The 72,089-nt window shown below is 43.7% G+C and overlaps 1 protein-coding gene across 2 annotated transcripts; it reads left to right on the top strand.

Annotated features, from left to right (window-relative positions):
• Positions 1-13,858: 13,858 nt before the first annotated feature.
• Positions 13,859-58,695, top strand: LOC147890581 (histone-binding protein MSI1-like). Of its 2 annotated transcripts, none has more exons than XM_087390440.1 (6): positions 13,859-14,468; positions 15,767-16,096; positions 32,945-33,097; positions 33,205-33,329; positions 57,628-57,723; positions 57,855-58,153. In XM_087390440.1, the coding sequence occupies exons 1-6, from the start codon at positions 14,124-14,126 to the stop codon at positions 57,883-57,885; spliced, it is 1,080 nt and encodes a 359-aa protein (XP_087246566.1). In that variant the 5' UTR covers positions 13,859-14,123; the 3' UTR covers positions 57,886-58,153. The 2 variants fall into 2 exon arrangements, with proteins under 2 accessions (XP_087246566.1, XP_087246565.1); XM_087390439.1 differs by lacking the exon at positions 57,855-58,153 and adding an exon at positions 58,220-58,695 and having other exon boundaries at positions 13,861-14,468.
• The last annotated feature ends 13,394 nt before the right edge of the window (positions 58,696-72,089 follow it).

Raw genomic sequence — 72,089 nt, 5'->3', positions numbered from 1 at the left:
AATAGGGTTCATCGGATGCAATTGAGGGAGTGTTACCCATTTCTTTTGATACTAGAGCTAATATGACTATTGAAAATTAGAACTTGCAGTGGAATTCACAAGTTATTGTGAAAATATTGTGGCACAAAGAAGTTTAGCAATGCAAGAAGCTAGGATAGCCCCTCAATTGATGATCTATACTCTCTAGGAGAGCAAGCTCTTACACTTCCTAGCCACACACTTCATGACACTATCTAGACATTGAGAATACCAACTATCTCAATTTAGGCTACTAATTTGTTGGAAGTGGAACAACCTGTGGTGGATGAACTTGATTATTTTTCTGATGCACGTGATAATGTGCAGTGGATTTAGGTGATGCAAGAAGAGATCGACTCCATTTAGAAACAATACTTGGGACTTGGTGGACTTGCCTATGGGAAAGAAACATAGATCATATGGATCTATTGATAGGTATAAAGCTTGTCTTGTTGCAAAGGGTTATGCTCAAAAAATGGGTATAGACTATTATGGGACCTTTTCTCCCACTTCTTGTATGACTACCATTAGGTGTGTAGTTGCCACGGGTACATTCTGTGGGTGGCATATCCATCAATTGGATATCAAAACTTCACTTTTGAATGGAGACCTTTTAGAATAGGTTTATGTGTCTCAACCCATTGGTTTTGTTGCACTTGGCAAGGAAGACAAAGTTTGCATGTTAAATAAAGCCTTATATGGCTTCAAGTCAGTTCCCAGTCCTTGATATGCAAAGATTCATGCCTATTTGACTAGCCAAGTTATGTGAGGTAGTACGGATGAAAGCAACCTCCATGTTAAGAAAGGAGGGGTTGAATTTTCTCATCATCATCTTATATGTTAATGATATGCTACTCATGGGTACTAATGCAACAAATTACAAAGTTTAAGGCAAAATTATAGAAGAAATTTGAATTGAATATTTAGGTTGCAGTGCAGCACACATTCGAGATATCTGATTTGGGCCTGCTACATTATTACTTGGAAATTCTTTGTAAACAACCCAAAAAATAGGCTGAAGGATGAGGGAAAAATGCCAAAGAGAATATAGTCTTCCTGGGTCAAATATTGGTTGATCAAAAGATGACTACATGCATGACCATGTATGAGTCAAAGCGAGTCACTATGGACTGTGAGGCTACTCTCTCAAAGATGAATTTGGATGTCAATCTTGTCAGTTTAGCTACAAAGAAGTAATCCAAAAGGTTGTGACATACAAGAGCATGCCCAATCTAGAAGAACTGATGGCAATATATGAGGCATGCTACATTAGAGTAATCTCTCTCATAGGATGCAACATCATGCATGTATGGTGTATTCATTAGGAAGGAGGAGGAAATATCAGGTGATAAAGGTATAAGTCAAAAAATCTATTGTTACACCATCGAAAAAGCCATTGCCGTGATGGGTAAGGTAGCTCTACGACCATGATAACTAGATGCCTATGTCTGTTGAGTAGCATGCAGTTGGACCAAGGCGGTCTCAAAGAATCGAGGAGCAAAGGAGGGTTTCTACTCACATAGTCAATATGGCCTTGATGGCTGAGATTATTGCAGAAGTAAAGGAGCCTGTGAGTTTGGAGGAAGCACTTGTAGACCAAGATTGGAAAAATGCTATGTAAGTAGAATATGACAGCATCATGAAGAATGAAACTTGGGAGCTGGTAGATCGATCACCTAACAGAAAGGTTATTGGCACCAAGTGGGTTTGGAAGGTAAAGTACAAGGCCGATGGGACTTTGGAAAAGTACAAAGCCAAATTGGTTGCACAAGGATTTTCGTAGGTTGAAGGGTTTGATTTTCATGAATCTTTCACTCAGACTGCCAGAATGACCACTATTCGCATAGTACTATCAGTGGCTGCTCATAAAAAGTGGCCAGTTTATCAAATGGATGTTAAATCAATATTCTTGAATGGTGACCTCAAGGAGGAGGTGTACGTGGCTCACAGCCACCTAGGTTTGAGGCCCCCCATTTTGAGAACAAGGTATGTAAGCTAAACAAGGCTCTATATGGGTTGAAACAGGCCCCAAGAGCATGGTACCAATGGATAGAAAAATTCTTTTATAAATTAAACTTCAAAAGATGTGCCTCAGATGCTAACTTGTATGTGTACAGGAAAGGTGGAAAAACTGCTATTATTGTTCTATATGTGGATGATCTCCTTATTACAGGTGACTATGAAGACATGATCTAGCAAACTAGAAAGGCGTTGAGCTCAGAGTTTGAGATGACAGACTTAGGCTTGATGCACTACTGTTTGGGGATTGAAGTCTGACAAGAGCCAGGCAAGATCTTCATCTCTCAGCAAAAATATGCACGGGAGTGGTTGGTCTCCTTGTGGGGCAGTCTTGGAATAGATGCTATGTGCCACATCCTACACGCAAAGGGATGGGGTTGGTTGTGGTTGGGGCAATGGGTGTACGATCCCTGTATGGACAGTCCTTCAAGAAGTGTGGGCCCTAGCATTTCAAACAGGACACGGGTGGGTTTTGTTAGATATCTCAAGGTCACCTGGTGCACCAAAGGCTTCACAAATTTGCTCGAATCGTTCCATGTGGGAGACCGGGTCTCCTTCTCTAAGGAACTTGGTCATTAGCTTGGAAATGGCTATGGGATGGCTTCTTGAGGGATTTGCCATCCCTGCAAGGAACATTGGGGTGGGTGGAGGTGGTGGTACCCCCCTTCCTAGGGCGTTCACCAAATTACGCATTGCCTTGTTAGCCAACACCATTTGAGCAGCTAGGAGAGGTGGTGTTGCTGTGGGCCTGACGAGTCGTAGGGTTGGCCTTAGGCCTAGCCTAGGTGGTGGTGTCCATGTAGTTTCTGGTGTCAGCATTGGGATGTAAGTACCCATGCCTGCATTCATTGGTGCAACTAGAATAGACGAGAAGGGACGGACTCTCGGAGGTAGTGGGTCCTGGGGCATGGTAACACTGGTTCCATGTAGCAGGTGATAGGGTGGAAACTGCAGTGCCCCATAGTTGACGAAGGCTAGTGGGGCCGAGGCTGTTGCCATAAGGCATTCCACCTTAGAAGTTCCTAGTATCCCCTCGACTGGGGTCTTGTCTATGGAGTTTCCTCATCCATGGATTTTCATCATCCATGTTCTCCCATTGGCGGGGTCTGGCATAGGCAGAAGGACCTGGATCAATCAAGGTAGTTTCTGTCCCAGTCTGGGACTCGAGAACTATCTATTGCTGGCCTTCCCTTCCTGCGGACATGCCGACGAAGGGGTTCTCCATGTCTGCCGACTCTGTTCGTCTTAAGTGATGAACATGTTAGAGAACGTATCTCTGAGTCTAGATACAACCGAAGGTGCAGGTGAGTTGGGAGAGGCTACGCTTGTGAAGGGGGCTTCTTGGACCTGAGGGGTTCTTGCATCACTCCTTCAAGGCTCTCTGTTTCGTCTGAACTAGATGGAGTTTTTTAATGGGGACTTACAAACGAGTGGAGGCTTAGAATCGAGCTTTCAGACTCCCAACTAGGACAGAGGGTGGGCTGCTGAGCATAGCTCGAAGCGCATTCTTCTAGCGCGTGACCCTTTGGCAAAATTGTTCTGAACCTCAAGTGCATGTGGCCTCTGACAAGGGACACCCAAGCTAAACTGAGGTTCTAGAATTTTCTTTTAATTCCTTGGCTACCCCAAAGGTATCGCACCAGTCGGCAAGATAACTCTATAGCACCGGTCGGTGGGCTATGAGTATAGCAACGGGCGGTGTAATATGGTTTTGGCGGTAGGCAGTGGCGTAACCTTTCAGCAACGATCGGCAGAATAAGGAATTAGCATCGATCAGTGTGATGAATGTATTGCGACAATTGGTGGGATAATGATTGCCACGTGGTCGATGTGATTGGTCGGAAGGGATATCCCCACAGGTGTAGGGATACTAGAGATAATAGCAGGATAGGGAATCGGTGGGATCTTACTAACGTGCTAGTTGGCAAGATAATATAGTGACGGGCTTTGGGATTGAGATGGCGACGGGGTGGTGTGATGGAAGCAACGCGATGGCAGAGGGGAACGATTATGACCACAGACGGGGGGGTGGGTTCATCGTGCCAACGATAGGGTAGTAAGATAGCAACACTCAGCGGGGAACCACTACAGCACCGGTCAACAACTTGTCAAATCAGTGCAGAAGTAACTCTGACATGGACGAAGGAAAGATGAAGAAAACTGGGAGTAAGAAAGGTTTGATTTGTGAATATTGTGGATGAGAGGATACATTGACAAGTTCTATTATAAAAAGGCTTTTGACATGATGAGGAAAGGTCCAAATGCTAACTCGTGTGTTGTGGAAGAAGGGTAGGAAGAGAGTTTTGTAGGTCTAGTAAAATCAAATGCACTATTGAGATAAATCTAGAAGAAGATTATGCCTTTTGAATTTTGGGCTCATGATAGTTTCTTATTCCTATGTGGAGCTTTATCTGTCTTGCTAGCATCTTGGAGCCAACATCTGATGGTATACTAGAGTCACCACTTGGGCTAGCTAGTCAATGACTTAGAGCTGGTGTTCAACTTCTATAAGAGCAACTACAGATTATGGTTTCTCTTTATAGAGGCTTTGTGTTGAGTCTTTGAGTATTACAAGATATTTCTTTCAGCCTATGTTGTGGAGTATTAGTGTCTTGATAAGAGGCTTTGTGTCTTGTTCATCTATCATTTACAAAGGTCTTGTAATGCTACAAAAAGCATACTCATGATGAGCAACTATCCTTTTTACTATTGAGTCTTTTAAAGTCTTCTCTTATGTCTATCTATTTGTTGGAAATTCTATATAATACATGCACTATTTTATGTGATCTATTTTAGAAGGTCTGAATTCATCAAGGTAAACCTATAGATTTTTATAAAAGTTGTCACATTGGGATCTAATCAAGTTCAAATTGTCTTAATAGCATGCTACATGCAATTAACCAATCACAATAAGAACATAGTGGAGAGCTGCCATTAAGGATAAACAGAATGGACCTTATCTAATAGCTTGCCTATTACTATCTCATAAGGTGTTTTCTTGTCCAATTTTTTGTTACTCATCATGTCAAGGTTTGGGGGGGTTCTTCTTTAGCCACATGTCCACTAAGACCTTACCTCCCATGTCCAAGCCCCTACTTACACTTTCCTTTCCAATTATTCTCCCTTGCATCTATCTTGCCTTTTTTTTGTTGATGATCCCTTGTATGTTGTCTACTTCAACCATTTTGTCTACTCTATTCATATAAAATAAGGAATAATTCCATGATAGATTATGAAACTTCTAGGGGGAAGCAATATGTAGTGGATACATCTTCAAACACACCTTTACACGTCCTCTCTTCTAATGAATGCACTTCAATAGAAGGGTACTCAAGCTACCATGGTGCACAGACTCCTCCCATTCTCTAATATCTTTGTTGCAATAGGTATCATGATACATATAAGGTTGCCGTCCTACTAACTAACTCTACCATTTCACTCTATAGGGATCCTGTGAGCTTGGTTTACTTTGTTAGCTTCATTATAACACTTGCCAATGTGTGATCCTAGAATGCATTAGATACATCACCTATATCATGGATCTTACTAATCCATTGACACAAAAAACATAAGGACTCCACATATAAATAAGGTGGCACTTAGACAAGATCAGCTCTGCTATGGTATGCTTACTAGAAGGTTGGAGATTTTCATGTCTTTCCCTATCTCAAAAAGGACCTGAAAAATGCAATTCTTGGAAATTTTTGGCATAGATAATGTCGTCTTATGGGACCCAAGCTGCTAACTAACTCAGCCATTTCACTCTATAGGGCTCCTAAGAGCTTGGTTTACTTGTTAGCTTCATTAGCACTTGCCAATGTGTGATCCTAGAATGAATTAGATACATCACCTATATCATGGATATTACTAATCCATTGACACAAAAAACATAAGGATTCCACCTATAAACAAGGTGGCACTTAGACAAGGTCAATTGCTATGGTATGCTTTTACTAGAAGGTTGGAGATCTTCACGTCTTTCCCTATCTCAAAAATGACCTTGCAAAATGCAATGCTTGGAATTTTTTGGCATAGATAATGTCATCTTATGGGACTCAAGCTTCCATTTCCACTACGAACCAAGTCCATACTCTTCTTTTCTATCCATGAATTATGGCTTCTACCTCTCCTTAGAGATGTATCTCCTCTACTCTTTGTTGTCATATTGACTCTCTTAAGTCTTCTCATTACTTGATACCATTTCCAAATCTCCTTCTTCCTACAAGTGGGTACGTTGGATAGTTTAACAATCTTCATATTCAAATTCACAGGCTGCTACCTTTAGAGATGCGTCAATTTTACGGGCAAAAACCTATGAGCAGGTTTATACGAGCGTGTTTTTCAAGAGATTTAAAAAATAGTATTTCTTTAGGAAACATGGTTTTCACACTTTTATTTTCATTCGAACTAGATCCCTTTATCATAAAAATATACAGACTAGTCACTCATTCATTTCCAAATCTCCTTCTTCCTACAAGTGGGTACGTTGGATAGTTTAACAATCTTAATATCCAAATTCATAGGCTACTACCTTTAGGGATGCGTCAATTTTACGAGCAAAAACCTATGAGCAGGTTTATACAGGCATGTTTTTCAAGAGATTTTAAAAATAGTATTTCTTTAGGAAACATGGTTTTTACACTTTTATTTTCATTAGAACTAGATCCCTTTATCATAAAAATATACAGACTAGTCACTCATTCATTTTTACATAACATAAATCTTCTTATTCATAGACATCCCTTTGTACCCTTCTTATTACCTTAAAAAAGTATTGAAAAATAATTCATTTAAGAAACGTCCCTCATAATCACTCTCAATATAATAATATTATACATAAATAATTACTTATTAAACACATTTATATCATATGGCAATATCTTTCAAGTGTTTTTATAGTATTAATAACAAGATATTTATGGACATGTTTCTACAGAAGTTTAAATTACTATAAATAAGTATTAACTTGGGCTTATATATCACTCTCATAAAATGCATGTAATATTTAATACTATATATGCAAGGTTTTCCAAAATATAACCCCATAGATGTGCTCAAATGGGGTTTCCGATCAATTTGAGTGGCTGAATGACTATATTTGGACATTGGATGTGAAAGTTATGTCACTTTTAAAAGTGTTGTCTAAGGTAGTTTCGCCAGCAAAACTACCTTGAAAGACCTTGTTTAAAGGGGTTTCGCTAGCAAAACCACCTTGATGGCTTGCTTCAATGAGTTTTCTTTGGAGAAACCCTTTCATGAAGATAGCTTGAGAGAGGTTTTTCAATGTCACCCCCTATTAAGTAAAAAGTTATAAGAAGGATCATAAGGGAATTTTCATAGAGAAGTCTACTCTACATGTGGGTTTCTTCAAAAGCCATCCCATTATGTTCTTACCATTCCCAAAGATTCACATAAATATTCGTGTATAAAATAGGCATTCCTATAATACTTTTCATATTTCTAAGTGAAACTATGTTTTCTTCTGATCCATTTTTGTCATATTTTTGCATAGTTGGAAGCTTTTTTTTTCCTTCGCTTGGACGCTCGGAAGATTTCGCTCGAAAAATGCTCGTCCCCCCTTTAGAAAGGGGGGCTTGCACATACCTCGATGAGGAGTGACTTCGGTTGCATAAAGGGCATCAAGTTTTTCCTCTATCAATATCTTTGCCTTCGCTTTCCAATTCATTGAAAATAGAATTGAGAAGAATCTGTTTTCATTTGCAAGGCTTGCTATGGAATCCAGTTTGTAATCTCTTCTCTTCACCTTTTTAGAGCTTTCTCTATTGCCTTTGTCATGTTCCTTGTGGAACTCCTCCAAGCTTGGTTTATTTTAGTTTATTCCTCATATAGATTGTGCCTTAAATTGAACCCAGAGCCCCAATTTGACACTTATTGCATCTCTTGGCACTAGGACATGCAAAAGACAAATGAAATATGTCCTTCTTATGCTCTGGGCATTCCTTGTACCTACCAGCTCCCTTGCCTATAAACACAACTCTACAATTTGTCCACAGAGCTTTATGTAGGATGAGCCAAAGATGGATTGACATTTTCTCAGGTATGGTTTTGACCCATGTCTTTGTAAATCTCCTCTTCCTATAGTATTTATTATCTATTGTTCTATTTTTTCTCATCTATTATTTAGTACTACGTAGAACTCGATGACGTAAGTTGTGGGGGTGGGAATGGGAAAACCAGTGTATCCCCCCATGCAATTGAACTTTTTTTTGTAAACCAAGGAACCCCCTTTTCCATTACATGTTGCATTCATGTTTTCCCATGAGCAGACCTTGAACTTGGTTGGAGAGTCAAACTGTTCTCTTGAGCCAAAGCTTTCCATCTAAACTCTTCCTTTTTCCACAGTTGACCCAAGATTGAAATCCCTACTTAAAAAGCAAGCTAGACTTAGCAATATCCCTTTCACTAAGAGGCATCCTCTTTAAATATACAAGAGAACCAAATAGAGTCTAAGCACATGAAAGCACCTTTTCCAATAAAAGTAACCTAACTTTTCATAGCTTCATATGCATTAAAAAATGATTTCCAACCTTCCTTGAGAAAAATTTCTAAGTAGAAGCTCGACACAATCCAACTCAAGGATGAGGCATTAGGGGAAATTTGGAGTGAAAAAGGGCCTCATAGGGTTTTGATTAAGAAAACAGTGAACCTCCTAATCTTCAAGTTAAAAGGCCATGGTAAGCTACAATTAATGTGGAAATTTTACGATTATTAAAGAGAGGGAAACGTTCGATGATGGTTTGTCTTTGATCTAATGGTGCATAGTCATCCATGAGATAAGCCAATCTTCTAATCTAACACCTTGTGTGACACTCCTATTGTATACCCTATGATCCACTTCCCACCACCTTGATCCAAGGGTTTGCATGGAGTGCCGACTTCCCACTACAATGTAAAGATCTACTCGTGACCCACCACCTTTACCCACTCGTTGGATCCTCAAAGGACCTAACGGATCACGATCAATGCCTTAGCTCACCCATTTAATCCTCAAGGATCTAAAGGCATGCAAGTGGACTGCATGTGCCTGTTCTATACCCTACGATCTATGTTGCATCACCTTGATCCAAGGGCCTACATGGAGTGCCAACTGCCCACTCATTGGATCCTTGAAGTATCTAATGGCTCACGCTCGAATAAATGCTTTCCTTCTAGCTAGAAAACTTAAGATTTCGATATGGCCACACGATGACTTAAATTCTTTAATTTCATTTGATCGGTTGTGAGACCTACGGGTCTCATAAACCCTCTCGGGACAATTCATTCAAGTCAAAGACAACTTTTTTGTAGAGGCAACCCAGCAAACCTGTTGAAAGTGATATCCTCCTTGGGATTCCTCAATCGAGCAACGATTTCAATGGCTCCAATGTCGTGAAGTCTCCTCTGAATGTCCTGATATTGATTTTGCTCAATCAAGCAGCCGGCCATTTAGAACGATACTTCAACCTTATAGACATGCTCACCTTTCCAAGGAGTAAAATCTCCCTTAGATTTCTTGTGTCTAGTAGCAGTGATGGACACGAAGAATGAGAGACCTTCCGCTATGAGCTACCAAGAGGATATTATGGAAAAATCAAGGAGCACAAGATCGCCCGTGAGCTGCATCATTGCTAACACATTCTCGTCTGGAGTGCAAATGTAGGCCACAGGCTACTAGTTTCTCCTAGATGGCCATGGGTGTCATGTGAGTGCAAGGGCTTGCCTCTTCCTTGCCAACATTTTAAAGGATACTTGGCAAGCTTTTGTTGCCAAGTTTTGCCTCTTCCTTGCCAACCTTCATTCTTCTCCGACGGCGTCCAATGACCCTTTTTCTTTTATGTCTCTCCTCTGTCCAAGGGGGATAAAGAAAATGGCTAGCTAGATTTCCCCGGTTAGTCATTACCATATAAATGGAGGAAATTCCCTCATTGTGAGTGCTTTGCATGATCTAAATACAGTGGACTCGAGAAACGAAGATATTGAGAGAATTGTAGATTGGCAGATCCATATCTACCACAATTGCACATATTAAAGACATGAATGGAGAAGCAAAACTTTTAGTTCTCTCCTTGTACTCAAAAGCACCAGCAAAGCCACGGTAAGATTGACAAAACAAAAAAATGAAACCTAGAAGAGTTATCAAAAGAATACCCCTGTTGAGCCACTCGAGGGAACGACAAAGAAACAAAATGCTCTAGCACGAAAAGGAAATCCTCTTGCTCTTGATCTCAAGTCTCAACCTCTCCCATGATGTCTCGCAAAACAAATGATCAAGTGGGCATCTAACTGCTTTGAATCTAAGGGTCACGATTAATCCATGTAAATCTAATGGTCGAGATCCTTTCAATGGTCCTAACTGATTAGTGTCGTTAATATATTATAGATTGTGAGCGCTTGGAAGATCTAAGGTTGATTCTCCACTGTGATAGACCATCCCCATCATTTATTCTCAAATAGAAAAGCATCCTCCCAAAGTCCCAATATCCTTTTCTAGGTCACCAAAGAGCCACAACATTTCCAAGCTTCAACAAGGGCAACAATTAAGTCAAAGCTTGAGATCTTTACTAGAAACTAGGAGCAAAATTTCTCATAGCAAGAGGGACCCTGCTAGGATCCTACAACCCTACCCTTTCCTTTGTCAACAAACCTCTTCACAATTTTGGCCCAAGGGCCTTGGCAATCAAAGATTTTAGGTAGCCTTTTACACAATAGAGCAACATTCCTTCGGCCAACATTTGGAATTCCAAGCCCCCCATTCATTATTGACACACTAACTGCATCCTAAGGAACATAATGGAGATTGCGTCTAGCCCCCTCCTCTATGCACAAAAAGTCTTACAACAAGAATCTTTCTATCTCCATCCATTGACAAGCCCTAAAGTTCCTTAGAGAAGCCACACACATAGTAGCAACCAGGAGAATGTGTTGAGTCTTTAGAATCCTAGCATTCCACCCAAGACTCAAACTATGCCAAAGCTAAGCTTTTGCTTAAATTATCCTTCAACCACTCAAAATCTTTATGTGAGTGCCACACATGGACCTAGAGGAGACCTTGAATATCTAACAATTTCACCCTCCCTACACACTGAATTGGAAGCCTTCCTTCCAAATCTAGCATAATGTCCACATTAGTTCTAATAGCAAAAGTCTTTTGACAGATGTGCTCCCAACCCGAGGCCCTACAAAATCTTTTTAGCACTTCACATAGATTCTCAACACTAACTCAAGACTCCACAAAGAAGTCAACTGTATCATCTGAAAAGAGTGAAGATAAAACTAGTACCAAAAGGTGATTAAACTCCTTCAAATAATACCACTTGGAACCCAAGAATTAACCATGTTGAAGAATGGCACCATGCATAGGGCAAAGAGAAGTGGAGCCAAGGGGCATCCGTGCCTTGCAGATCTTCTAAGATTTAATCTCCCGACCACTACCCCTCCATTTATACGTAGGATAGTTGAAGCATTTTGGAATAGGGAGGCCACCATTTCTCGTAATATAGGTCCAAACATCAAGTGCTCATGAATTGCTAAAATATAATCCAACATATCCTATCATAGGCTTTGTCCAAGTCAAAGCCAAAAAGTAAGCAACTCATTGATGATGTAGGAGCAAACTCCAGGGCCAAAGTCACATTCGAATTATCCTAAAAAATATGCCTTGCCCTAACAGAGCCATTTTGCTCCCGATCTACCACTTTCATGAAGATTATCATGATCTCAAAGCTAGTGCTTTAGCAATAACTTTATATGAGGTATTTAGCATCAAAATCGGCTCCAATCCCCCACTTTCAATTTATTTTGTCTCTAGGAAAAAGTTTAAGTAAACTTAACTCCTCTTTGCAGTGAGAAATTTGCCATGTCCACCAATCATTTTTAATTAAATGCCAGAAAACCACATAAAATTCTATAGTTAGCCCGTTGGGTTGCTAAGCAAGTGATATCTAAAATTCTGGTCACTATATACCATGCATGCCCATAGCTACATATGGAACCATTGGCCACTCTAGAAGCTTTCTTTAAATTAATGTATAAGGATATTGTCACCCATATACATGTCCCATCAAACATCAATGATCATGATGATGTAATCTACTAACTCTACTACTCATCCCCAAGTAAGTTTTATTTGTATTATATGTGTGCATGTCTCACTCACACACACACACACACACACACGCATGCACGCATGCACGCACTGAGGTGATGTGATCCTATGAATTGCTCCACTAATATAATTTCCATTTAAATTGAAAATTATGTAGGAAAAACATGGAGGAAAGTATGCACCAATAAAAAGAATCCACATAATGTTGTTCATGCGATGTGAAGAATCAGACTTTACCCTATGAAGCTTTTTGCTTACCTATTTTATGAAGAAATTTTTTTAGTTGAATCCTCCTTCGATGAGGAAAATTTGTATGAGAACCATCATAGATTTTCTCAAAACAATCATGATTATGGATCTTGGTCAAAAATGTTAATGCTACTTTAATTTTAAACAATCATAGATTTTCTCAAAACAATCATGATTATGGATCTTGGTCAAAAATGTTAATGCTACTTTAATGTCAGGAATTTTCAAAAATGAAAAAGATGCAAAGGGCTTAAAGTTTGAAACTTATTATACTCTTTGCGCTATGTGGTGGCAAAATTTGGATTGAGTAAGATCAATTGTATGAATACCACCATTATTTTTAAACTATCAATGCTAGACTTTTTTTATAATTGTTTTTCACTTTTTAAATTTTTATAGATTGCCCAAGTTTGGGTAAGTGTCTTCTTATTTGAAGCTTAATTAGATATATATTGTGTTTTTTAATGAGATTTAAAGGGTCTTCATGTTTAATCGATCAAAATAAAAGGGATTGTTGGAATTTTCATTGGGATTTAAAGGTTCTTCATTTTTTATTGGCTATAGTAAAAGGTATCATTGCATTTACACCATGGTACTTAACTTTGCTCACACCCACCTTACTCAAGGGTTACCTAGAGGGCCATGTAGAATTTTATATACCGACTTAATGCTTCTCATTGTACTTCGGTAAGCATCGCCTCATTAAAGAAGTGCTCTAGTGAGATTTTCCATGCATTATTAAAAAACATGTTCCTTAGCCTATTGCTTATTGCTTATTTCCCTTAAAGCTCCTCTCTCTCTCTCTCTCTCTCTCTCTCTCTCTCTCTCTCTCTCCCCTATTGCATTATTAAACTAGGTTGCGGTACGCAGCCTTTTCATCATGGCTCTAACTCCAAATTGGACCTAAATCCTCACTATTATCCAATTGGAGTTTCAGTAGCAAGATCGTGAGCTTTGTCTAGCAATTATGCAATCAAGTGATGGTAAGAAAAAAAACATGTAATTATCTCCCTCCTTATATAATAGATTTGCGGGAAATATGAATAAAAAAGTATGCTTTTGGGTCAAATTTGGAAGGAGTGTTTTAGTCCTTTAGATCAATCTAAAATCAAGGGCCTAAAGTTATACACGTGGCTTAAGGAGAGCTCACAAAAGTTTTTCTTTTCTAGAAAGCACGTTTCAAACCCTTGGATCTTCATAAAAATCAACGCTTATGATCACGACACATGGCTTAACGAGGGCTTAGAAAAGGAAAACTTCCTTCTAGGCTGCCTACCGTAAAAAACATGTATTGCTTATTTTCCTTAAAAGCTACTCTCTCTCTCTCTCCCTCTCTCTCTCTCTCTCTCTCTTTCTCACGCTATGCCACCCCATTCCCCCCTTCCTACCCCGGCCCCCTCCCTCTCTTTCCTCTCTCCGCCCCCCCCCCATTTAGCCTCACACCTCCTCTCCCAAGAGACATGATGCCTTCTTGAAAATCACAACCATGTGCACACACGTGTTAAGATTGAGTTGTCGTAGGTTTTGTTGATTGGAATTTGGGACTCGGGAGTCTCAAACCAAAAGATTCAAACCAAAGGTGAACTTGTAAGCGTTGGGTGACGTGTTAGAAGACAAGCCAAAACTGCATTCACGATTCTAGCTGGCTCCAAAATGTAAACTGAAGGCTTAGGTAGATGCAACATCCCAAAGGAGAGAGAACAGTTTTGGGCAACTCGAGTTGTCAATTGAAATGGCCAGAGAAGAAGAAGACTTCCGAGATGAGATGGAAGAGAGATTGGTGAATGAGGAATACAAGATATGGAAGAAGAACACTCCTTTCCTCTACGACCTCGTTATCACCCACGCCCTCGAATGGCCTTCCCTCTCCGTCCAGTGGTTGCCTGATAGAGTCGAGTCTCCTGGCAAGGATTATGCTCGTCAAAAACTTATCCTTGGAACCCACACATCCGACAATGAGCCTAATTATTTGATGATAACCGAGGTGCAGCTTCCACTTGAAGACGTGGAGACTGATGCTCGTCAGTACGAGGAGGAGAGAGGCGAGACTGGTGGGTTTGATGCTGGGTTTGGAAAGGTTAGCCTTTTGTTCTTCCCTATACAATATTCTCAGAACGAAGCATGTTCCTTTTTCTTGTCGAAAGAGTTTTGGATTTAATCCAATGAGATAGAAGTATTAAAAAAGCATTCGATGCAGTTGACGGCTACGTTGCATGTCTTCGATTTTGGGTAGGCGAGACTGCAAAGAATCGTGGAAGCTTGAATTCCTTTCCATACCAACTGCTTCAATGCCATTGTTTGAAATGGAGACCGGCTTTTCCGCCTGTCTTTTTGGGTTGATGCAATTGCTTGTGCAGCTCTGATAATCTGACCCATTCTCGGCATGGGCGGAGAAATAGTTCAAGTTTATGTTAATGGTTTTGTCACCAAAGCGTGGCCAGATGGTCAATGTTAGTGAAATCCCACTGCAACTGAACATGCCTATGGACGCAAAACAAACGCATGAATTTTCTAGGCACTTCAATGTGAGGCGAGGCCTCATACGACGAGTGCAAAAATGTGAACTCAAAATCGAGAAATCCGACCCTACAAAGATCACATCCTTTTAGGCTTGGTATGATAGGAAACCCAACGTAGATTAACTAAGAGTGTTCAACCGCATAGTATAAGCAACTGTGCCTCAACAAATGAGAGATTAGCTAGATGATGCAACCATGTAATGCTTATTGTTGGCTATAGCAATGAAAGCAAGGGTTACCGTCTCTATGATCCCCATGTGCAAAGGAAAAATCCTCTGATAGAGTTAGAAAAATAGCTTTCGACATGTTCACAAAAATCCATCATGTGCAGAGGAAGTGGTTAGTGGAGACATGATTTTCTTGAAAAATCCATGATAATGTTGCATTGGGAAACTGCGGCTTTTTGTAAGCTGGATTGAGCTATAAATGGACTCAAAATTTACTGCCCGTCAAAATCAAACCTATATAAGGATTCTACTCTTAAGGCCTTTGAAAAAACCTGGTGTGGTCCCTTTCCTCGCCAATTTCTTATCTTGGTCCCAATACGATTTGCAATCTTGTTCCAGATAGTCCTAACAAGCTCAAATGAGTACCTTTTTTCTTTGCGCTATCGGAATGAATTTGATCCAACAAATGATGCCTTGGATTCAAAAGCTTTCAAGAGTAAATGACAACCCTTCAAGTTGAAAGCAGCGTTTATAATGTGCACTTTCCAAGTAATGTGACCAAATAGTTCTCTAATAGCATTGAATTTGTGTTCATGATATTATTATTAGAGCCTCTAATTGAAGTATGATGATTCGGTGGTTCTGTGGCTGTTTATCCATCTCAATGCTGATGTTCTTTTAAATACCAGGTCCAAATTATCCAGCAAATTAATCATGAGGGAGAAGTTAATCGTGCTCGCTACATGCCACAGAACCCAGTTATCATTGCAACCAAAACAATCAGTGCAGAGGTCTATGTTTTCGACTCCACCAAACATCCATCCAAACCATCCCAAGAAGGTCATTGCCTACCGGATCTGAGGTTGCGAGGACATAAAACAGAAGGTTATGGACTATCATGGAGTACTTTTAAGGAGGGATACTTGTTAAGCGGTTCGGATGATGCACAAATATGTTTATGGGATATAGGTGGCTCTTCGAAAAGCAATGGAGTCATCGAAGCAAAACAGATTTTCCAGGTTTGAGCCTGTGCTTTGACGTAGTTTAAGTCTTGTGTGAATCCTCTCTCAGGTTTCTGGCCTTCATCTCCAGCACTATACGAGTTTTTGTTGATCTGTTCTCTATCTTTTTGGTGTTATGCCATTGTTGTGCTGGAAGTCAAACTATATGAGGCAAGCTCCTCGAGTGCAAGACTAGGCTGTTGTGCCCTCTGGCAAGGCCTGGTCAAGCTCATATTTCTCACATTCTTAGGAACTTGTATTACTAAGAATAACTGGCTAGATTGGTTGACACCCTAACTCACAAAACATTGGAGGCAGGCTAGGATATGGAGAGAGTAGAGGGCTGATAGGTCCGTTTTAGTCACTGTTACGCTGAAATGCGTTTCAGAGCCCAGCCAGGCCTGAAACGTCGTTTCAGAGAAGCCCTGTTTGCTGAAACGCATTTCAGGGTCTGAAACGTTTCAGGACCCTGAAATGGCTGGCTGAAACGTTTCAGCCAGTCTGAAACGTTTCAGCCAGTCTGAAACGCGTTTCAGAGCCTTGAAACGTGCTATTTCAGACAATAGAGGCTGCTAGGTCTCCAAAATCACGCGAAATTCGCCACCAGCCCCGTTTTTTGTCTTTTTGCTTTCGATTTTGGCCTCCTTCCACTCCTTCAGCCTCATACTCTCTCCATCCTCAAGGTTTTCCAGCCCTCCTTCAGCCCCATTCACTCCTTTCCTCTCCTTTCTCTCCTGCAGCCTGCTTCAGCCCTCCATCATCATCTACTCCCCTCCCTTGCTGACGTGGCGTTTCCCCGTTTCAGCCCTCCCAGAAACCCCGAAACGTTTCCGTTTCCGTTTCCGTTCCCCGTTTTCCCGTTTCCGTTTCCCCTAACTATGATTTCAGTGGGCTGCTAGGGGCAGCCTTGGGGCAGACCCTAGGCGCCCTGGCAGGCCCTTTATAGAGGGCTGGTCCTGGCCTGGGACAGCCGATCAAGCTGGTCGGCCCTAGGTTGGCCAGACCTACCACTTGGGTCGGCCATATCAGGCCCCCAAGTTGGCCTACAGGCTGCCCTATTTATAGGGCCAGCCTCCCCCTTTTCTGGCATCACTTGGGAGCTGTACTTCTTCCCTCTTTTGGGTGTTTTCCCTTGCTATATACCCAGCGCCCCCAACAACAATCCAACCAACTCATTAAATGTGCATGGAGATTACAAAAATGTGCAGACGTGCAGCCTCCTTATGGGCATTATCAATGCCAATGCCACCATATGGAGTGAGCCACTCATCTCAAGATCCATGACTTGTTTGTTATCTTTTAGATCTTTTCTTTGAATTGCCACCTATGGATAAGGTGGGGCACATCTTTTCTATGTATGAATGGATTATGAGTGTAGTAAACACAGCCTTTAAAACACGGCACATTTTGAGTAAATGGATGGGCTGAAGAGGTGAACGAGGAGAGCATCACACAAGATACCCCCTATTTTATATAAGGTTAATATTCAGCTCACCTTCCGCGTGGTGGAGTACAGTTCCATTCTATACATGAGCTTTTTGTGGACATTTTTCACCTTTAATTTGTGGACAAACTTTATCGACGTAGTGATGGTTGTAATATGGAAGACCTTAGATTACCACTAGTTTTGGTTTGTAAGATATTTCTGGCATTGTATAGTGTTTTTGAAATATTTTAATGCTTTGCATCTCATGTAATTTGGGATATTTACAATAGACAGCTACATATAGTCACCCTTTGACAAAGATTCCAATGCACTTCTTGTTCCTTATCTTGTACTCTCATGCTTGCTCCTTTTCACTCTGTGCCTCTCTCCCACTAGTGCAATCACGTCTTTTCACATGGATCCGTCCTATGCAATTCGTAGTAATCCTCCATGGGGAGTCGTTGCCCTTGCCCAGATTTCATCGTCTCTTTGATCTATAAATATTTTTGGATTTCGCATCAGTCATGCCTATCCCCATCCCTCTCTTCTCAGATCTGCCTTGTCTAGGTCTTTTGCTTGTAACTTTTTGTTAGGGAAAGGTAATTACCTTTACAAACAGTTTTTAGTTGGATAAAGGGAATGCAGGCTAGTTTAGTTCTAAACATACCAGTGTGTTTGATAGGGCAAATGTTTGCATTTGTTGGAAATATGGACTTTTGATATGCTGGGGTTATGATGCAAACACACATTGCGGACTAGTTTAGGACTGTAGAATTAGGGGACTGTATGGACAGCAACCCTAGCAGTGTGGAATAAACTCAGACCTCTAAGAATCTCCCTCAGATGCAACAGCAAAGAATCACTGATATCACTCAGAGAATACAACTAGAAAAGGAATAGAACTCAGTTTATTCATCCACCTAGGGTGGAATTTTTTTTGCTTGGGAAGAGCAGGAACAACCAGCCAAGATGCTGGATACAAATTTTTATACTAAGGTCTACCCCCACTGTTGGGCGCTGATGACGTCATTGGGGATGTCAAGTAGCTAGTCCCTGCTATGCATGATGGAGTTTATGGTTTTCAATCTTATGAGTGACTATCGTGAGATTGAAACTGCACTATGTTGTGTTTTTAGAGGATGAGTATGCTCCTTGATTCATCTAGGTATATATAGTTGCTCAGTCTGAGAACTACGGAAGGAAAATATCTGCCACACTACCCTGTTCATGGGGCCTTCAAAGGCTGTAGTTTGCAGAGTGAAGTAGCCAAAATGCCAGCCCCTTTTACAGGCTGAGAACAGATCCCAGTCAGCTGACTGGGTCTATAAAATAACTGACCAGATCCTGCAGATCTGGCCTGACCAAACCTGCTATGTTTTCCAACTGGGTCTTCCCTAGTCTGTTGCAGATGTTGGCACCTGTTCCCCAGGCTATTTGTGCGCTCCCCGCACTATCTTTTCCTGCTCCATCTGCTGATCCTTGGCACTTGGCACACAAATTGCCACGCAGACAGCGAGGCTGTTACAGACCCCGTATCCTGCTGTATGGATGCCCTGCTCCATCCAAAATCTGCCATGTTACATAGCGGCTGTGCCAGGAGCTGTTCAAGGTGTTGCCAGTTCTCGGAATCTGCTCTATACCATGGCAACTTGTTGTCCTAACCAGGTACTCCTACCTTCTATGGTGCCTTGACCCCTTGTCCTCCTCATTTGTTGGCTCACAGATGTGTTAATGACACTCTGACACTCCCTCTCAATGAGACAACTGTGCGCCAATACCCATTCGTTTGTTAAGATGTTCCAACTTATCTCTGGGAAGAGCCTTGGTGAAATTATCAGAGATGTCCTCCTCCATTTGGGCTGTGTAGCAGCTCCATGATCTTGTTCTGGATCAACTCCCGAATGAATTGGATATTGGACCTCGATGTGCTTCATATGAGCATGGAAAACGGGATTCTTTGCAATTTCGATGCAACTCATGTTGTCGCACATAATTACAGCCTCCTCCTGAAAACTCCCATGTCCTCCAGTATACATCTGAGCCAAAGAGACTCGCATGCTGCTTGACAAGCTGCCTGTATTCTGCCTCTGTAGAAGACAATGCATTGCGCCTTACTTAGCATGATATGGCCCCACCTGCTAACACGAGCACTGTGTGTCCCAATCTCCAGCCCAATCCGAATCACAAAATCCTCCGAGCTCAATATTTGAGTGATAATTAATCCCGTAGCTCAGTGTTCCCTTCACGTACCTTACAACCCTGAAACCTGCTTTCATATGATCCTCCCTCGGTTTGGGTGAGAACTGACAAAGAACACCAACTGCAAAAGCTATGTCAGGTCTGGTGTTAGTTAAGTACAAGAAACTACTGACCATTCTCCGGTAGATGGCTGCATCAACAAGCTGAGACGTGCTCTCATTGCTCAGCTTCAGTCACCTCCATTGGGGTTGGTGTTGCCTTGCTATCCTGCATGTGAAACCTTTTCAACACCTCACGTGCAGGACTTTTCTTGACAAATAAATATGCTGTCATCTTTTTGCCATATTTCAATCCCAAGGAAATAATGGAGCAATCCCAAATCTGTCATTTGAAAACTCTTTCATGAAGACTCCCTTGACCTCCTAGTTCTTGCTCCCAATGATCACTTGTGATAATCAAATCATCTACCTACAAGATTATCATGGTTTTACCTCCTTTGCTGAAAAGATAGAGGTTAGGGTCTGATGGATTATCATCAAAACTCTGGTACCATGCCCTTGGGGCCTGTTTCAGCCGGTAGAAAGCCATGCGAAGTTTGCACACCTTATTGCCTTCTCTTGGATGTCGAAACCCTTCTGGTTGCTCAACATATACTTCTTCTTGAAGCTCTCCATTTAAGAAGGCTGACTTCACATTCTTTTGAAATATGGGCCCCTGATGGTGGGCTGCCAAGCTTATCACGATGCGAATAGAAGTCATACTGCCCGTATGAACAAATGCCTCTCCATAGTCCAATCCTTCGCCTGTGCATAGCCTTTTACCACTAATCTCGCCTTGTCTTTGTCCAAATATCATTGGACTTTTACTTGGCATGGTACACCCACTTGGTTCCGATGATCGTCCTCTTCCGAGGTCTCTCAACTAGGTCCCTAGTGTAATTCTTCAAAATGGTGTCCATCTTTGCTTTCATAGCAGCCTACCACTCTGATACTCCCTTTGCTTCTTTAAAGGCTGTTGGCTCCACAGCCTTCTGAATCTGAATCGTAAGTGCGTAGTTCATGGTAGGAGCCTTTCTTTGAGATCTCTTCACCCTCGAACTGCTCTCTGTTATATTTGTCACTCGTGGATCTTCTAGTGTCTTCAAGTACCACTTCGATAAGTTCTTTTCTTTATGGGGTACTGCTTGTTGGCGGAGCCGCCTCGGTCTCTGACTCTGAGTCTTTAGTGTTTAGATCCGTGGTCTCTTTCTCTTGCGTGATTGGACGCTCGATCTCTTAGGAACCATTGGAGCTCTTGATGCTGCTGCTTGTGGCTGACTCCATCTCCTTTTCTTTGTATCTGGGTCATAAAGTCTGACTTTTTACTGTATCCTATGAAGATGCATTTCTTGCTCCTAGGATCTAACTTTGTCCTCTTTTCTTTGTTTACATGCACATATGCATCAGAACAAAAAGTCCTTAGATGTGAAATTACAGGCTTCTTACCGAAATACGCCTCGTAAGGAATGTCGCCTTCCATGCTTTGGTCTTCGTGCTGTTTAGAATGTGGACAGCCGTTTTGATTGCTTTGGTCTTCGTGCTGTTTACAATGTGGACAGCAGTGTTGATTGCCTCACCCCAAAAGGATCTAGGAAGCTTCCTCCCCCTCAGCATACATAAACCCATTTCTGTGATTGTTCTGTTCTTTCTTTTAGCCACCTTGTTCCGTTGGGATATGTGTGCTGTTGTCAGTTATAACTCTCCCCTTGGTCGATTTTGAAAGTCTGCCACTTCTTGTTGGAAAGGTCACCTCCCCATCTGTAAGCCCCCATATGAGGAGAGCATGGGGGAGGGAGACCTAGAGAAGATGCCCAGAGAAGAAAGAGAGAGGGGGCTGCCACATGGGCAGCACCTCACAAGAGAAGAAGGCTGCAAAGGAAGGAACATGTGGAAGGAGCAGAAGGCGGGGACAGCAAGCCCTAGATCTGACCTAGTAGGGCGCGATGACATCAGCAGTGTACGGGGCAGAACACGTGGCTGGGAAGAGGGCCTGGCAGAGGCGCAGATATGGCAGGGTGTGCAGGCCCAGATCTGCAGCAGGAAATGTGGCTGTAAGTGGGCAGGAGGCAGGCCTTTTATAGGCTGGATACTTGCCTTGAAAGGAGGGCCAAAGCCCTAGTGTTGTGGGCCAAGAGCCCTTGTAATGAGAGCCCCAAAAGGGCAGCCCACAGTCCCATAAATGGGGAGCTGTGGGGTCGGTTTTCAGACAGACTGAGTCGGCCAGATTAGGGCTGACCAGTCAGTTTTTTGGTGCAGGCCTTGGGGCCTATATAAAGAGGCCATTTAGCCTCATTTCAGTATCACTTGGTGCAGCAGTTCAGGGAGCAGAAGGAGCAGCAGATCAGCCACTTGTGGGTCTCTATCCAGAGGGTGACAAGGGAGCTGCAGACCTAGCTCAGAGTGCTGTCCACCTAGGCTGGTGCAAAGACAGCAAGGTGTTGTGATCTGGACGGAAAGTCTACAGAAGCTCGAGGTGGAGCACGCGGACTCGAGTCTAGAGATAGCCAGCAGATAGGAGAAGGACCTTGTGGTAAGATCAGAGGACCACATCATTGGTGGAACTCTGGATCTGTCTCTTTTGTATTGTGTCCATAGTTGTGGACGGAAATATATATTTTGGTGGTTTCTCTATCTGGTTGGTTCATTGTCTATTGATGAGTCTGCACACCTATTGTATGCACATAAGTAAAGAAGTTTGTGATTCCACACCCACACCGCACACTGTGTGAGCTCCTGGGCATTACTATAAGTCTTCCGCTGCATGTACCCTCTGTTGGGTCTTTTCTAACATGGTATCAGAGCCCAAGTAGGAGGCTCACAGGTGTGGGAGCCTGAAGGCAGGGACCTTGCTGAAGGACGACCCTGATTCAGAAGCTCTAGGGAATCGACTTCCACGACTGGAGGATTGTGCCCTTGCGAGAAGGAGGGTGACTCAGGTTCAGTCAGGTGCGTTCAGAGTTTTGGTTTACTGAAATTGAGTTTGGTTGACTTTGCTGTGTGGTATAAACAGCAGAGATGTCGACCTCTACAGCCTCTTCAGCCCCTGCTTTCCCTTCCTCCTCCTCCAGTTTTCTCTCTTTCACTATCCCTAACTTTGGAGAGTCTGGGAACCTGGACGGGACTAATTACCCGATCTGGAAAGTGAAGATCCGGAGTCATTTAGTGGCTCGGAAGTTGTGGAAGCTGACCACGGGAGAGGAGTCGAAGCCGGAGGACATGGTGGACAGTAAAGGGGAGGTACTCATGGCAGTAGACAGAGAGGAGCTTGAAGCTTGGGAAGAAAGAGATGCCCATGCCCTGGCAATAATCATAGGGACTACGGTGGACTCCGTTCTTCCGCATATCCAGCTGGCCGAGACGTCAGTAGAGGCGTGGGCCACCCTGAAGGATCTGTACGAGACAGACAATACCTCCCGGATTGTGCTTCTTCAGCATCAACTCTACAATCTTGATATGGAAGAAGGCGATACGATACATAGCCATTTGACGAAGGTCAAGGTGGTGCGGGATCAGCTGGCAGCAATTGGTTAGAAGACAGACTCATGCCATCTGGCCTTGATGGTACTGAGAAGACTGCCTCGGAGTTTCAAGAGCTTTGTTACGGCTGTGACAGCAGGACAGAGGACCAAACCTCTGACGTTTGAGGAGTTGTGTCCAGTACTTCTACAGGAGGAAGCTCGGGAGAAGCTCTACAACGAGGACAAAGACGACAAGGCGATGCTGGCAAAGGATTTTGCTGGCAAAGGAAAGGGCAAGCCTAACGGTGGCAAGTCCAATAAAGACGACTCTGACGACGAGGGGACTTCGAAGAGGAAGCATAAGAAGAAGTGTTTCTATTGTGATACGCCCGGACATTTTGCAAAGGACTGCAGAAAGAAAAAGGCGGATCTGAAATACAAACAGGAGTCTGACTCAGATTCAGAGGGAAAGGCCAAAGCAAATGTGGTAATCGAAGAGTTGTTCGTGGTGACATCACCGAGTGTTACCGAGGTCAGATATGTTGATCCAGAAATCACAGTGAGGATGTCTGATATAGAGATGTGGGCCGACGAGGAGTTAGATACCTTTGTGAAGGTGAAGGACAGTATGGAGCGCTTGGTACCTTCCAGGTGTGTGGCTGTTGACACTGACACGAGGGTGGATTCCATGGAAGGCCCTGGGGTCTCATGGTCAGATGGATGCTAGATTTCAAAAGGGGACAGTACAGGATTACACAGGATCTTGGCGGGTGCCTCATTGAGGTACAGGGTTTGCTTTCAAAGCGAACATTCAGGCAGTACAACAGTCTGGTATGTATTTGATATTCTGCATTGCCTTTATAGCATGCTGTGGAGAGATTCTGCTCTTCATTTGTCTCAGGTGATAAGAGATTGGAAGGAATTGGCCTTCTTCGAAGGCAGAAGGGGAAGTATTGGTGCTTCTTCAAATCTTGGACGCAGATTGCTAGAAGGTGTTGGACAAAGAGTACTGAAGCCAGAAGAGTTTTTGCTTGAGAACTCAGCGAGAGTTCATGGTCCAGGTTATTTGGAAATATTCATTGGTTGCAGACCTTGCCAAAGGAAGGACGGGTTGAAACAGACCCTCAGAGCATGGTGCCTGGAAGACTCCAGGTTGTTCACTCATTATGAGGGGGACGACTGGAAGATCGTGACGGCTGGGTTGCTCGAGTTCAGAGGCGGGAACGCGACTGAAGGAGGTGGTACCAGGAGGTGCTACCAGAGATGGACCTGTGTACCAGGATGGTGTGCGGAAGCGGAACCAAACCTGGTGGAGCAGGAGCCACTGGATGCAAAGCCAGGAAAAGATTTTGACACTGAAAGGTTCCAGAGGACTACGACCAGGGAGTTACTGGAGCATCTTCATCGACGTGTTGGCATTGGGCTGAGATGTGTCGGTGAGAGGGGGTGTTGGAAAGGTCACCTCCCCATCTGTAAGCCCCCATATGAGGAGAGCATGGGGGAGGGAGACCTAGAGAAGATGCCCAGAGAAGAAAGAGAGAGGGGGCTGCCACATGGGCAGCACCTCACAAGAGAAGAAGGTTGCAAAGGAAGGAACCTGTGGAAGGAGCAGAAGGCGGGGACAGAAAACCCTAGATCTGACCTGGCAGGGCGCGATGACATCAGCAGTGTATGGGGCAGAACACGTGGCTGGGAAGAGGGCCTGGCAGAGGCGCAGATATGGCAGGGTGTGCAGGCCCAGATCTGCAGCAGGAAATGTGGCTGTCAGTGGGCAGGAGGCAGGCCTTTTATAGGCTGCATACTTGCCTTGAAAGGAGGACCAAAGCCCTAGTGTTGTGGGCCAAGGGCCCTTGTAATGAGAGCCCCAAAAGGGCAGCCCACAGTCCCATAAATGGGGAGCTGTGGGGTCGGTTTTCAGACAGACTGAGTCGGCCAGATTAGGGCTGACCAGTCGGTTTTTTGGTGCAGGCCCTGGGGCCTATATAAAGAGGCCATTTAGCCTTATTTTATTATCACTTGGTGCAGCAGTTCAGGGAGCAGAAGGAGCAGCAGATCAGCCACTTGTGGGTCTCTATCCAGAGGGTGACAAGGGAGCTGCAGAGCTGCAGACCTAGCTCAGAGTGCTGTCCACCTAGGCTGGTGCAAAGATAGCAAGGTGTTGTGATCTGGACGGAAAGTCTACAGCAGCTCGAGGTGGAGCACGCGGGCTCGAGTCTAGAGATAGCCAGCAGATAGGAGAAGGACCTTGTGGTAAGATCAGAGGACCACATCATTGGTGGAACTCTGGATCTGTCTCTTTTGTATTGTGTCCATAGTTGTGGACGGAAATATATATTTTGGTGGTTTCTCTATCTGGTTGGTTCATTGTCTATTGATGAGTCTGCACACCTATTGTATGCACATAAGTAAAGAAGTTTGTGATTCCACACCCACACCGCACACTGTGTGAGCTCCTGGGCATTACTATAAGTCTTCCGCTGCGTGTACCCTCTGTTGGGTCTTTTCTAACACTTCTTTCCTGAATCCTACTCCACCTTTGCCTTCCACTCCTTAAACTTTATGAAGGCTTGAGACTTGTTGGCAATGCAATGGGTCGAAGCATATCTACTAAAATCATCAATAAACGTTAGGTCATACGTGGCTCTTGAGAGTGATGTTGTGGACATCTTTCCACATATGGCAGAGTGCAAGGGCTGTTACAGATCCCATACCCTGCTGTACGGATGCCCTGTTCCTGCCACTTGTCATCGTGGCTGTACCTGGAGCTGTTCCAGGTGCTGCCAGCTCTCTGAATCTGCTCCAGACAATGCGAGCATGTCCTAATCAGGTACTCCTACCTTCTATAGTGCCCTGACCCCTTGTTCTCCTCATTTGGGGGTTGACAGGTGGGTCAGTGACACTCCAGGCTTTAACCACTCCGACAGCTCACAGGCATCAGTGCGTGAATGTTTTTGGGTCCTTAGAAATTGAATATGAGTCATAACATGTATTCTATGACCTAGGGTGGAGAGGTTGGGGGTGGGTAGGCCGGTGGATGAATATATTCTCTCTCTCTGTTTAACTTATCTCTGAGTGAGTGTTTATTGCATCTGTGATCAGTTATCTGAGTTGAGTGTCAAGAAGAGCGGGAGAGATCTTGGCTGGAGGTTTGAGTGATTCATTTCCTTCTATTTTTCAACATGGTATCAGAGCCATAGGCTCTCGACTCTTCCTCATCAAAGCACTCTCTAAAGGAAGGAGTCCCTTGGCAGTAAGGCGACTCTGTTTTCAGCTCAGGCTAGTACAGAAGGTTAGTACATTTATTTCTGTTTCAGTTATTCAGTTTTGCTATTCACCGAGATGGATCAGCGTTCAGAAGCCTCTACATCCATTGCTCGTCCTTCCTCCTTCTCCAGTCATCTTCCTTCTTCATTTATCCCCAATTTCGGTGAAGTTGGAAAGCTCGATGGAACGAACTTTCCAATCTGGAAAGTCAAGATCCGAAGCCATCTGTTGGCACGGAGGTTGTGGAAGATTGTGAATGGGACCGAAGAGAAGCCAGAGGATCTTGTGGACAAAAGAGGTGAAGTTTTAGTTGAAGCAGATGTGGATGAACTCTGTGCATGGGAGGAGAGGGATGCTCAAGCCTTAGCAATGCTTATAGGCACGACAGCAGATGCTGTGATTCCTAATATCCAGTTGGCAGAGACGTCTTCAGAGGCGTGGGCCATACTAAAGGAGCTGTATGAAACCGATAATACAGCTCGTATCATTACACTTCAGCATCAGCTTTATAATCTTGATATGAATGAGGGTGATAGTGTGCATGATCATCTGACAAAGGTGAAAGTTGTGCGGGACCAGCTTGCAGCGGTTGGTCAGAAGGTGGACACGAGTCAATTGGCATTGCTCACACTCCACAAATTGCCACGGAGTTTCAAAAGTTTTGTGACTACTGTCACTGCGGGTCAACGGACTAAGCCAATCACCTTTGAGGAGCTTGGTCCACTCCTGCTTCAGGAGGAGGCTCGAGAGAAACTCTTTACGCAAACCGACGAGAAGACATTGGTTGCCAAAGACAAGCCTGGAAAAGGCAAGCCAAAGGATTCCAAGAAATCAGAGGACGCTGAACGCAAGAAGAAAATGAAGTGCTTCTACTATGAAAAGCTTGGCCACTCCGCCAAAGAATGCCGAAAGAAGAAGGCGGATAAAAAGCGGAAGAGAGAAGCCAAGAACAAAGAAGAGCCTAAGAATGATTCTGCCAATGTGACGACTGGACAGTTATTTTTACTTAGTGAACATTGTTCAGCATATGCAGTCAGTGAAGGTAAAGAGGGTTGGTATGTTGACAATGGTGCTTTCAAGCACATGTCCAACAGAAGGACTTGGTTCAAAACCATGGAAAGTACACACCCGGATTCCAAAGTTTCTGTCGGGGATAGCCGGACATGTCCTGTGAAGGGCATCAGTAGCATTCCTTTCATTACAACGGCGGGTGAGGAGAAGGATATCTCTGGAGTACTTTATGTACCCAACCTTTGCAAGAATTTACTGTCTGTAAGTCAGATCTGTAAGTCAGATGGACAAAAACAACATGGCAGTTCTCTTTCAAGATGGCAAGGTCACCGTAACATCCAAAGGCAATGGGCAGCTGGTGGCTCAAGGCGTTGAAGAGAATGGACTGTACCGTCTCAATGCAATGTTGGTTCATGAAGACAACGGAAAGTCCAAACTTTGGCATGAGCGCTTCGGTCATGTTAGCTATGGAATCTTGGCTGAAATGTCAAAGTCGAAGATGGTGGATGGACTTCCACCAATTATAGGCAAGGATGATGTCTGTAGGGCTTGTCTAGAAGGCAAGCAGCACAGGGATAAGTTCCCACAAGAGGCCTCGTTTCGGGCCAGCAAACCACTTGAGTTGGTTTACGCCGACATTTGTGGTCCAATGTCTACAGCATCGTGGGCAAGATCCAGGTACTCACTTCTCTTTGTGGATGATTTCAGTAGAATGACCTGGGTATATTGTTTGGCTAAAAAGTCTCAGGCTTTCAAGAAATTCAAAGACTGGAAGGACAGAGTTGAAAAGGAGACAGGGGAGGATGTTAAGACATTCCGCACAGATAGGGGGGGAGAATTCACCTCAAGTGAGCTCAACACATTTTGTCGCAAGCATGGGATCAAGCGACAACTCACCACGGCACATACTTCTCAGCAAAACGGGGTAGCCGAGAGAAAGCATAGAACCACCACAGAGACAGGGCTTGCTATGCTCCGAGGGAGGAATCTTTCTAAAGCCTATTGGAGTGAAGCTATCAATACAGCCGTACACATTCTCAACCGGACCAAGACGAAGGCCATCAAGGACAAGACTCCATATGAGGCATTTTATGGTAAGAAGCCCTCTATCACTCATCTTCGCATTTTTGGTTCTAACGCATGGGTGCATGTGCACAAGGAAGACATGACCAAGCTTGATTCCCGGAGCAGACAATGTATCTTTGTTGGGTATAGTGAAGAATCGAAGGCCTACTGCCTCTTCGACCCAGTAAAGAAGCAAATACTTATTAGTCGGGATGTTGTCTTTGCGGAAAAGGAACCTGAACCTCAGGAGGAGCCTCAGATTGAGGAGGAGGAGATTGTTCAACCCCCAAACCCACCCCGTCCGAGGTTGACCATCCAAGAGGTGGCAAAATCAGAAGCTGATGTTCCACAAGATACTCAGGAAGAGCAGGATGTTCTAGAAGAAGTTCCCGTTCCTCCTCCCACAGTGAAGCAGAAAAGATTGCCCCAATGGTACCTACGGACATTGGAAGAGTCTCGGGTCACCGCATTACCTGAGAGTAGCAGTTCCGGATTGCGTCGGTCTCAACGTCTTCAAAAGGCCCCATCCGTGAATTTTGCTTTGGTGGCTCAGCTTGATGAGCCAAGGACCTTCGAGGAGGCGAAGGACAATCCAGAATGGCAGGCTGCCATGAAGGCAGAGATGGATGCTATCCTGAAGAACAATACATGGGACTTAGTGGCCAGGCCCCTGCGACGGAAAGTCATCGGCACTAAGTGGGTATACAAACTTAAATACAAATCCGACGGCAGCTTGGATAAGTATAAAGCAAGGTTAGTGGTGAAAGGTTTTGCTCAGACTGAAGGCATGGATTTTGATGAAACTTTTGCTCCCACTGCCCGCATGGTTACTATCCGGACAGTGATTGCTCTTGCTGCCCAATTCTAGTGGCCTATTTTTCAAATGGATGTGAAGTCTGCATTCCTTAATGGAACCCTGGAGGAGGAGGTATACGTGGAGCAGCCACCGGGCTTTCAAGATCCAGGGTCCCCATTAAAGGTCTGCAGGTTGAAGAAGGCGTTATACGGGCTGAAATAGGCCCCCAGAGCTTGGTACCAAAGGATTGATATATTCTTTCAGAAGATAGGGCTTAGTCGGAGTCCTTCTGAGGCAAACCTTTACTTGTTCATTGAGAAGGGATTGCGACTGGTACTCATCCTCTATGTTGATGATCTTATCTTGACAGGTGATCATGTCAAGAAGATTTCACAGGTTAAGGAGCTACTCATGTCTGAGTTTGAGATGACTGACCTTGGGTTATTACATTACTTCCTTGGGATTGAAGTCAAGCAGGCCAAAGACAGGATCTTCATTTCACAGGAGAAATATTGCAGAGAAATTTTGAAGAGATTTCAGATGGAGGATTGCAGAACAGCATTAACTCCCATGGAGGTCAGGCTCAAGCTAAGTGTTCACGACACATCTCAGCCGGTTGATACTCCCTTGTATCGACGATTGGTAGGAAGTTTGCTTTACCTTACCAATACTCGACCTGATATTTGTTATGCAGTTGGGCTATTATGCCAGTTCTCTGCTTCTCCCAGGAAGAGTCATTGGGATGCAGGTTTACGGGTGCTGAGGTATCTGAAGGGTACTTGCACCTATGGGATCACCTACACCAAAGGTATCGAACTAGGCGGGTTCTGTGACAGTGATTGGGCAGGTGATGCTGACACTAGAAGATCGACAACAAGATATTGTTTCTTACTTGCATCTGGTGCCATCTCTTGGCTAAGTAAGAAGCAACCCACAGTGGCCCTTTCATCTACAGAGGCAGAGTACAAAGCCGCGTGTACAGCAGCTTGTGAGACACTGTGGTTGAGGTGGATTCTGGAGGACATGGACGTGTGTCAGGAGGATGCGACAGTGCTGATGTGCGACAATCAGAGTTGCATAGCTATTGCCAAGAATCCAGTGTACCATGCGCGGACCAAGCACATCGAAGTTCATTACCATTTTGTTCGAGAGCTCATCATCGACGACGTGATCGAGCTTATCTACTGCCCGACCGCCGACAACTTGTCCAACCTCTTCACGAAGGCACTCCCTCGAGAACAGATGGAGCACCTCATCAAACGCATGGGGATTGGCCCACAGTTGTGACATTGAGGGGGGGTGTTAGAGACTCACTGTGCCCACCTGTGAGCCCCCCTTTTGAGGGGACAAGGGGCAGTGAGAGGTAGGAGGGATGGGAAAGAGAGACCCAGGCAGACATCATAGGCAACCAGCACACGGGCTGGTTGCTGTCTGCAAACAGCAGAGAATTAGGGGGGGCCCTGTGCCTCCCTGGAAGCATCAACAGTCCCATGGACTGGCTGCACAGGGCACCCTTTTATAGGGGCCTGTGGCAGGGCCAGTCGGCCCAACCAGGGCCACCGACCAGGGCCGACCCTGGTCGGATTTCCAGAACATTCTGGTCGGCCACCAGTCAGGGGACCGACCCTGCTGGTCAGCCAGTCCAGAAGGCCTGGGCAGTGCCTATAAAAGGCCCACTCTTTCCTTCAATCCAGCATCCAGTGCAGGACAGAAAGCCTCAGTCATAGGCTGTGCTGTGCACTCAGAGCTGGTCTAGTCTGACAGAGAGAGTTCCATCAGTTCTCCTCAGCACTTGGCTGAGTTTTGTATTGCTCCCCTGGAGCCAGTTTTCTGCCCACCATCCGGTGGATGAATATATTCTCTCTCTCTGTTTAACTTATTTCTGAGTGAGTGTTTATTGCATCTGTGATCAGTTATCTGAGTTGAGTGTCAAGAAGAGCGGGAGAGATCTTGGCTGGAGGTTTGAGTGATTCATTTCCTAATATTTTTCAACAATGAGGAGAAAAAAACAGCTTAGAATGAGCTGGAAAGAAACCAAGGTTGAGGCTGAAAATTCCACCTCAATCCTGCTGTAGTCTCTGAAAAATAAGGGGAACCCCTCCATCCCCTAAGAAATATATCCCTCTTGGCAGAGGCTGCCCGAGAGCATCCCTGCATGCTTGTCCAACTGGCCATAAGTGTGTGAACTGTATCAGCCCATATACTGGCCAGGGTGTGCGAAGGGTGGACCTGTGATCCATCTAAGGCCTCTGTGCATCTGGCCCTCCAAATCTGCCAAGCAGTAATACTAGCCAGAATCTCCCAAGCGGTATCCACATCAGCATGTACTGGTCTGTAGCAGGAGATAGGGACATCCTCCAGTGAGCAAGGCTCGACCAGGTGTCGTCGAATCGAGATGGCCCAAGAAGCATCCTGCCACTCAGAAGATATGAGGACTGGACAAAGAGAGCCAAGCCACTGAAACGAAGGAGCAAAAGTACTGAAGATCCTGGCAGCCCCCATCCATATGACTCTTGCATGTCTGCAATCCCATAAGCAATGATGAAGTGACCCCTTAGCAGACAAGCACCTTTGAAAATCCATCTATTCAACCCCTGGTTAGCTTCTGTACTTTTAAAGGCATTCTCTTTAAACATCCTTTGAAAATCCACCTATTCAACCCCTGGTTAGCTTCCGTACTTTTCAAGGCATTCTCTTTGACAAGGAAAGCTGAGTGATTTGATCCATGATTAAGAATAGGGAGATTGAATAAAGGGGAACATATAGGAAGGCAAGATGGTAAGGCAATTTATGGGCACCACGAGTATGTTTCCTTGTGGGAGTGTGTCTTCTTGGATAGCTAAGTGTTATCACTCATGAAAGAAGGCAACAAAGAAAAGGGCTCCTAGCCTTTTTATATTAGGGGAGATTAAACAAGGGACGGAGACTCCTTTTGAAGGCCTAATATAGGCGAGAGGGGCTACAATACGGAGATACACGTTTGATTCTGCTTCAGGGTTAAATCTATGATCTTTTTTTTTTTCCAAAGAAAAATCTATGATCTTTGATTCGAGGTCCGGCACAACAAGAAGCTACACTTGAAGGAAGCAAGGAGTGTTGCCAAGGAGGGCCGTGTAAAGTGGTGTTGCATAATTGTAAGTTGTGTAGTTTAGGGAGCGGGTGGGGGTTTGTACAAAGCCTCATGTAGTCTGGAGACAACCTGAGGATGGAAGCAGGTGGTTGATATATTGGGTTTTTAATTGTGTTCTACAACAATCTGGAGTTCCACCATCCTGGTCCCAAACGATGTAATTTTTTCAAAAAATTTTCAAAGTCCAGACATCACTATTTGGAGCTTTAACAAGTGGCGCTTGTGTCACCAGTGGAATTTGAAGTGTGCTTTCTAGACGTTTTAGTCAGAACTAATGTAAGGGTCTTTTGGCTTGATATCATTTATATTACCATATAGTTTGCAAGGTCTGATGTAGGGCCTTGTCTTTATTGTTACCCTTTCCTCCTGGTGATTTTAGCAATCATAATTAGTGCTTCTTGTCTCATTTAGACCTTTTCTGGTTTGCTGTGCCTAATTTATCTGTCAATCACTCAGCATAGAATACACAATGATTCCAGGCCCATGCTGGTGTAGTTGAAGATGTAGCATGGCATTTGAGGCATGAGTATCTGTTTGGATCTGTTGGAGATGATCGTCAACTATTTATTTGGGATCTTCGAACATCAAATGCTGAAAAGCCCTTGCATGCTGTTGAAGCTCATCATGCAGAGGTAAAATCAAGGTTTCGTATCAGAATGCTTAACAGAAGGGCATTTAATACAATTTGTATCCTGTATTCTCTGAATGCTTTTTCAATTTCATCTCTTGTTGTTATCAGGTGAACTGTCTAGCATTTAATCCCTTCAATGAGTGGGTGCTCGCAACAGGATCTGCAGACAGGACTGTATCTTTATATGATTTGCGCAAGCTTTCAAAATCATTACACTCCTTTGTAAATCACACGTACATCGCTCCTCTCTAATTTTATACTCAAAACTATCTGCAATTACATCTATTGTATTGAAATCTCAAAGTTGTGCTTTTCATTTTCATCAAGTATAGTAGAAATATGTTTTAGTCTAGATGTTATGCTTAGTTTGTATTTAAGAGGAGATAAGACAAGTATTTATTTTGCACCCCCACTATCATATTGAAATCTTAGAGTAAGGGGTTTCATTTGTAAAAATGTGTTTCTAGTTTCAATCATGTGTTTATTTTGGGCTAAGACAAAGTATGCATTTTTTCCAGAAGATTTCAAGGGCAAGGCAAGTGAAACTGCATCAGCTGTTGACATTGCCATTTGATTAACATTTTTCTGTAATGCTAGCCTTCATCATGACTGAGTTTGATCTTCATCTTTAGAGACTAACGTGAAATTTGGTATAGAGACCTTTATATGGAGAGTGCTCATATGGGATTATGTGGATGTGTGCACGGTTGAAGGGGGATGACCTCGACCATGGACGAGTTTGTACTTCATGAGTTAGCAAACTGGACGGGCATTGCAAACTACTGGGGATTCAAGATACAAAACATTTATGTAGGACAGAACTTTGGGAACTTTGAAGAAGAACTAGAACATAAGGCAAGTAACGGAGTGAAGAAATCTTAGAGCAAGAAGATAGAAAGGCATTTACAATGCTGAGTTGAAGTAAAGAGAAATTGTGTACATGGGTAGAAAGAAAGTTTATTAAAGTCTTCGAAAGACCGATGGGTCTATGAGACTGTGAAAAATCCCGAACATCAGAATGATAAGTGCTGAGTGCTACATAGTCATGTTAGAATGATGATCGCCTACACAACATTAACATCCTCATCATCAGTGCGTTGAGGGGGATGAGGTAGTGAGTGCTGGCGGCTGCCCGCAGACACGGTCATATGTCGTCTCCGGGACGTAGCTCTACGTTTGACAAGGGCTACAGTGACCCCTATCGGTGGAGCCCCAACCTCGAATAGAGAAGAAATATCCCCAAGCGTAGTCTGTGCATCAACCCTCTGTTTGAGCTGTCGCTGGCTCTGTGTCATGATCATGGTGGGGCCTCGCGGCGTGGGAGCCTGCATGGTCTGGATGGAAGAACTAAGTTATCAAGCTCTGAGAAGAGTCTATCAAGGAGGTTTGCTCTTGTCTCCGTGATCGAAGTAGATGCTCGCGGTGTTTGACTGCCTCGTGAATGAAGGCGGCCAAGCATCTCTGGTCTGGAAAGGAGAGAAAGTGGGACAATATCCCAAAACTGTCTTTGAAGTGGCAATAGAAGCGCCCTTGGATCTCATAGTATACTGGGCATTTGAAAATGAAATGCTCCTCTGACTCAATCTCCTGGATGTTACATAATGTGTAGGGCAAACCCTCAGCCTTGCCACTCTCGATGCGAAGTCTATGTGAAGAGACCCGAAACTGCCCAATAGAGATCTTTAGTGAGTGAGGTAGGTGGATCTGCGTATATCTTAGTGGGTTGATAAAACCCTCCAGTGTGATATGTAAACAATGATCCCTGAAGAAGCTGAGCTTCACTGGAAGCTCGCTCGGTCCCAACCAGGTCTTGAATGTGTGAAGCTGCAAAAGATCCTCATGAATGACCTGGTTGACCTCATGAGACAAGAGAGGGGAAAAAGGCGCGTCAATGCTATACTGGAAGTCGTATGTCCCAGTCGCTCAAACCATCTCTCTGTGCATGTAAACCGGCATCTGTGATCACCTGCTGTTGATAGGTGCCATAGAGGAGGACAATGCTAGCCACAGTAATCTGTTGCATCCAGAAGTGCAATCTTCGTACCCCTGACCCGATATAGGTAGGTGATAACCTGGAATGCTGCATCAAGTTGTAGTGGAGATGACCCAAACTCAGCCAAAAAGGTACAAACTGAAAAACAAGTCAGTGTTTGCGCTGGGACTCTGAAATAGAATTAGAAACCGAAGCCTAGTATAGTGATGGCTCTCTGGTGGGCTGCGAGGATGTCTCGTATCTGTGTCTGTCAAGCTGTCTCGAGTTGCGGCGGGTCTCCGCGCTCTCTGAACTCTCTGAGCTATGTCCAGAGTGACCCCTCATCTCTGTCGGTCCCCCTTGAGGAAGGCTGTGATAGGTCGGACCTCAATAGAGTGTACTCTGAGGATGCTCTGTCGTGCATGTGGTCTCTGTGTCCCTCTCTCGGTGGTACTGTGTCGGTTGCTGATCCAGACCGCTCTCATGTCGGCTAGCTCCTCCTCCTCCATGGCATTGTGTCCTGGGGCTGGCTCAAATGTATAGAAGTTTGTGACGCATCGCTGTGCCCGGTCATCCTCTATGTCCTGTGGTGGTCTGGCCATCCCTTGTTGCTCTCTGATCGATCGCAGTAGTGTCTCCCTGTGCCGACGCATCTCCATTAGATAAAGCTCAATACAGACTTGGTCATGGAAATGGATCAGTTGTGATTAAGGGCCGAAGCCACTCCCCTCCAGGTAGAGACAGTGGTAGCGCCCCCGGATCTTGTAGTAGGCTGGGCAAACACAAAGAAAATGCGCCTCTGTCTCAACCTCTCCTAGCGTACAGAGCGTGTAGACCCGCTGCTCTTTGGGTATACCTGCTGCTCTCCCAGCCTCGATCCTCAGCTGATGGGACGAAACCCGCATCTGACCAATGGCAATCCTCAGTGCATGGGAAACTCCTCTGTCCTCCAGATATTGGGGTCTGATGATGAATCCCTCCTTTGATACTCTCAAGAAGTGGTCGCGGTGGTAGAACTGTGTCTTGCTGGGAAGCTCTTGGTCCTCCCCCCAAGTTCAGGATGTATGAAGCTAGAAGAGGTCTAACTGTATGATGCGGTTAATCTCATCTCGTGGGATCAACTCAAGAGACGCATCCATGTTGTACTGAAAGGGGGGAAGCCTGTCCATTTGGATACTGTGCCTGGAGAGCCATGTAGATATGCGTGCATACCATGTGTCTGCCCTGCTCTCTGCTAGTCCATCTGGATGACTCTAGGGCCAACCTCGGGAGTCTCCAGTGGGGTAAGTCCTAGACTCTGTGGATGAAAGTCACTGTCTGAAAGATGGCATCAACCTGGAGAGGTGTCATGGCGAACTTTGCTTGTACTATCTCATGTGGGACTAAGGGCTTACATCGGGATCATCCTGGATCCCATCGTCGCCTGTAGCCGCTCGAAGCTCCTCGAGTCTATCATTGGAAGATTGCATCCCTAGAAGGGTGCTGCATACATGGTAGTCGGTCGCACCAGTGTGTCAAAAAGCCAGCCCTTCGTCGGTGGATCCTGGAAGTGCGCTTGGAAGCGCTGTTGCTCTAGGCTAGCCAAAGCACTACGCCCTCGTGTGAGCCGTGCTTGGGCTGCATGGGTCATTGTGAAGATGGGCCCTGTGAAGACTGCTCCCAAATATGTGTACGACTGCACTATCTCCATTGGCTCGCCACGATAGGTGAAACTAAGTCGGCGAATCACTGCTCGTGAGGTGTTGAAGATCATAACCTTAGTTTTCCCAAGGTTGATAGTCAGGCCTCTCTCTCTGCAGAACACCTCTAATGCCTCCAGATCTCTCTGCAGCCCCTCCACCAAAGAGGATATAAGGATTATATCATCAGCGTATAACAATATCTGTATGAGGAGATCACCCAGTAATGAACCCTCACTCCCTAGGCGATCTATGAAAGATGTGATCTCATCGATGTAGAGTCCAAAGAGAGTCAGTGATGTTGGAAAGGTCACCTCCCCATCTATAAGCCCCCAAATGAGGAGAGCATGGGGGAGGGAGACCTAGGGCAGGATGTGCCCAAGAGAGAAGAAAGAGAGGGGGCTGCCACATGGGCAGCACCTCACAGGAATGCGACCTACAGATGGCGTCAGCATGGCGAGGGTAGTGGGCAGGTGAAGGGCCTGCAACAGACCCTGATGATGGCGCGGTACAGGCAGGTCAGGACAGCAGGACCTGTACGGACAGGTACGGCCCCTATACAGCAGCATGGCAGGTGTCTACAGGCAGGGACACGACCTGCAAGCAGAGCTGGCACATGGCGCAACATAGCAGGAGCAGAGGCGTGCCTTGTGGGCAGGATTGCGACCTGCAGAAGGGCCTGGAAAAGGGCCGGACCTATGGGCCTGGACCCTGCACTGGAAGGGGCCAGCAAAGGGCCCTTATATAGGTCTGGTTGGGCTGAGCCAACCAGGTCGGTTGGGCCATCCAACCTAGTCTGTCCAGTCGGCCCAGTCAGGGCAGACTGGTCGGTTTTTTCAGCAAGGCCTTAGGGCCTATAAAAGGAGAGGCTCAGGCCTCATTTCAATATCTAGCCTAGCAGCACTTCAGGGAGCAGGAAGGAGCAGCAGTGCTGCAGCAGTTGGGCCTATGACCAGGAGGTGAACTGTGCTGAGGTGCTGCAGACTTAGCTCAGGGAGAGGCTGAACCTAGACTGTCTTCTAGGGCAGAAGGTTGCTGAGATCATCATCACTTGGAGCAGCAGAAAAACCCCATCAGAAAGGAGCAGCAGGGATCTTGTCTTGGGCCTCATCACTGGAGGAGAAGAGGGCATACAGTAGCTGCAGACTTAGCTGGGGGTGCTGCCCACCTAGGCTGGTGCAAAGACAGCAAGGTGGAAGGGATCTAGATGGAAAGTCTACTTACGCTCGAGGTGGAGCACGCGGACTCGAGTCTAGAGATAGCCAGCAGATAGAAGAAGTATCTTGTGGTAAGATCAGAGGACCACACCATTGGTGGGACTCTGGATCTGTCTATTTTGTATTGTGTCCATACTTGTGGACGGAAATATATATTTTGGTGGTTTCTCTATCTGGTTGGTTCATTGTCTATTGATGAGTCTGCACACCTATTGTATGCACATAAGTAAAGAAGTTTGTGATTCCACACCCACACTGCACACTGTGTGAGCTCCTGGGCATTACTATAAGTCTTCCGCTGCGTGTACCCTTTGTTGGGTCATTTCTAACATGGTATCAGAGCACAAGTAGGAGGCTCACAGGTGTGGGAGCCTGAAGGCAGGGACCTTGCTAAAGGACGACCCCGATTCAGAAGCTCTTGGGAATCGACTTCCACGACTGGAGGATTGTGCCCTTGCGAGAAGGAGGGTGACTCAGGTTCAGTCAGGTGCGTTTAAAGTTCGCAGTCCAGGTGATCTGGAGATGTACTTTTGTTGCAGACCTTGCCAAAGGAAGGACGGGTTGAAACAGACCCTCAGAGCATGGTGCCTGGAAGACTCCAGGTTGTTCACTCATTATGAGGGGGACGACTGGAAGATCGTGACGGCTGGATTGCTCGAGTTCAGAGGCGGGAACGTGACTGAAGGAGGTGGTACCAGGAGGTGCTACGAGAGATGGACCTGTGTACCAGGATGGTGTGCGGAAGCAAAACCGGACCTGGTGGAGCAGGAGCCACTGGATGAAAAGCCAAGAAAAGATTTCGACACCGAAAGGTTCCAGAGGACTACGACCAGGGAGTTATTGGAGCATCTTCATCGACGTGTTGGCATTGGGCCTGGATGTGTCGGTGAGAGGGTGTGTTGGAAAGGTCACCTCCCCATCTGTAAGCCCCCAAATGAGGAGACAATGGGGGAGGGAGACCTAGGGCAGGATGTGCCCAAGAGAGAAGAAAGAGAGGGGGCTGCCACATGGGCAGCACCTCACAGGAATGCGACCTACAGATGGCGTCAGCATGGCGAGGGTAGTGGGCAGGTGAAGGGCCTGCAACAGACCCTGATGATGGCGCGGTATAGGCAGGTCAGGACAGCAGGACCTGTACGGACAGGTACGGCCCCTATACAGCAGCATGGCAGGTGTCTACAGGCAGGGACACGACCTGCAAGCAGAGCTGGCACATGGCGCAACATAGCAGGAGCAGAGGCGTGCCTTGTGGGCAGGATTGCGACCTGCAGAAGGCCTTGGAAAAGGGCCGGACCTATGGGCCTGGACCCTGCACTGGAAGGGGCCAGCAAAGGGCCCTTATATAGGGCTGGTTGGGCTGAGCCAACCAGGTCGGTTGGGCCAGCCAACCTAGTCTGTCCAGTCGGCCCAGTCAGGGCACACTGGTCGGTTTTTTCAGCAAGGCCTTAGGGCCTATAAAAGGAGAGGCTCAGGCCTCATTTCAATATCCAGCCTAGCAGCACTTCAGGGAGCAGGAAGGAGCAGCAGAGCAGCAGCAGTTGGGCCTATGACCAGGAGGTGAACTGTGCTGAGGTGCTGCAGACTTAGCTCAGGGAGAGGCTGAACCTAGACTGTCTTCTAGGGCAGAAGGTTGCTGAGATCATCATCACTTGGAGCAACAGAAAAACCCCATCAGAAAGGAGCAGCAGGGATGTTGTCTTGGGCCTCATCACTGGAGGAGAAGAGGGCATACAGTAGCTGCAGACTTAGCTGAGGGTGCTGCCCACCTAGGCTGGTGCAAAGACAGCAAGGTGGAAGGGATCTAGACGGAAAGTCTACTTACGCTCGAGGTGGAGCACGCGGACTCGAGTCTAGAGATAGCCAGCAGATAGGAGCATAGTTACCAGCCGAAACGGAAACGGAAGAAACGGAAGAAACGGAGTTTCCGGGCTCCGCTGAAACGGAAACGGAAGAAACGGCAATATGATACAATTTATGTATAAAAATTTATTTTTTATACATAATATAATTATCAATAGAGTGCAAATCATACATAATACAAATTACAATTATCTATACTTGAAGGCTGAAGCTTCAGGCTTCAGCCTTCAAGCATCAATGCATCATTCATGATTCATGCCTCTATGATTCTAAATTCTTGAATGATGCTTCAATAATCTGAAATCAACATGTATCATGAGTCATGACTAACAAGTTTGGCATTACAAGAATCTGAAATTTAGAAGTTTGAAGTACTTAAAAGTTTAAACTTAGCAGAGGACTTTGGGTCTCTTCGTGACAAACTTCACGATACTGCGGGCTGTGGAGAAGATGGCATCAATCCAAGGTATCTTCCCTAGGTCCTCGATCAAAAGATCAAGGCAATGTGAGGCACAGGGTGTCCACACAATCTTAGGGAACTCATCTTCTAACATGGCACCCATTGACACACAATTGCTGCCATTATCTGTCACCACCTGCACCACATACTCAACACCTATCTCCATAATGGCTGCCCATAAATGCTCCCAAATATACAGCCCTGTAATCACTGTACCTGCAGTGGAAGCGTCTATGGCTCTCAAGAACATGGTTCCCTTGCAAGAAGATACTAAAATATTGTACACATTCCTCTTGCGTGCATCTGACCATCCATCGCATAAGAGTGTGCATCCATATTTTTTCCAAGTCTCTTTCAAGGGCTTCATTTGGTCTTCCACACATTCCCTCTCTCTTCTTAGCTCTCTTGTCCGCAAGGCCTCATATGTAGGCCCTTCCCATTCATACCCAATGCGGCTTACGGCTCTCATGGCCTTCCTCCATCGTATAGTCTTCGCCACATGAAAGGGTATTGCACATTGTATGAAGAGCTTTGTGAGCTCACTAGTGGCCTCCTTCACTGCTTGCTTTTGCAAGCGTGCTTGAATGCTAGACCTTTGCAGTGATCCTCTTTTCCCCGCACTAGCATCCACACTAATTGATCCATGTGGCAAGGGTGTTCTTGTGGCACTAGGACCTGCGCTCGATGTAGTTGATGCCCCTCTACTTCTCTTTGTAGAACCCAATGTGCTGGCATCATCCAATGGCTCAGTGTCAGCAGCCTCTTCTTCATCTTGCAGCCCTTGTCCTCCACTTTTTGCAGCCAAGGCTGCCATACGCGCACGCTTCCATTCTGCTAGGCCACCTTTCACTGCAGTAGGCACGAACTCACAAGGTCCTACATCCTTGCAGGGAACACCTGCTAGATGGTCTTTCACCCGTGTGACAGACCCCGTCTTGCTTATGCCGCAATAGTTGCATCTCCACTTCTTGGAGCCACCGCCTCCTTTATAACTATCCAGGAGGGAGACATGGACCCAATAAGCATCTCTCGGCATTGAGGAGGATGGAGAGGTGAGAAGGAGGATGGAGAGGTCACAAGTGACTCGTGAGAAAGGATGGGAGGTAGACTGTAGAAGGAGGATGGAGAGATAGAGGTAAAAGAGGATGGAGAGGATGGAGAGGATGGAGAGGTAGAAGTGAAGGAGAATGGAGAGGAGGAGGATGGAGAGGTAGAAGGTAAGATTAAAGAGAGGATGGAGAGAAGAAGGATGGAGGGATGGAGTCAGGAGAGCAGGCTGCCAAGGATGGAGAAGATGGAGCAAAGGATGAAGAGGATGGAGAGAGCTCAGAGAAGGATGGAGGTGAGGGCAGGTCCAAGAGCAAAGGATGGGATGGAGAGAGCTTGAAGGATGCTGAAAGGACGCTGGAAGGAGGCTGGAAGGAGGCTGAAAGAAAGCGGGAGGTGGCGAAAAACGGAGCGGGCCGCGGCGAAATTCTGGAAGAAAACCCAGAAAACCCGTTTTTAGGGTTTCTGGGAAAACAACAAAAACGAAACGCCGTTTCTTGACGAAACGGCGTTTCCGTTTCGCCGTTTCCGTTTCCTCCCACGAAACGTGCGTTTCGTGCAACTATGGATAGGAGAAGTATCTTGTGGTAAGATCAGAGGACCACACCATTGGTGGGACTCTGGATCTGTCTATTTTGTATTGTGTCCATATTTGTGGACGGAAATATATATTTTGGTGGTTTCTCTATCTGGTTGGTTCATTGTCTATTGATGAGTCTGCACACCTATTGTATGCACATAAGTAAAGAAGTTTGTGATTCCACACCCACACCACACACTGTGTGAGCTCCTAGGCATTACTATAAGTCTTCCGCTGCGTGTACCCTCTGTTGGGTCATTTCTAACAAGTGAGAGAGGGCAGCCTTGCTTCACTCCAATTGTGCTCTCGACCCAATCCGATAGACCACCTGGAGCACGGACCCTACCTCTGACTGACTCATATAGGCTCATCACTCCCCAAATTAGCATCTCTGGAATCTGTATCTCCTGTAGTCTCCTGATCGTACGGGATCGTGGGAGTGTGTCGAAAGCCTTTCTAAAGTCTACGAAACATGTGTAGACTTTCTGATGTTTGAACCTTGCCTCCTCAATGACAGCCCTCAGAGTAAAAATGTGGTCTGAGTAGAGTGCTGCTTCCTAAATCCGGCGTGCCCTAGTGCTCGCTGCCCCTGTGCCTCTGTATGACTGCTGATCTCCCTCTCTAGTACCGATCCATAAATCTTGGCCAATGTGTGGCCAATCATGAGGGTGTGATAGTTCCCAGTGTCCATGAGCTCTCTTGCTTTGTGTATCGGTATGATAGTGGCGGTGCTCCATGTTGGTGGGAAGCCATGACAAACTGCAAGGTTAAACATATGTGCAAGAATTGGGGCTAGAACCTCTTGGCCATGTGCGAAATGCTCTGTCTGGAGGCCCTCATAATCCAGTGCTTTTTGGTTGTGGAGCTGGCGAAGTGCAGACCACACATTCTGTGTTTTATATATATATATATAGAGAGAGAGAGAGATAGAGAGAGAGAGAGAGAGAGGATTGGGCAAAATTTTGTGTACATAGGTAAAAGGAAGAGAGAGAGAGAGAGAGAGAGAGAGAGAGAGAGAGAGGATTGGGAAAAATTTTGTGTACATAGGTAAAAGGAAGATTAGTTTATTTATTCCTATTTATTTTCTGTTTATTGAACCTATTGAAGTTATAATTGTTTATTGTAAAAACTAAATACATTAACTAAATGAGAACCAGTTTTTACTTCACTACTTTTCTTAGCTATTCAGCTTTTATGCTTCTTTCTTCTAGTTCTAACCTTTCCCCCTCATTCAATCTTTCCTCCTAATGAATTGCAATTTTCTCTGTATCTGCTTGCTTGCTTTTTTCATCACCTGCCAGCATCCTACCGTCCATCTTTAGCTTCTAGCTTCCAATATACTGTGTTTCTTCCAGCAAAAGTTTCCGAATGGCCTGTGACATGATACAGTCGCCACTTTGAAGCCACCTGAAAAGCTTTTGCTAAATCAATATTAAGAAGAAGCCATCAATATATCAAATTTCTTGTTGAATAGGATACCAACACAAACCTATACAAGGCAAGATGTTAGAAATCAGTACCCACAGCTAGCTATGCCTTCTGTCCTCCATCTGCAGTCTCTCCTCTCTCTATATATTTTTTGGGGCTAGGCTTTTGTTCAGGATCTTTTTGGAGCACTTCTGTACAGTTTTGGATATTATTTCACTCCTAGTTGCAAGGAGTTGATTTTAAAATGATTATTATATATTTAGGAACTTCTAGATTCATTGGCTCTGTCTGAATTTCTCAGATTGCTATTGTTATCAAAGCGAAACATCATTGAAATAGAGAAATATTCTGGTTTATCTTTGGATGGGGGTGATCCCTCTCCGGATCCCATGCGGGGTCCTTGTTTCTCTTTTTAATCCTATCTCTCTATCTCTCTTTGAAACCTTTTGGAAACATGGTTCTGCTACAGCATGTTTATGCATACTGATATTTGTGAAAAATTATGGAAAAGGTCAAAGGAGGAGCTTAATATCTCTCAACATTCATAAGCTGATTTCAGCAAAAAGAGTTGGATTGACTTTGTAATGAAGAAACACCTAGTGTTTGCCTAGTTCGAATTTGAAGGTGATAATTGAAAGACATACTAGTATGCAAGTGAAAACTCTAAGATAATACAATGAGGGAGAGTATATAGTGTTTTGAAATCTACTATAAATGGAAAGGTACCGAGAGACAAAAATCTGCCCGATGTACTTCTCAACAGAATAGGGTGGCTGCAAGAGCGGTCCATCGTCCTACAAATCCATTGGTGGTTGAACACGTGAAGAAGTGTATATTGGTAGGACCTAATATATCACACGCGAGGGATGTTGTAATTGCACTTTCTTGATGAAGGAAAAATATAAAAGGGGATACAAAGTCAAAAAGATATATCTTTATTGACCATGATGAATATGTAAAGCCATACTGTTTGTAAACTGAAGCAATAAAAAATTGGTTACTGGTGAAGGTGTCAAGGATGATTCTCATGAAACCATGGTTGAGTCTAAAAGTCTTGACTTTGATCCATAGTCACAATAAAATATTTTAGTTAAAGGTCTTAAGGTTTCTGAACATTTCAGGATTTCCTTAAAACAGCTGCATTGAAATGGCATTGAAATGCCAAATAAGGTAATCTTTTATCTTTTGAGAAAAATGTGTTTAAAATTAATATAGTGAAATGCTTGCCGTGTTTTCACGGAAATATTTCAGGTCCGAAATGTTTCGGCATTTTAGGATGCCTAAAATGTGTTTCTAGGAACTATGCTTCAACTTGAAGGTGAGGAGGACACATAGCGAACGAAAGAAACTCATAAAACTCTAGATAAAACCCCAAAACACCAAGATGGCTATTGCAAATCAAGGAAGGAAATTAATGCAAAAATTTCAAGAACCTAGCAGATTGGTGGTTTAAGATGGTCGACTAGAGAAACGTAAATGGCTCAGCATTCAGTGTCACCCAAAAACGCATTTTGCCCAGGCGAAATTTGTAGAAACATTTCTAGGTGAAACGTTTCGTTGAATTGGGCGAAGCGCTAGTGCATTGGGTGAAATGGCTGGTATAAATTCGCCACGCTCTCCGGCTTTGCACCATTTTACACCTCCAACTCCATGGTTGCCCTACACATCACTTCCTACACTCTCAGCTCTACCCTCCCTTGCTAGACCCTCTACTTGCCCTTGCTATACTCTCCAGCCTAGCTGGTATAGCCCTATTCTAGTCTATTCATCCTCTCCATTGCTCTAGCCTAGCTGGTATAGCCCTATTTTAGCCTCTTTACGTCTCCATTGCTCTATCCTTCCAGCCTCTCCATGTCTACTTCTTGCTCTATCCTCTCCAACTCTTGCTGTAGCCTCTAGCCTTACCAATGCCTTGCTCTATCCTCTACTTGCCTTCCGTCCAACACTTCTAAGCCCTTTTTCATCCCATTATCCATACCATGGCCTCGAGACGTCGTGCGGATGGAAATACAAGGTGGGATGTATGGCAGGATATCGTTTTTATAAAGAGATATGGCACATCTGGCACAAGGAGGTCAGTATGCAAGTTTTTTGGTGAGACATTGACGGGATTTGCCCCTCGAGTTCGAGCACATTTTTAATGGGACAAAGGCTAGGGTAAAGGTCCTTGCCATACCGTTTCAGAGGGTATCTTCTTGGCACATGGAGGCACCCCATCTAAATCTGTTGAGATTGAACCACTCCTCCATCTTGTGGTCACAGATTAGGTCCTTCAAGCTAATGTGTTGATTGGGCAACAAAAGTTGGGCATAGAGGCAATTACAATTGTCACATCATCCCAGTCAGATACCGAGGATGTGGAGGGTTCGGGTATATCACATTCACAGTAAGAGGGCGCAGGTATGCTCCATTTGCATTGACATCACATGTGCATGGGACTGCGAGTGTCCCTATTGAGCCTCTACATGCCACTACTCCATCGGCATCCATGTCAGTTGGGCTGTCTGCTATGACATCAATCCTCCACGCCCTCCTGCCAAGAGGACACTTGGTCCAACAGCTAACAGTCCGAGAGTTACTCCTATACAGGCTGCTTTGGACACCATGCCTGAAGCAAGAGGCTGAAATTGCCGAGGAGCAGTTTTTCTATGCTTGCAATATTACCTTCAATGTTACAAGGACTTTTGCCTACAAGTTTTACCATGCACTTGTAGCTATTCGTAGAGCAAGAGCATCATCCCTTACACCTGCTACTTCTGTGACTCTTCGCACCACACGTTTGAAGAAGCAGGTGGGATTAATTAATAAAGACATGGAGGGACTCAAGGAAGCTTGGAGTCCGTATGGATGCACCATAATCTTTGACGGATGGCATATAACGAGATCCAGATGCATAGAAGCCTTGGATGGTTCCTAGGTGCATCCTGCACAGACAATGGCTAGTATTTGGACATATACTGTATACTCCTTGGTGGCCATTTGGGGAAGCATGCAGGGGCCTTCATGGGCAGCCCCTACCTGGAAGACTTATTTTCTTAAGGAGTGGAGGGACTTATTTTCCATTGAGTTTTGCTTTTGGAGTTTCTTTCATACTTAATAGAGTCCTTTCTGTGAAAGAAAAGACCCTAAAATGGCTGAAAGACTGCAAGCATTATTGCATCAATAAGAGATTTTCTAGATTCTCTAGAGCTTGAAAACTTAAATGAGGCTTCTAGGTAGAAAGATGAACAGATGCTATGCAGAGGGAGCACAATCAAATTATGTAAGATATTTTTATACTATGGTCTACACTCACTGTTGGGCGCTGATGACGTCAGTGGGGATGTCATAGTAGCTAGTCCCTGCTATGCATGATGGAGTTTATGGTTTTCAACCTTGTGAGTGACTATCATGAGATTGAAACTGCACTATGTTGTGTTTTTAGAGGATGAGCTTGGGAATGTTCCTGTATTCATCTAGGTATATGCTTCTACCGTATTAGCGGACATGTAAATTTCACCTTGTGAAGTTTTCGTCCAAGTTGCGGCCTGCTGGTATTGTGATAATTCTTTCTATCTTAAATGGTGCATTGCCCTATCAGCTAGATTTAGATTTAGATGCTCGTTGGGAAGAGACTAAAATGAAAACGTTTATAGACTTCACAAGAAGTTGTAGCTTGAATGAAGAGATTTTGGACTACCTTTTGATTAGCCTTCTCCTTTAGTGCTAGCCTTCGTTATGGCTGAGTCTGCCCTTCACCTCCGGAGTGCCGACAGAAACTCAGTACGAAGACTTTGTATAAATGGATGCTCAGGTATGTGTGGGTGTGTGGATTTGTATGTGTGTGAGCATATTTTTACACTATGTTCTACACCCACTGTTGGGTGCTGATGACGTCAGTGGGGATGTCATAGTAGCTAGTCCCTGCTATGCATGATGGAGTTTATGGTTTTCAACCTTGTGAGTGACTATCATGAGATTGAAACTGCACTATGTTGTGTTTTTAGAGGATGAGTTTGGGAATGTTCCTGGATTCATCTAGGTATATGTAAGATATTGTGGAGTCGCCACAAGGTAAGGAAATAAAATATGAAAATGGATGTACGATGTAAAATACAAATATGATGGGAGCATTCAAAGCCGGGTGAGTTGCAAGAGGCATTGGTGTTGATTGTGCTGATACATTTTTCTTCTGTTGAGAAATGGAAAAGTACTAGGAGAGAAAGTCTACATGGTACAGACGGAAGGATTTGAGTAGAAAGGGAAAGAGGATCTTGAATGGACTCAAGAGGCACTTTGTGTCAGGTCAATGCTGCACTTGCATCCTTCTTTGATCTAATTAGGAAACTGATCCATGTACCACATTGCCTCATCGATATGTAGACATTTATGTTAGAAATGAATCCCTACAGAGGGTATCTTGCAGCGGAAGACTGATAGAGCACCCCAGGAATGCATGCGGAAGCTGATAGAGCATCCCAGGAATGCATGTGGAAGTGTTAAGTACGGAGTCCAAAATTTCTTCACTTATGTCTACTCAACAACCATGAGTGAATGTGTAGAGTAGTAAATAGACAGTGCTCGAGAGATATAGAATCATCAAAATATATTTCCGTCCACAGCCGGACACAGTACAACAGAGGTCTAGAGTCTCACCAGACCGTGGTCCTTTGTCCCTACCTAAACCGTGGCACTTCTAGACCCCTTGGGTCCATGTGCTCCTCCCTGAGCTTATGTAGACTTGGTCACTTATGCCCACAAACACACCTCCAAGCTGTCCTTCTAGACAGCTTCTTGTGAGGTAGTGAATGCCTTGAAGACTTGACCTCCTTGTTGCCCAATGTGCAGCCAATGGGGAGGCCCAGGGTTCTCTCGTTCCCTCTTTGTAAGCCTTCTGGCTGGCTGTGCCCTGCTCCAATATGCACTTTGAAATCTGCACCTCTGGATGCCCAAATGGCTCTTTTGACTCCCAGTTGCTGCCTTGGAGGCCAGCCAAGGTCTTCATCCTCATGCGCTCTTTGTCTGCTGCTCATGGCAGCCACCTCCCTTGTCCATATCTTGGTCTTTGAGGCAGGCTCCCTGCTGCTCTAGTTTGCTGAAACCGGTCTTCGATAAACAAAAGGGCACTGATCTTCTTCTACTCAATCATAAGCTTCATAAATGGCCACAATGCAAGCTTCAGTCACTTCTATCACTTGGTACAACTTAGAAACAAACTTCAACAATAACAAAGGTGATGCCCTTGCTCAATGAAAATAGTACACAGTGCACCCACTGGCCCCAAATGCCTTGGTGCCCCTTACGGTATTTATTTAATGCTTCTGAATGGAAATGCTTTACAATAGGGGTTCAACCCTGTTCCTCTCTGCAAATCCTCTACTTGTCTTCAAGGCATCTAATCCAAGTGCACCACTAGAATTTCCACTGGCAAGGCATACTCAGGCACTCACTTTTGATCTGACCCAACTTGAGAGGCATTCAGGCATCCAAACCACTGGCAAACGAGCTCAAGGCAGCCTCTATCACATGCATCCACACTGTCCTTAGGCCTACCATAGGATCACCCTTGCCTCTGGGTGCTTTTGCTAGAACCTGTAGGAGTCCTGAAAGGACTACAAACAACATGCATGCATTGCAAAAAGCTGCAAAACAAGAAAGAACAAGCAAAAACATAACCTGGAACCAATTTTCGCTATCTGTGGCAGAGGGGCGAGCTCCTTCCTTGCACCTATTCTCTGTCCAGGCTCCTCGCAGGATGTAGGTGTCTTCCAGCAATCACGAGGAGAGAGAAATGAAGGTAGAGAGCGGAGGGTGAACAAGAAAGAGCTGTAGAGGAAAGATGGTCCACAGATTTTCCCCGAAATGATTGCCTTGGGATTTGTGCCTAAGTCCTCCTAAGAGAGGATGCCAAAAGCAGTAGGGAAAGTTCCTCCTGCAGCTCCAAAACTGCACAAACGTTCAACACCTCAGGGAGAGTGAGGGGAGAGAGATGGAAGATGGGGGAAGGGCATGCATACACATGCATGACAAATGGCACCTCCTTCTTGCCATTTGCTCCTTCATTAAAGTCCTAACCCCCATTCCAAGGACAACGTTGGTTGTCCTTGGGCCCAACTTTTAGACCCCTCTTTTAACGCCTTTGCCTTTCCCCTAGGACCTAGTGGTGCACCTAGACTTTGCCCCTAGGAACTTCTAGGAAGTGTGCACTTCCTTTAGCTAGTTCCTCATGGCTAAACCATTACAACACTTAACCATGGTTAACCTCGGGTTAAGCGTAGATTGAGTTTTACATCACTTTTCACGTCCCCATGACATACCCTCCTCTTAAAATAGCAAACTACCTAGGTTGCTGCTGAAAAAGTACAAATAGGCAGAAATAGCCCATACCAGAATATACATCATCTGTACGATACAACCTGTAATGATAATATGGGCTAGGAGAGCTCGAGGGTCAAAACATTCATCAATGCATCCTCTATGTCGAGTGTCATGAACACCCATCATGGAGACCTCACGGCAGAAATACTATTAGCAAGTAGCATCTCGGGTGAGACAATCGGTGCTACCAAGCGATCCCCAAATACATGAGTAGTTTGAATCAAGGGGAGGTGCTACCCTCCTCTCGAGCACCAGGCAATGCTCCAGATCTCTGCTCTGCTAAACCTGTAGGAGTCTGTAACGCAGTGGGTGCAAGCTGAAACGCGTCGAGGTAGAGCTGCAAAATTTGAGGTGACTCTACGAGGTCACCCTCCTCCATCCACCTGGCATCTAGTGCATGATAATTCCTGAACTTCACTAGGTAGCGACGGGAAACTCTACCTTTTACTTTTCTTTCCATATGTGCCAAAATCTGTTCTGGAACCAAGATTTCATCCAACTCTTCCACCTAGGGCCGATCCTCATGAAGCAGGTCAGCAGGCACATCACCTTGGAAAGGCTTCATTTAACTCACATGAAAGGCATTGTGTATGGTCCAAGTGGCAGGTAGCTTCAGCCTGTAAGCTACATCATTAATGCATTCAAAAACCTGAAAAGGACCATAATACCGCATCTTCAGCTTTGTGTACAGTTTCGTCTTGCCTTTCATCTTCCTGAGTTGTGCTTTCTGAAAACGCAGCAGTACCCAATCGCCCGATATCTCTTTCAAGAGTAACTCGCAACGATGCTTATCTACCGCCTGTTTGTGCTTCTCTTGGCTTTTCTGGAGGGGTGTTTTGACCTTCTGGTAAGCAACAACCAAACTTTCCACAAATCTGTCCACTTCAAAAATCTTCTCTTTCGTATGAATGGTAGGTACACAATTTCAAAGGGGGCTTTCCCTGTGGATGAGTGTACAGTGTTGTTGTACGCGAACTCAACAAGTGGCAAAAATTGCTCCCATTTCGATTGCTGATCCGAAACATAGCATTTGAGAAGATCAAGGGCAGTGGAATTGGCTTTTTCGGACTGCCCATCAGATTCTAGATGGAAAGAGGATGAGAAATTCAGCGTGGTACCCATATTCTCAAAGATACCCCTCCAGAAATGACTTGTTATCCGCGGGTCTCGATCACTGACAATTGATTGAGGCATCCTGTGATGTTTAAACACATGAGACATAAAGAGTCTCGCCATCTAGTTTGCTGTAATTTTCTTCCTTACAGGAATGAAGTGGTCTTGCTTGCTGAATCTGCAAATAATGATCCATATCCCATCATGTCCTGATGGTGTACGAGGAAGATCAAAGATAAAATCCATGGCAATGCTCTGCCAGGGCCGATCGGGGCTGCAGCAGTCCAGTTGGCTTTTGCCTGTCATATTTCACCTTTTGGCAGGTGATGCATGTTCTGACATATGCCTCGACATCCTTTCTCAATGCTGGCCAAAAGAAATAGTGCTCCACAGCTTTGATGGTGGCATCAATGCCTTTGTGTCTTGCATAGGGTGGAGCATGACTCTCTGTCAACACTTTGGGCCTCAATTGTTTCGTGACACACAATCTGCACACTTTCAGATGGGGTCCCAAAGAAATTCCAGCTTTTGACCTACTGAAGGAGATACTCTGCTCAGATCCTGTGATTATTTTGCCAGATCTTCGCACACCCTTCGTTGTCCAAGCAGATGCATGTGGGAACAGCGTAGGAGGGGTACTTATGCAGGATGGAAGAGTCATGGCATACGAGAGTAGAGTGCTCCAGGATGCTGAAATGAATTTTGGCATCTATGAGAAAGAGATGTTGGCTGTCATACATGCTCTTTCGGCCTGGAAGCATTATCTTTTAAGCCTCTTTTAAAGCCTTTGCCTTGCCCCTAGGACCTAGTGGTGCACCTAGACTTTGTCCCTAGGAACTTCTAGGAAGTGTGCACTTCCTCTAGCCAATCCCTCATGGCCAAACCATTACAACACTTAACCATGGTTAACCCCGGGTTAAGCGTAGGTTGAGTTACGAAGATACTTTACATCACTTTTCACGTCCCTGTGACATTTGCTCCCTTCTTGGACTCCTGGTGAGTGACTTATGAGGCCCCAAGGCCCCTTGTTTTATTAGTGGCCCCCTACTGGCTGACCAGTCCTGGCTGACCAGTCAGCCCTAACGATCGGCCTGGGTGGCTGCCTCTCCAGCCCTATAGATGGGCTTTTGCTGGCCCCTCCTGTCCACATGGCAGGCAGCCAGTGGACCAAACACCTCGAGCCTATTTCCATCCCCCCCATTGGGGTCTCTTGCAAGCCCAAAGACATGCCCAACCAAAGTGGATTCCTGCCTTGTAGATCAGCCTCTGTCTGCGCACTAAATCATTGCCACAGATCTGTCCAGCCTTCCGTCAGTCCCATACTGCTGCTGATGCCATCTGTACCAGTGCTGATGCCATTGCCGTATTTCTTTACTGGATTACCTGTGCAGATTTGTCCTCTCCAATCGTGGACAGCCACGTGGCATTGCCATGCCTCTGTTGTCCTCCATGGCAACTTCCAACTGCCAGGTATTCCTGCCCTTGTGCTGCCCGCATGACAGCCTGTTTGCTGCCCATGTGGCAGCCCCATATTTCTCTGTTTTCTTGCTCTGGCTAGGTGGTAGCCCTCTCTCCATCCTTTTCCCTCTGGGTTTGCTACCCACATGGGAGCCAATGGGTTGCCCATGTGGAAACCCTAACCCTAAGTCAACCTCCCCGACGCACTCCTCATTTGGGGGCTTACTGATGGGAGGTGACTTTAACAACAATTTGGCTCCATTCTTTAACCAATCTACAGAAGTCTTTGAAGGCATGTGGAGGAGAGGGAGCACTACTAGAGTTAGGAGCAGATTTTTCGTAGTTGCTTTGATCTTAATTTTGCTTGTAGGTACAACAACATCTTAGCTGCTTGCGTGGAACATCTTTTGTACTTGATGAGTCCACACATTGTTCAGTATGATGATACATTGTGGCATTGCATATCTTGCTGTGTATATTCTAGGTAGTGTGTTCTCCATCTATACTTGTGTTCACATGTGTTGAGTGAGACGTGAGAGTAGTGTGGATCCTTGGGACGACTTATTCCATTGTGGGCGTTTTAGAGGTTTACTGCCCTATTTGAGACATGGTATCAGAGCTTATAGTTGCTACACAAGTGGTCTACGCCAACAATTGAAGGAAGGAGGTCTTGGGCTCAGTGGAAGACAACCTTGAGGTCAAATAAGTGCGTTTTTTTCAGGTTTGGTGCAGGGTGCTGAATTCGGCGTGTATTTTTTCGTTTCCTCTATTTTTTTTGGCTTCATGTATGCCCATTCCCAACTTTGTGAGGGATGATAGATAAGATTTCTAGGCTAGGATGGTCCACTTATACAAAGGGGGGTGACCACCCAGTAAATAGGAATCAAGTCCTCATCCTCTAATCTAAACCTCATCCAATGTCCACGTCCACCAATTGTATGGAAGTATATTTAACCCCTCTAGTCATCTTGATGTACAAATCTCAACACTCCACCTCAATAAGAAATGGGTAGAGTATTGAACAATCATCAGATCACATAAAACTGGAGAAGCCCTTATCAATTACAGGCTTATTACAAGGGTTTTGAGCATTATCGAGGACACGGTGTTCACCGACACAACTCACCACATGAAGAGGGTAAGAAATAATTCAATGCTTGTCGCATAAAAACCATGAAGATACAAGCATGAATAAAGCAACAAAATTGTGTCACTAAGAAAGTGACATCTCCAAGGAATCCCAGAAACATTTTGTTGTCGAGGCATCACCAAAATAAAAGACGAGTCTATCATTGAGATGCAGCAAAACATAAGCGTGACATGTTCATCCCCGTTCGAAACAAATGCACTCTTAGGATGGCCGGCTCTCCCAAACAAATATGGCAACAATCCCTTGACAAAGAAGAGTTTTATTATGAAAATTTGCCATATATAAAAGTGCTTGGCAATAGAAAGGTCTTGAGCCACAAGAGCTCAACGAATGAAAAAATACTACCAAGGACAGAGTGGAGTATGCCAAGTCCCTCTATGAAATGATTATTCTTGGCCCGTAAAAATTAGAAATTTACCTTATCCAAAGGTATTAAAATCCAAGACAAACAGCCAAACAGAGGGATGAAAGAGCCCTCTTTGTGATTGCCTAAGGCCATTAAGAAATGCTGATGGTTATTCACCCAAATAACCTGTGATCAAAAGACCAAGAAAGGAAAATATTCCAGTCTAGCTTATGGTTGATAAAACCGGCCTTCAATTAACTAAAGGGCAGTAAATTGTAACTATCTTAGCATTCACACCATTTACAGCCACATTAGAACAACTTTGAAAACACTGAAAGGGAGGCTAGAGTGCCCTTGCTCATAAAACAAATGCAAGAGACGTAGATTGGTCCCAAATGCTTTGGCGCCCCTTCCGGTATTTATTTAATTCTTCGGACAATGGAAAATTGCTTTTCCAACAAGGGCTCACTCCCTTGCACTCTGCTGCACTGGAAAATTCACTGTCCAAGCCAATTCCTGGCTTCTAACTTCCATCCAATCCCTAGTACATCCTAGAACCCATCTGCCAGGGCAAAGCTAAGGCATTTTCCCACTATTTGTGTCCATTGCAAAGCATTCCACAAGGCATCCAGCTTGCTACACAGGGTTTGGCAGTCCCATAAGCCAATGTCCATCCTCTCAGGCGACATTGCATCGACATAGACATCCAACTGCACACGTGACCCCAAAACTGGAGGAAAATCCACACACTGCCCCTTTGGCACCAATCTAGGCACACCCTCTGTAACTGGGTGTCTGTCCGTAGCATGAATGGCCAAGGGGGAACTTCGAATAACAAAAAGCAACAACAAGCTTCCAAAAATGACAAAATGGAAATCAAAATAGGGCCAGAATGACTCTACCCACTGTCCTTGGAAGAGGGGCGAGCTCTAGCCTCACATCTATCCCCTATCCAGGCTGCCAGCTATGCACAGCGACCCTCAACCACTAACCAAGGACGCGAATGAATAAGAGTTTACCTCCAGAGGGCAGCAGATCCCAGCACAAAGGCTAGCAGGAGAAATGAGCAGCTAGGAGAGAGAGAGAATAGGTTGGAAACACACACACACACACACACACACACACACACACAGAGAGAGAGAGAGAGAGAGAGAGAGAGAGAGAGAGAGAGGAAAGGTGTATTAATGTCTTCAGGAGACCTTGCGAGTCTATGAGACAAGGTACAAAATATATGTAACCCATACAAGCTCGTGTATGAGCTCGTTTGGATGCTCCTTGATTGACAAGGGTAAGGTACAAAATATATGCTCAAGCTTGTGTATGAGCTCGTTTGGATGCTCCTTGATTGACCACGGTAAGCTGGTTGTCTTCTTTTTATCCTTGCTTGGCTTGTGAGCTGTGTTTGGAGAGGCCTGGTTGGGCAAGGGTGATTCATAGTGCATGCTTGTAGAGCAAGTTCGTGCTTGTAAGGATTGTCGGCAGGCTACTTATGCTTTCACCCTTTGTTTGGGTATTCCAGTGAGTCAGTGGACACTAGTGGCTGTCTGGGAGGGGTGTGGTCGTGCATGGGCTGCTGCTAACAGCTCCCAGTTTTTGGAACCACAACAGCTTGTTGCAACTTAAATTGAGGATGATCCTAGCATGAGGGCTCCTACAATTCTGCATGTACCCTTCTTGAGTGCCATGTATCCAGTCCTGGTAAATGGTAGATACTGTAGACAATATGCAAGCCTACATTCTGGAAAAGGCATGTGCAACCACATTTTCTTTTCCCTTCGTGTACTCATGCCAAAATCATAGGACTACACTGAAGCCAACCACATTTACTTGCCATATATGTTCTGCTACGTGAGGAAAAAATCTGAGTGTCCTATGATCAGATTTGATCTTGATTTTGCTCCCATACAGGTAGTGATGCCACTTTTTGAAGGCATGTAGGATGGCCAACATTTCCTGATCATAAACATGGTAGTTGAGCTCTTTGGCATCAAAATTTTTGCTTTCAAAAGCTATTACACCATGCTCTTGTTGTAGAACAGCCCCAAGTTTTTGCCACTAGCATCTACCTCCACAATAAATGACCGTGATAAGTCAGGTCATACCAGCACAGGTGCACGAGTCAAGGAAACTTCCAGGTCTTAAAAACTGAGCTGCACCTCTTTTGACCACAAAAAGGAATCCTTCCCAAGACGTCCGTAAGTGGAGCTGCCCTCTTGGCAAATTTTCGAATAGATTGCTTCCAGAAGGAAGCAAGACCCAAAAAACCTCTCAGCTAGGTGGGATTTGGTGGCTGTGGCCATTCCTCATGCATTTCACCTTTGTGGGGTCCACTCGAATCCCACCTCTGCTCACAATATGCCCCAACTATTTAACCTCTTCTGCCATAAAAGGAAATTTGCATAAAGCTAATGCAACCTCAAAATTTCCAGCACTTGTTTGACATGCTCAATGCGCTCCTGTTTGCTCTTGTTGTTAATGAGGATGTCATTAAAGAAAACCAGCACATTTTGGAAGAAAAGTGACATCAATATTTGGTTCACGAGTGCTTGAAAGGTGGCTGGTGCAGTCGTCAACTCAAAGGGCATCACCTTGAACTCATACAAAGCTTTCCGTGCAGAAGGCTGTTTTGTGCTCATCACCCTCTTCACTTTGATGTGATGGTAGCCTGATTGTAGATCTATCTCTGTGAAGAACTGAGCACCCTTTAGATCATCCAATAGATCAATAATACTGGAAATTGGAAATCTTTTTGTTATAGTAGCCTTGCTGAGATCCCTATAAACATTGCACATACGGTATGAACCATCTTTCTTAGGCAAAGGGGGTAGTGCTATGAGAGATGAAATTCTTCTCAAGCAACTTTTGTATCTGTATTGCCACTTCCTCTCGTTCCACTTTAGAAAGACGGTATGGAGCTTTGTTTATGGGTTAATTCAGGCTCCCAAACTGATGGCATGACCAACATCCCTCTTTGGAGGTAACTGACATGGCATATCTGTAAAAACTGAGTAAATGCTGCATTTCCATATCCTTCACCGTGGGAATGCTGCCTCTATGCACCGATACATTCAACGCACTTTCATTCTTGAGCTCTCAGGCCAACTTGCTTGCTGAAATGATCTACATTTGGGGCTGTCTAACCCTGGAATACCATTGTTTTGCCCTTATGTGCAAAGCGGAGAGTCATGGCTTCAAGTCAACATGAAACTCCCCTAAGGATTTCATCCAATCACATCCCAAGACAATGTCAATTGGACCCATGTCCAATGCAAAGAGATCACTTGCAAAATCATATTCATGAGAGAATCGGATTCTCGCATCGTGGCAACATAGCTTTCAAAAATGTTAATAAACTCTTCTTTGCCTCCACGCTTTTGGGGCAATATTGGCCTCTGTTGTGGCCTTACACATTCCTAGAGTTTGTTCCTTTGAGTAATATCTTTATCACACTTATATCCTATTTATGACACAGGATGATTAATAGCCCAGGAAAGACAAACACTTGCTGTTTATCCTTGCATTTTGAAAGGTTGTGTACAGAGATCAAGGGAAAAGCCGGATGGCATTGTTCATGGTCTATATATCACATGTACATCATCAACGATCTTCTTTGCATTACACTAAACTCTTCAGTTGGTACTTAGTGTGCTACAGTCTGAGTTTCTTTTCTCTGTCAAGGCAAATCTGCACACTGTGCCCTCCCAAAACCTATGCACAAGGGAAGAGCTTAGTTTTATTCTCTGAGTTATGAGAATTCGTCTTTTTAGGGACATTTGTGATTTGACATCTGCAAAAGGCTGTTACAAATGAATCAGTCAGCATTATTAACTATAACTTCCCTTTCTGTTGACATGATGCCTGCAGGGATGAAGTGTTTCAAATAGGCTGGAGTCCCAAAAATGAAACTATCTTGGCTTCCTGTGGTGCAGACAGAAGGCTCATGGTTTGGGATCTCAGCAGGTTGATCGCTTATTTCTTATGCATTATATTCTCATTGAGCAAGCTATTCTGGGTTGAAATAAGAAAGGTTTAGTTACATTTTAAGAATAATAGCACATCTGAAGAACACATTCCATTCTGTAACCCTGCAGGATTGAACTGTCAATTGTAAGGAACATGTAAAGATTGCAACTTTATTGCACAAGGGCACATGCTCCATAAAATATTGCGAGGGCATTATCCTTCATCCCATTCACCTAGAAGAAAGTATTCAAAAACGTTTTGTCCTGTTTATTGATCCCATCGGTTACCTATAGTGGACATGGCATCAGTATCCAATCAATCATACTCACCCTACAAGTTGCTGTTTGTGTCCTCTTTGTCCGTTTTTTCTTTTTTTGGAATCTATGACCCCTATTTCTTCTTTTCAGGCGAGTTGTCATATTGTGAGATGTGCCATAGCAATAATATTTTCTGGTGTTTTCATTGCATCATGATTCAATTGGTACTGTGGCAGAATTGGGGAAGAGCAAACTCCGGAGGATGCAGAGGATGGGCCTCCTGAGCTGTTATTTATTCATGGAGGACATACAAGCAAGATTTCCGATTTCTCTTGGAACCAAGCAGAAGATTGGGTGATAGCAAGTGTTGCCGAAGACAATATTCTTCAAATCTGGCAGATGGCTGAGAACATTTATCATGATGATGATGATGATGTACCACCTGATGAAATGCCTGGCTTGGCGTGAAGTCATGATTGAATTTCAGCTTCTTTGGATCCCACTCAAGAAGAACCTACCCCTTCTGTAATTAAATTATCATGGTCTATATGTATAATTGGCAGTGGAAAATCATTGTAAATTGGCAGTGGGCAATCATTGTGGTCTACATGTATAATTGGCAGTGGGCAATGATGTCATGGGGATGTATTAAAATATTCAAAGCCAAAAGCATGATCTTGTACATAATGTAAAATTATTATACATTTGTAGCAATGATCTCTTTTTTAAGAGTTAATTTTACTTTAATACAGTCCTTCAATCACACATTAGTGATAGATATATGCATTTGATTGAAATGCCAAAAGAGATTTTATTTTGGTATCAATGTTATAGACTTTATCTTCCTTTTCTTAAAAGGTTTGTATCCTATGTACCTAATTACATGTGTACAGGCGCACGTGCACACATGCATATGTGCGAGGCGGTTCGATAGAGCAAGCAAGAAAAAGTGAGCGAGCCCAAAAAGGCAAGTGACAATTTGTTGAAGTGGTAGGAAAATCAAGCAAGCAAAGAAAGAGTCATAAAATAATTTCTTGAAGTAGAGAGTATTCAAAAGGTGGGTTATGTGTCACATTTCTTGAAATTGAGTAATCCAAAGTTAAGTACTATTTTAACGTAGTCCCATTTGGGTTTGGCAGTTATCCTGAGGATCATTCATAAACATGTACAACACAGCACTTTAGTGCATTGAGGGGTATTTTTTCAATGGGGGGACTTGCATGCCATTTATGTGCATAAGGGGATTTATAAAATAGCAACTTAAACGTAATTTATATAAGTAGATTTATGGAGTGTCATAATTTAAAGATTGAAAATGTGAAACACATACAGGGATTTAATCAATTACTTGAGAAAATGTAAAAATGCAAGAATAGGGGTAATTTTTAACACATGCTTACTTGCACATGCATAATGGATTTGTGAAGAGTGAACCCCCAAGTGCAATTAAAAGGTAGAGGATGTTTAAACTTGGTTTTCTATTTTGTGCAAACTAGATAGCGTCTTCTCGCTCCCTATTATGGGAAATCTTGCTTTAGATTTAGTAATGCAAATTGATCAAATATTCACAAAATTCTTATTTTGAAGCGCATAATTTTTTTAGATGGTGCAAAAAGGCATGATATTCATCTACATCATGCTATGTCATTCAATTTGGTATTTGACAATCAAAAGATGCAGGGATGTTAAAAACTGATCTTTTGGGTCAAAATTATCAAATTTTAACAACTTGCAAAGATACATGGATGTGAAAATGTCGCCTTTTGGACCAAAATAGAGAGCGCACTCCCTGTTTTGATCCAAAAGATGACATTCACACATCCTTGTGTCTTTTGATTTACAAGTCCAAAGGGGGTTATGTTACATAGCAACCTTAGGCCTTGGGAGTGAGAGTCAATGATGATGATGCTAAAGCTATCCTCTTCACCAATCTTCCAACAAGGTATAACGAGATTATGATTGTGTTACATGTGAATTCTGATGAACTCATCTTTCATGATGTTTCCATTCTCTTAGTGAAGAGAGGAGAGTAGAGTTAAATTCTATAGGTACTGTAGAGCAAGCCTTTGTAGTTAAAGGTAAATAAAAAGTAAAAAATAATGGGAAGTGAGTCATGCCCGTGTGCAGCTACTATGGTCGTAATGGTCACGAGGAAAAAATTTGTTACAAGAAGGAGTTTGATGATAGGAATGGTGGAATTAGCTCCAAATCTTTCGTGGTCAATGAAGATGGAAATATAGCTGGACTGGTAGTAGAAGATGGACCTCTCATAATAGATTTAGATGAGGACTATGCCTTTTGATATAGGCAAGGTTCTTGACTAGGATGGCAAAAATTTTGGCTTGTGCTTGTGATTTGTAGTCGAAGTCTAATTTTCTTCCCACTCAGTTTATGGGAGGGTGTTAGAAAAAGTTTAGTGGTAAACCTCATGGGGTTCTAGGAGGATAGTTGACACATGGCTTCAATGCATAGCCACCTCTACCTATTCCTCTTTAGGTGATTATCTAGAGAGACTTCTCCTTTCTTCCCTATTCTCGAGGATTGTGTCCGTGAGAGTCAGGGACAACATCTCTTGGCTACATCTAGAAGGTGACTCTGCATCTCGATTGGCTAGCCATAGTCGTAGCAACATGATCTGGTAGGAGGATATGAAGAGCACGGTGGTGGACGTCTTGCTCATCGCTCTTACAAGCGGTTTGTGGAGTCTATATATCACATGAATTGCACTTTTTGTGTATGCTATGTGCATGAGTGCTTGAGAGCTTAATAGCCTTTGCGAGCCTGTGCGGTCTCTTCATCTAGATTATCAGTGTGGTCATGTGTCAAGTCTTTGTGGCTTTCAAGATAGCATTGTCCTCTTGTAAATCTCCACAACAAGCCCTGTAGGGATGTGTAGAGGTGTCTTAGTCTCTAAGTAGAGTTCTTTCATTGTGTGTGAAGCAATAAAGGTTTCCAATCTTCTATAAGAAGTCTCTAGTTGTCTCATTTTGGTTCTGTTCATGTGAAACGATTTGCATGCATTTGTATCTAAGTTTACCAACACCTTGGACACACATTTCTATTAGGGTAGCACAGATGTGGTCAAGATTTAAAAAGGAGAGACATAAAGTGGCATTCACCTTCTCTAGAGAGATTATTTGAATGCATTTTTATTTTATTTTAGGGGACCAAACAATTGATTGAGGATGCCTTTTTTATTTGTCACTCCTCTTAGTGATTCATTTGACTCTCTACTAGACAAGAGAGCTAAGCTTAGACTAATTGAGAAAGCATGCCCTCCACCCATTGAGTCTATATTGCCATCAACCTCTATGTCTATGAGTCTCCTAGCACTTGTGACTGTAGCTCCTCTGCCACATGTGCCCTTGCCATTTGTATCTGTGAGTCCCTGCCACTTGTGACTCTAGCTCCTCCACCACTTACGCCTCAAGTTCCTCCCACTATTGTCATTCCTCTAAACTCGGTACCACAGTGACTACCCCACCTATTGTGTATGTTGTTCCTCTTCTCATGTGCCTCCAATTGTGCTGAGCATATCTAGAAAGCTTGTAGACTTTATTAAATGTCTCATTTTCTGGGACATGTTGAAACTCTCCATGCAGTGTAGCCCCTAGATGATCATGTGATTGTACCCCCACTAAATGCCCTTCCTATCTTGAATTCCTCGGATCTCTAGGTGGCCAGTAGTGTGCCCACTACCTCATGACCTATGAGTGAAAGGCCCATTGGAGATTACAAATCACACACCTATGCCAGGAGATTGTGCACCTGAACTCCACCATTGTTGACTTGACGAAGGAAGTCGAGGAGCGATGTGAGTTGTTGGAGGACTACATTGAGCAGCTCCACAGTGAGGTCATGACTCTTCCAAATGTGCAAGCATGGAACACCTTTGAATGATTTATGGGCTTGAGAACTAGATTTTGGTGTCTTGAACCCATGTGCAGTTTCTTGAGGTATAGCTCAAAGCATACGTTGACCCATCCAATGTATCCATATGGATGGATGGAAAATCATTCATCGAGTTGATGGGGATTATGCATAATGAAAACTCATGGACCTATGGAAGCACTACATAGAGAAATTGTACCTTGAAGTAGGCCACAAGACCCAGTTGGTGCTCCGAAATGACAAGCTAGAGACCCAAATAATGATGCAAGGAGTCCACCATTAGCCCTCCTCAGTCCAACCGTTGCTGATTGTTGGCTTGACCACACTACACAACAAACCTCCCAAGCACCAAAGTAATGACCTACATCATGTCCCTAAGTATTTGGAGCTAGATCTATCTGTATATGGCTCAAGGGAAAAGTGCCCTATAATAGTTCCAAATGGACACCCTAATACTATGTAACATCTAATTCAGGTATGTAACATTGGTACCCGTTTTAAGATTCCCTCAAAATTTCATTAAAATTATAAGTTTTTTAAAAAAAGGTCATATTTTGCATAGTGAATTTTTCAAAACTTTTAAAATCCTATCAATTTTGGTACATAATGCCCGCAAATTATGAAGGACCTCGACTACACAGGACAATATCAATGTATTTAGAAAAATCAAGAAGTCTGTAATTTTTTTCCTTCCTTTGACCTTTTATTTTCAATAGAAAAACTACATGATACAACTTTCAATCCTACATGTAGTTATCAAAATTCTTAAGTCAAACTTTGTTGTATCACATAAAATACTGAAAGAGTAAAAAAATATCATCAAATTAATGGGAAAAAGCAAATGCCTCCTTCTTCAAAACATTCAACGCATATGGATTCTCAAATGTCTTAAGAACACTTGTCTATTGAAACAATTAAAAATCACAAAATTGTCAATATAATTCCATAATTGGAGTCTACTCAATTCTCCCATATGTGTCATCTATATCATCTTCATAACCATCCCCAACAACAAATTAATGGGAACAACTAAATGTTCAAAACATTCAAAGCATATGGATTCTAAAATGTCTTAAGAACACTTGTCTATTGAAACCATTCAAATACAAAAAACTGGCAATACAATTCCATAATTAGAGTCTACTCAATTCTCCCATATGTGTCATCTACCTCATCTTCATCACCCTCCCCAGTCTGGGTTTCCTGTATGGGTTTCTCAATCACTTTCTCTTTCACAACCTCCTTCTCCCATGTATCAGCTAGCTCGCCTGCCTCCGTAAAATGGGGTTTCAATATCTCAGGAGGTTGGGGTTCCTGTGACGAGGCTACCACTGAATTTGCATCGAACTTCCCACCTTTCAAACCAAGCTCTTGATGCTCATCAGGCAAGTGATGAATAGTAGTCACTCTCTTCTTTATGTAATCACATTGAATAGGATCTTTTTCAACTACAATTACATTTCGACCCTTTTCTAAGGCACATGTTGTGACTGTGCTTGAACCAGCAAATAGATCGAGTACCCACTCATGCTCATTTGAAAACAGATCTATGAGCTGATTAATTAGGAGTTGTGGTTTTTGATAAGGATTTACTATCTCCCCATTCTTATCCATGGTCACATGCCTGAGCTTCTTCGTCACAGCTGGAATAATGAAATGATCAGGAGTAAATGGAGCAGATGAGGGAAAATTGATGTGACCAATATTTTTTTTTCCATCCACAGACCAATACCCAACTGAAATGTTTTCTATAGCAGATGTGAATCAATGTCCTTTCATTTGTCTCACATTGGGTTTCATCCTATGACATGCAATAAAAATAAGTTTTAAATTTATCAAAAGAAAACACAATTATAACAATAATATTTGACCCAAAAAAATCTTTGCATTTCATTGCTGCACTCACCAATAAAGGTGGTCATGTCGAGCACATTTATCATTGATGACACTCATCACTGCCCTAGACTACAAGTCTGAATGAAAAATTATGACACGCCAAAGCGTTGCCGACGTAATTGACATGAACTGGTTAAGAAGACTCATTAGTTCTTTTGCTTTGTAAGGGACCTCATCAAAGGTGGGTCCGAGAATATTAAGTCCGTATGGTATGTTAGCAATGACCAATGTGTACTCATTCTTTGGAACTATCTTCGACAATTCATTGTAATCTCCGTTGAGGACATGATAAAAGTTTGGTGGATGGTTTTCCCCCCTGTCAAACTCTAACATGTCATCACTAAGAGTGATAGATTGTTGTCGAGTTCGACGCTCTTTTTCTTTTGCAGCCCAGTCAATCAATTGCTTAAAGCTTGTAGGCATCATACTACTCTCAGATCCCTTCTTGCCTCTCTTTTGAAGGTTGTTGTCAAAGTAACAGTTCAATATTTTAAACATTCAAATCTATGATTCGAAAGAAAATTTCCATTAGAATATGTATACCAAATTTGACATACCATGCTTTTGAATACATTAAAATATGGAGCCAAGCTCTCCATCCTACTACTCTTTGGATACTCCTCCCGAATAGCATCCCAATGCGGCATGTTCAATTGCCGGATCATTGCTTCCTGCATTCTCATGTATATTTTATGCGTGCATTGAAAACACATGTAAAATTCTTCTCACTTCTATAGTTGAAACAAAGTCTATTGAAACATTATTTATAAAGAGATAAATGTAAAATCAAGGAGAGACATGATGCAAAAGAGAGAAGTTTACTTACTCATCAAATTCATTGCCCATTTTATCCAAAGAGAGATCTTGAGACACCACTCTGCCAAGCACAGACTTAATTAGAATCTCTTCTTTAATTCCCTACATGCTCTTCCATGCTGTGGCTCGAATTTCTTCAAGTAATGCCTTCAAGGTCTAGGTTTCTTTCTTGACTCCTTTAGGTATGAGTTTTTTCTGCCCCCTTTGATTTTGAAATTCTCCCACTTTGAAAAAATTGCATTTATCAAATCCCAAACTTCTCCACTACGAAATGCAATTTGAAACATCCCATCCCATGCCCATCCCATGATCTGAAGTTGTCACTTGGCCTTGACGGATCTTTAATTATTGCGGAAATCCTAGTCTCATTCAACAAAGACAAGCAAAACTCTGGAGTGATCAAAGAACGATCCTCATTGAGTTTTGTAATGAACTCATTGTGAAAGAAACGAACCCATTCTATCCAAGACATGGACTTCCTATACGCATTGTCATTATTGTGATCAAAAGCCAGTAAGTTTGCCTCTTCAGTCAAACCAGCATAAACTGTACAATTACATGTCTTGTAATGAGAGTTGTGTGGAAACTTAATATTCAACTGCCTTTTTGCCTCTGCCAAATGGGAGCCTCCAACAACAAAGTAGTTATAATCATTTGCTTTTCGACGATCAAAAGATGCCTTGTCTAGACAATCTTTTAGACCCACGAGCACAATGTAGTTCACAACTTGTGCATGCAGATTGCCTTTCATTCGTGACTTCAAATTCTCAATATGGAAAGGATGTATTTTTTGCACCTCAAATGGCCAAAGGCCACAGTCCTAGGAACAATAGGAGGTCTAATAACATGATCAATGTGCAAGAAGAAAGTTTGTCGATCCACAAGGTTATCTCGTTGTACCTTTGATCGGACTCTATTTTTTTGTGTATCTGAGGTGCCATCTCTAATGTCAGCTCCTGGTACTCGCAGCTCACCACTGGTTGGGATTTCAATGATATCCAATGGCTGTACTCTCCTTGGAGCCTTTGATCCCGATTTACTCCGTTTTTTCCCTTGTGCAATAGATGGAGTCTCCTCGACAACATCCTCATAAGACTCAAGAGGAAACACACTTGCAACCAATAGAGGTCTTTTTTTTGGGAGCGGTGCGCTCAAACCATGCCCACTTGGGGGGGCACTCAAACCATGCCCACTTTGGGGTGCACTCAATCCATGATGGCCTGAAAGAGAAGGTGCTCTCAATCCATGTGAACTCGTGGGAGTTCTTAATCCTTGTGTATTAGAGCCAAATTTTTTAGCTTCAACATGAGAAGATCCCTTTCCTTTTGACTTTGAAGAACCTCTTGGTTTGATTGGTGATGTTGCGGTATCTTCTTCATAACCCTCCTCTGTATGCTCCTTAGAATTACTATTGGAAGTTGATACCTCCATCTCCTCGATTATTTCATCAACCTCCACAATTTGATTTGTCAAGTGATAAATAAGATCCTGGACACACAAAACAAAATTGAATCTCTCATAGTATTCAAAAGAAATTACATAAACAAAGAAAATTAGAAATTACTTATGGATAGTAACTAACCTTCCCTTCCTCTTTGATTTGTTTTAATTGTTCCGCTACAGCGGGTGGAGTAATAGCTTTCAAAGAGAACTTCTCTTCCATAACAATACAAACAATAGGTTTCTTATTGTTATCAATCCCAAGCATTTCAACACATTCCTCATTGGACTCACTTCGTGTGATATCTTTAATCTTTATTATTGGCTTAAAAACTGAGCTTCTAGTGGGAAGTGTCTTTGGAAGCAATAGAGTCATCTCTTCCGTATCAGTGTCAACTTTGATGGTTTATTTTGAATCAATGTTATTGTGTACTTTCGCTATGTCCCATAATTTTCAAATTTGCAATGAAGCTTCATCAGACAGAGTAGGAACATCATAAACCTGTTGAAGCTATTGCACCTCAAGACTTGGATCCTTGGCACTTTTCTTTGGTTCCTTGGCACCTTTCTTTTCCACCCTTATCTTTTGGATCCTAGTGGAAGCATCCTCCGATGTGGGCTTTCCAAAGACACGGATTTCTCTAAAAGTTTGTTTGTTCAACATGATACCTACAAAAGACATAAACAATGTCAAAATATTATGATATAATGGAGAGAATATCTCAAGTTGAAAAAAACAAAAGCTAGTACAACAAGCTTGATGGTTTCTCAAAACACTTTGAGCTTCTAACATCTACATTCTTCATGGAAAATGATGCAGACATGCTTATTACTAGAACATGATTTTGGACTAGAGAATAAAAAACAAAAAAGCATGAAAAGTAAAAACACTACAATGCAAAAATGACAAAATTATGGCCAAAACACCCCTCTCTCTCAAATTTAATTTAAAAACACTAAAAAATAACTCCATAATTCAAAGAGAAATTTCTACTTTTCAATACAAATTGACAAAAAAAAACAAAATTTACCGAAAAACCCTCTCCCTCTCTCCAACAATCCCTCTCTCTCTCTCCCTAATTCTCTCTCTCCCTCCCTCCCTCCCTCCCTCCCTCTCTCTCTCTCCCTCCCTCTCCATCTCTCTCTCGCTCCCTCAAACCCTCTCTCTCTCTCCCCTCTCACTATCTTTCGATCTCTCTCTCCCTCTCTTTCTCTTTCTCCCTATTTCTCTCTCTCTCTCTCTCTCTCTCTCTCTCTCTCTCTCTCTCTCTCTCTCCCCCCTCTCACTCACTCACTCTCTCTCTCTCTCTCTCTCTCTCTCTTTCTCCCTCTCCCTAACTCTCTCTCTCCTTCTCTACCTCTCTCTCTCTCTCTCCCTAACTCTCTCTCTCCTTCTCTACCTCTCTCCCTAACTCTCTCTCCTCTCTCTCTCTCTCCCTGACTGTCTCTCTCCTCTCCCTCAGCTAATGCCCGTTGATGATATCATCGACTGGGCTACGGGCATGCGCTCAAGGCATGGGGAGCACAGAAAAAAAGAGGTTGGGGAGGATAATTGAAGGGCAAATCAGCGAGGGAGCTAGGGGAAGAAGAAGATGGCGGGGAAGAAGAAGCTCCCTTCAGTCCAAAAAAAATTAAAAAATTGCATGAGTAGATGGAGAGCTTACCTAGCAAAGCTGGAGAGCTGAGAGGGGTGGACACGTAGAGGGAGAGATGAAGAGGTTAGACGAACTAACAAGAAGGGATTGGGGTAGAATATAGAGTAATTTATTTTTAGAAATGTTTCTTGCTATTTTTAATAAATAGGATAGACTAGCAATCAAAGCAATGTGTTTTCAAAAAATCAAACATAAAGTACTTTAAATCATATTCAAGCACACCACTCCCATTTTCAAAATATGATAAATTATAGTGAAGCACACCATACAATTTGATTTCACGATCGAATTAAAAATAAAAAACACTGAAGCATAAGAAAATTGCACATACCTGGTGATTCTTTGAACTCTTGGGCGTATTTGGAAATAATGAGAAACAAATGTGAGAATCTCATGTTTATAGAGAGAATTTTCTATTTTTAGAAATTTCTCTATGCTCAAAACCCTAAACCTAACCTTGACTTTCATGGGTGGTCATGCATATAATTTCCACCTTTCCTTGTTGCATGGCACTCTTGGGGCGTCCCCTTTGAAGCTTTCCAAAGTTCTGCATGGGAGATTCATTCGATACTACATCTATGTCAATTTCTTCTTCTCATAGTTCCAAGGGCGCTTCCTTTGCTACATTAGATGTATCTTGTACTAGTGGTGGAACCTCTTTTGCCACCTTGGATGTGTCTCCTACTCCTTCACCTAAGCATGATGGTGGACATAGAAGCCCAGGTACTCAAATCCATGGACCTAATATTCCCATTGAAGAGAATGAAATAATAGATGTTGAAGCAAGCACAAGAGGTGAACAAGTGTTATCAGGTATGTGGTCCATGTCTAAGTTCATTCAATGGCTCTCTTTGTTTTGTTTTTGGAGCTAGAAATTATTTCTTACAAGGGACATCTAGATGGATCTCAATGACTGTCTCGGCTATCACAAAAGGGGAAGTGAAATTCAATCTATTGAGGAGAGACTAAAGGGAAGACGAATGAATGTGGACCTCAAAAAGTCTAGCTACATAAGAGGGAGAGCTCATATAATGCTAGACACTGCACATTTGAAAGAAACCTGCAATACTCTTTACTGTAGCAGAATGTGCATGGTCACTTTTGGGGTTGTAAAATTAAGGGTGTTATGGCAAAATTTTGTTGAAATGAATAGAGATGATCAAAATTTTTCTTTAGCATGGTCTGTGAGACCTAGGGAAAACAATATGAACAAAATTGTGTTTGAGTATTCATTCAGTTCAAGGATTGTTTGTCACAAAGCATATAGACTTGCACATTGTCTTGGCAATGAAAGGATAAAAAGATTATAGGCCCGCCTCTATAAAGACCCCCACATTCGTACATCAAGACAAATGAGAGTGACTGGAACACATGGCAATATGGTATGCTCGTGGTTGCAGGCTTTGTGCAAAAACATGCCGAGGCTCTTCCAAATAGTGACCACTTACCGGATAATTTCTCCAAGCATGAGATCCATTCCAAGTACAAGGATGCCATGGTTATTGCAGGTGATGAGTACGTGACATACTAGCGTTTTTGTAGGATCATTTTTGTAGGATCTGGAAGAATGAATTCAACAATGTGAAGATACCAAAGCTTTGTCACTTTGGTGTGTGTGCCACATGCGCAGACTTGAAGGCCTTGCATAATAGAAGTCAAGGACAAGAGAGAGGTGTGTGTAATGATGCTGTAAAATTTTGCTTCGTTTTGACAAAAATTGTTTGCTTGCAACATCTAATCATTTTCTATATTTGCAGAAGAAGCAATCATAGAGTTGCAAATGCATCAAGAAATCCAAGCTCTAGAAAGGAAGAAGTTAGTGAAGCATCACAAGAAGAGCTACCAACAGCCTGATAAGTACATAACCATCATCATTGATGGGATGGATAAAAAGAAGACCAATCTTCCACACTTCAAACGAGTGCCCAAGGACTTGAAAGAGGAGAACTTCATCACATATCACATGGTTGGATGCATGATCTACCTGTTGAGATATCGAGCTCCACTCGTGATATGCCAGGGTGACCGTTGTGCATTTATGTCACCGACTTGTTAGCTACAGATGCGGTTGGTACACCGCCCATGAATAATAGCTAGATGACAGCTATCTTTTTGTAATCTAGTTAGTAGCTCAGTTAGTATGCCACCTAGATTAGCTGAGTTTGGTTTGAGACCCACATATAGGGTTCACCTATTCCTTTTGTACATAGAGAGAGTTCTTTTGGCTTTCACAACTAAGAAGAGGAAAACTATCTTTTAGCCTCCACCTTTGTGTGTATTTCCCCTTTGTGTATGTGAGAAAGTTGCAAGTGAGACTCCTTACTTCTCTCCCACTCTCTTCACATGGTATTAGAGCTCGGTTCATGGTAAGGAGCTCAAGGAAGCAACCCAAGTTCGCGGTGTCTTGGAAAGAGGATTAGTGTTGCTTTCCTTTTTCGAGTTTGGGAGCAAATCTCTCCAGGTAGCACAGCTAGAAAGTGCAAGAGTGCACTGTCTCAGATTGGGATGCCCTTCATGGTGCGACGAGAGGGCAGTATATGCTATGGGTATGGGCAAAGCCCTCGGGTGACATTATTTTTTGGATTCGAGGCCTGTTTTGGTGGCGGAAGTTTTTCGCAGGCACTCAGAAAAGTGCCCTGTTTTTGTTATGCGACCACTGTTCTGTAGGTGGGTGAAAAGTTGCCACAGAAATTGCATCATATGCCTATGCGCAGAGATATTGGGAGTGATAGAATCATTCTTATTGCCTGTTGATGCAAAATCATCACTAGACAAGAACAACTTCCCAGCATGGAAGTTTAGAATGACGAATTTCCTTAAGGGAAAAGGCTATTGGGAGTTCATCACTAGAGCTGAATAAGAACCAATTATTCTTAATATTCCTAATCAACAGGAATTGCAGGCATGAGTGAGCTAGGAAAGTTATGTAATTGATGTCTATCAGTATTTCAAATTCTATGATTGTGCATATTCAGGATGCAAGCACGCGGAAGGAGGCATGGGATACTTTGACAAAAATGTATAGCACAAATACGCAAGCCAGGAAAATGCACCTCAAGCAAGAGTTGCATAATGTGCAGAGAGAAAATATGGGCATCAATGACTACCACATGAAGGTGAAGAAGATTGCAGATGCACTTGCTCCTATTGGGTCGCCAGTGGAAGATGATGATTTAGTTTATGTGACCTTAAATGGTATAGGAAAGGATTATGCACAATTCCGTACATCCATTGCTGTCCATGAGAATTTTCCTGATTTTGAGGAGTTGATTGCTCTTCTAATTTCTGAAGAGCAGAGAAATGGTGGTGCATCTTCTTCAGGAGAAACTTCAAAAGAAACTGTCTTTTACTCAAATGCTAGAAGAGGTAGAGGCAGAGGTAGAGCAAGCCGATCTGGAGCCTGTGGCAGAAATCAGAATATGCAGCAAATTCAAGAAAACCAGTCCTATGGAGGAGGACGTGGTAACTTTAGAGGCAGGGGGAGCCAAAGAGGTCATGGTGGATGGCAGAGAGGCCAAAATGCAATTAGCAATGTTGAATGCTACTACTGTGGTAAAATGGGTCGTATGGCTAAAGACTACTATAAAAAGCAGAATGAATTCATGAATGGAAAATTGCAGCAAGACAATTATGCATCCTCTAGTAGGCAGGGTGATGACAGAAATGAGCATTTGTTTATGATGCAGCGCATGACCAATTCTATGACAAGTGCAAAAGAAAGCAATGATGTGTGGTATGTTGACTCAGGTGTGTCAAACCACATGACAGGTCATGTAGAATGGATGCAGGATGCAAGGAAAATGGAAAGACCAGGATTTGAAGACCAGGATTTGTGGAGACTGGTGATGATACTGCACATCCTATTGTGCAGATTGGTAAAATTCCTTTGTCTATGTAGGATGGGAAAAAGAAATATCTGTATGATGTATTTCATGTCCGGAATATCACCAAAAACCTGGTTTCTATTGGTCAAATGGTTGAGCAGGGCTTGCACGTCAGATTTAATCCTCATGGATGCTTTGTTGAGGATATGAAAAATAAAGGTCGCTTGATAGCAAAAGGGAAGAAGAAGGGCAGGATGTTTACGTTGGATGTGGACATGCCTGAATTGAGCGCAGCAATGTTTGCACATGGGACCGGTGTAGTTGCAGATATTGATATCTGGCATAAATGCATTGGACATGTTAATGTACAATGACTTAAATTAATGCAGGCCCAAAATATAATTGCAGGATTGCCTAAGTTCAAGGTTGCAGAAATGCATAAGGTATGTGAAGCCTATCAATTTGGAAAATAGGCAAGGAAACCATTTCCTAGACATGTTCAAGAGAGTAAGAGGCCATTGGAATTAATCCACTTTGATGTGTGGACTACTAAAGCTGCATCTATTGGAGGCTTTCATTATTTT

This window comes from Dipteris shenzhenensis, chromosome 19 (assembly GCF_047967505.1).
Source record: "Dipteris shenzhenensis isolate YYH24624 ecotype China chromosome 19, Dip_SZ_1.0, whole genome shotgun sequence".
NCBI classification, from domain to species: domain Eukaryota; kingdom Viridiplantae; phylum Streptophyta; class Polypodiopsida; order Gleicheniales; family Dipteridaceae; genus Dipteris; species Dipteris shenzhenensis.
This window is presented reverse-complemented; position numbering and strand designations above follow the sequence as displayed.

Excerpts from the sequence above, each read along its gene's own strand:
- LOC147890581 (XM_087390439.1), top strand. The coding sequence starts at position 14,124 with ATGGCCAGAGAAGAAGAAGACTTCCGAGATGAGATGGAAGAGAGATTG. Across the intron at positions 33,098-33,204 it reads TTGAAGCTCATCATGCAGAG|GTGAACTGTCTAGCATTTAA; the intron begins GTAAAATCAAGG and ends TGTTGTTATCAG. Across the intron at positions 57,724-58,219 it reads ATGGTTTGGGATCTCAGCAG|AATTGGGGAAGAGCAAACTC; the intron begins GTTGATCGCTTA and ends GTACTGTGGCAG.